A 60,856-nucleotide genomic window follows, 5' to 3' on the forward strand; every position below is an offset into this window, starting at 1 on the left:
CCTGTAAGCAGTGGGAGCAGCCGCAAGCGGTATCTTCGCTGGACCACCCACCCACCACCGCCGATAGTTCAAACATGGTGAGAAAGGCCTATGTATCGTCCTCGCCTGTCATCCATTGCAGCGCAACTGGGGCTGCAGTGTCTGGACCCTGCTTGCCGCTCGCTGGTGGGCGTTCCCCGTTGCAGCTCCCGCAGCGCTTCGCGGTCCGCATCCTGCGTCTGTGCTATCGTCTGAAGTGTCTCTTGCTGCAGGAGCGTTGTCTGTGCCTCCTGCATCTGGGCCAGGTGGCCGACCAGGTTCTCCAGCGGGGACCGCTCCATCTTGTGAAATCGTCCTTGACAATCCTATAGACTACGCCACTGTAGCACATTCACTACCCCCGTACTCCCCAAGGACGCGTGACACAGGGTTTAGCGGGTTTTATTACGCTCAGTTTTATCTGACATGTCAAGTGAGGATCGTACAGCGGAGACTGAGCTTTCACGGACTGGCTTCGACTGGGACTCGCGCAGAGCGCTTCCATGCAGTCCCTCTACCATCCTCTCCTCACTGCTCCCAGAGCCCGCTCGACCACGCCCCCGAGTCTGCCACTGGCTGATTTATTTTATGTGTCAAATGGAACAGCCTCAAACTCCACCAATCATGGACAAACTGCATCAGCATACAGACTGGGTGGTTTCAAGTCAAAGCTCAGTGACAGGAACAGAACACTTAACAGGAGAGCGAAACGAAAAGTGCCGCCTTAAAAATGACCATGGAATTGAATCAAAACCTCTGTGACCCAGTCTCAGCAAAGACCATAAGTTGTGAGCTTCACAAAGCTAGAATTCATGGCAGGCTGCCATTCGGAAAATGCAAGACCAACACATAAAGGACACACATGTACCTGGTACAAGGAGAACCAAGCCAGGACCCCTGAGCAATGGAGGGAAAAAAGTAAGATGGTCTCATGAGTCATCTTCCACCCTGTTTCCTACATCTGGACGGGTTTACGTTTGGAGAAAGCTCAGGATGCCTTCTACCCACAATGGCTGTTGCCAACTGTGGGCAATCCGTAATGGAATGGGAGGCTGTTTTGTGGCAGTCATCGGGTCCAATTACTGGTCTGCATGGTCGTATAACAGCCAAAGACAATGAGACCCTTTTACAAGACAAACTGCACCTATTATGCAAATGCTTTTACCTTGTGATACTCCCATATTTGCTCCCAACCACCCACCATAGCCTCCCCAATCCCTCCCATGATCTGAACGTTACTGAAACTTCATAGGCGATTTTGGAGTGAAGACTGAAAAGCAAATTCCCACTTCCTACGGAAATGCAGGTTTGTCCTGTTGATTATCAGGTCCTTGATGTTAATATATCACGACAGGTTTCTGTTATGTTGGTCTCTTCATGAGTCTTGTGAGTATACATTTTTGTGTTTGGAAGCATTCATTATACCATGGCACTGTTTTAGAGATGAAGGCCACAATAGCCGAGCTGTTTGGGAATATAGTGAATGGGATACAGTTTCACCACCCTCAGATAGTTTTCATTTATCCTTTGAGCAAGGCACCTAAACCCTAGCTGCTTCTGTGGAATAGCTCTGTCCTCAGCAGTCGGCGACCCTGTCAAATCGGATTGGGATGTGGTTGACACAGAGCATGCAGCTCAGGATGAATAAAGGTTTGGCGCATGTAGATGTTAGGAGTACCTGACTGAGTATTTAGAACGTATTTCCCATGTATTTACACAGACCCACAGTATTTCCACGTTTCCCTCATTTTTGCTTTGCCATTTTCCTATGAAAGAGCAAAGATTATTTTGAAGACAGATCTGTCTTTCTCTCTGTCTCCCTCTCGATGTCTGTGTCTCTCTCGCTCTCTGTCTGTCTGTCTGTCTCTCTCTCTGTTTCTGGGTCGTGTCCAACTCCAGTCGTCATTGTTTTCCGCGGTCTTCTCCAACTTCTCCCAGCGCTGTGCATAAGGAGAGCCTTTCCCAAACTCCCTGCGGTTTCTCTCTCTATCTCTCTATCTCTCCCTCTCTCTCTCTCTCTCTTGCTCTCTCTCTCTCTGGCTTCTTATATGTGTGTGTGTGTTTATGTTTTTTGCATCACTCTCTCTCTCTCTTTAGCTCGCTGACAGTTTCTCTTTCTGGTGTTCTTTGTGGAACGTGGCTCTTATGTAAGACAGTGGAATGGTGGAGGGGCAGGTTCCCATGTTTGTATTTGAGGAGAAAAGATGGTTGCATATTTACATACAGTCATACTAACCCAGGCTCTTAAGGCCTCCATACGCTATGAATATGTTTATTATACCTCAGCAGTTGAAGTACGTAGTTGGAATACTGGGCTGTCTCCCATACTTTCTTTTCGAGGTTGACATGTTTATGTTCTGTGCCACAGCCCGTGTTCTTGTATGTCATTTTTTCATACCATGCTCCTATTGGTCAATGACCACTACTGGCCACACTGCAAGACTATGGTGCAAAATATCTACCCAAGAACTACCCAAAGTACCCAACGTCTACCCTACAACCCAAGAAGAAACCCTCGTTTACAACATTTGAACTGTTCTCTAATCTCATTGACCTCTCTTGAGTAACCCCCCACTGTGCTTCACTGCCTCTGCCTCCCTGACACCAATGAATGCTTGAATGAATGATTTTGTCCAGTACGAAAATGTTTTGTCTAGTGCTGCCTAAAGACGGCCATCATCCCTAAGCTCCGCTGATCCAACTGTTGCAAGAAACAATAATGATATCCAACAAAAGGAAGATTCTTATCCCTAGCAAAGAATATGACATTTATCTCACGGTGTTCAAACCACTAGTACTGAGGCCTTGGTGGTTACCAAGCTGGTCAAACCCATTTATCCCTGACTTATCTGCGAAGAAGAGTGTTTTTCCACAGTAATTATGGATGCAGCGGCAGTGTTTTTAACCAATTGACAAAAGTCAGTTGGTGAACTTGGAAGCTCCCAGTCACTAATAATAGAAGGCATTGGTTGTACTGTGTCAGAGTGAATGTAAAGAAGGTAATTTTTTGGATGCACACTAAACCTTTCTTGGATAAATAAAGATTTCAATAATTTCAGATAGGAGGAGCAGGTTGATTGTGACCTTGTCCAGGGCCCTAATTGGTTAAACCCCATCCCTGCCCACTTAGCTTGCCGAGTCCCCAAAAATAGCTTTTTGTCAAACGACGATTATCGCAGACCTCAACAAACGTCTTTCAACACAGAGGGGAGTGTGTTTTCCTATTTCCCGTTGTGTAAAGGAAAATCTGGCCAAGTTTATTCACCTCTATGCGATGACAACAAGGCAGGAAGACCAAGCGGAGAGATGTTTGACCTCAAGAGATGCATGCGTCAAACTGTGTCATTGGTCTGATGCCACCAGGTGGAAAAGACAGCGGGGGTAGAGCCATCGCAAGTAACTACATGTGTGTGTTTGTGTGTGTGTGTCATATTATTTAAGAGCGCAATGGGAATTCATCAGCAAACTGCCAGATGTTATCCTCTCAGCGTGACATGTGAGGGCCAGAACGCCTATGACCGATGTTTTTCGGATGGACCAAGCACATTACACGATAAGCTAACAACCATTCTGGTTATTGGTTGAAAGGGTGATGGCCTCCTTATTTTAAAACTATGGGAATGTGTGTGTCAGGCTCTGTGCCTTTGTGGAACTGATGGGACTGTGTTCACAAGAGAAAGATCTTTTCAGGTCAAGCCTCTCACCTTCTGTACAAATTGCTGGCTCGGCAAAATTCCTCGGCTGAGCTGGTGTACGACACGATAAACCTCGTCAACCTGGTTTCTTTGTCCGTGGTGTCAGAACAGCTTTACCACAGCAGGCCAGCTGGGCGGTGGAGGAGAAGGAGACTGGGGCCCATCAGCTCTTTCGCATCGAGATCATTTCCATTGGCAGTGGACGCTTGGTTAACAATAGAAATTTATGACAATCAATCCTGGAACACAAATGCTGGATGTGGCCCGAAGGGTTTTTTTTTTGTTTTTTTTTTGCTTTACTTCAGATGGTCTACTGCATGGGCCTCAAACTCGCGGCCCGGGGCCAATTAAGGCCCGCGGTACAATATTTTGTGGCCCCCTACTTGACATCAAAGTTTAGTGTTTGTGCAGCCCGCGCGTTTTTTTCACACGCACCTTTTCGTCAAGTTGTTGCACGAGTCGTTGTCCTGGGCGTTTTATATTTTTTTATCACTTATGGGCTACCATAGCTCAGGCTCGTGACAGCTTCCGGTGGTGTTTGTTGACAAGTTAGCCAACGCGAATTAGCAGCGTTAGTCACTTGGTTGAAACATGATTCCAGAGTGACACCAAATGGAAGAAAAATATATCCTGTCACCCAGTGCAAGGTACAGAGGACTTAGGAAGTGGGCGGACTCAACAAGAGTAATCAGTGACCTAATAAAGACAGCAGAGTGTTGCAATAGGAAAGGGAAAATAATTACATGGATAGCAAATAGCATGAGATGGGCGGCAAGAACAAAAGCCAAATGGTGGTTAGAACCTGAATATTATAAAGAAGAAGTTATAGATTATTATTACAAAAGAATTAAAGAGAAGGAAAATGGACAGATATGTGCGATCGCAAAAGAAAACAAATTTACCAAGAACAATTGAATCAAAAAGAGCAAGAAATTAAAAGATATAAAACATGAGACAATTCACTTGATGTTAAGAATTAAGAAAGGTGGAGTAACATGAGCATATCTGTGTGAAAAGCTCTTCTCCACCGTGAACTTTAATAAGTCAAAGTACAGGTCCAGGTTCCTGTCTGCCTTCGGATTGATTTGACCTCCCCCCACCTCCACCTCACCCCCAAGCCTCTGTTTACCCTGTGGTATGTCTGTGTTGACATGAGCTTAGCCTCGGCCACTGTGTCGTGTGTGTGTGTGTGTGTGTGTGTGTGTGTGTGTGTGTGTTTGTGTGTGTGTGTGTGTGTGTGTGTGTGTGTGTGTGTGTGTGTGTGTGTGTGTGTGTGTATGTGTATGTGTATGTGTATGTGTATGTGTATGTGTGTGTGTGTGTGTGTGTGTGTGTGTGTGTGTGCGCGTGCGTGCGTGCGTGTTCCCAGCTGGTGTTAGAGAGCTCTCTCATACTCTAATGCAGAAAACTTGGTGCTTATAGCAGCACCAATTACTTGAGGGCTGGACACTGGCCTCTGTACTCATATAGTAAATTCCTAAACTCCACTTTATTCCGATAGCAGTTGTTTTTTTTTCACACTAAAAATGAAGGGTTTAAGGTTAAGTCTACTACGTATGTAAGTAAAATGAAAATGACTTTGCTAAGTTAAAAATATTTTATAAAAAGATACTTAGATGACACATTTACCATTACAGTCCACCCATTTGTGCTTTAAAAGTTGAAAAATTGTGAAAATTATTAAAAAATGCTTGTGTTGATGGTACACACCCCTATGCAGTGCCGTTATCAGGGGGCAGGCATCAGCACAAACAGATCCACAGCGTGCCGCAAATTGTGCTTGGATATTTAGTCTTATTAAATCCCGTGAGTTGATGGATGCTCTGTGGAGCTGAGGGGGCGACGGCAGCTTCTGGAGCCTGAATGGAGGGACCTGTCCCCCGTCCCCCTGCCACCTGCTGGGTCAGGGACAAAGGAGCAGCAGGAGGAGAAGGAGGAAAGGGAAAAGAGTTTGTGTTCAGTATAAAGAGAGAAAACTGCCCTTCATATCATCACATTGCCCGAGTTATGATTTAACAAAGTCAGTTGTCTGCTGGAATTTAAGTTATTTATACATTAAGTGTTATCTTATGTTATGGTGCAGTCCGTTTCTGAACTGTCCTGCCTCTGTTTCTGCTGTGCTGTGGAAAAATTAGTCTTGTTTGAATTGAAGTCAGTCATGTATTGCGGTAAATCCCATGTCCTTAAAAACATACGATTTTGGACATGTGACTCAGAAAGAGAAAGGTTGCAACCGAGCGCTTCTTGGGTTTGGGGGGGGGGGGGGCTCCTGTGGTGCTCTTTGGAAAAAGGGGATGGCGGTCTCAAATTCTTAGATTGCTTCAAGACACTCACATTGGAATATAATGTTAAAATGCCTTTATTAAAACATGGGCATTATTAGTATATAAAGAACATGAACATGGATCCTTGATGAAAGCAGATGAAGGCTGTTTGTTTACCTTCAGCACATTGGTCCCTGGTAGTTTGATTTCATATTTTGAACTAATGGCAGTGCTTTAATAAAGGCATAATATTCCTTTGTGAGTCACTTGGAGCAACATAAGTATCTTGAAAATTGCTTTTTACTGGTATTTTGATTCTTTTCTGCCCTATAATGTATTTATTTGCCTCAATGTATACTGTGTAAATCAACTGAAAAGAGGCAGTAGTCATTTGTTATGGGTCTTCAATGCAACAGTTTATGGAGTTGGTTTCATGGTCCCTAAAAGTCTGTTTAAAGCCATTAAAACCCATAGTCTCGTTTCTAAAGTTCAGGGGTCACAGAGAGCCGAACAGTTTGAGCGTTTCTTTTTTTTTTTCTTCCACGAACAACATTATTCTATAAGGACGGCACTTTTTATCTCAGGCTTTCCTCCTGGATATTAACCAGCAGCTGGACTGTGGTGTGATTGATCCTCGCTCCTCTAATGAACAGATAAATTGAATGAAGTGTTCATCGGTGTCGGGGGTCCGTGGCAGCTGAGCACAGTGGGAGGGAAGGAGGGGGTCACTAAAGAGAGGTCAATTATATTGAATAACAGTTCAGATAGTTTAGTTTAGCTTTAGTTGGCACCAGCTTTAGTTTATTTAGTTTAGCCACCAGAAGGTTATCTGAATCTCTTAGACAAACCACCAATACATTGATGTCCCGTAAGCGTGTGCAGTAAGCTGCTCGGATCTGCCACTGGAACAGCAAAGAATCTTTCTGAATGTAAAACGGTCTAAACGGTTGTGGCAGTTTCGCCTGACATGCACCACCCAAGTGACGTGTTCGGGGCACAGCGACACAGAAGACGGGTTTGTAGACACAGGTTTATTATAGAGAGTGTGCTAGGTGGAATAAGCCCAGGAGCAGTTAGACATATGTCATGACAAGGGCTCAGTTTCCTGAGTGTGTGTGGGGATCGGGGTTTTACTTGTTGCTTGTTAGACCAACGGACGAGCAATAGGTATGCAGCCACTCTGATCCTGGATCCACCAAGACCTAGATCTAGGACAGGTGGGGCTGCTCAAACCACACCATCCCCACACCACAATGGTCTTCCCAGCTCCTCTACCTTCACCCACTTCTACCCTTAAAAATACACTTCGTATTCATGTAACTTATAAACACTTGTGACAGATTGTAATATAGTAAGTTCAACAACTAATGATAAACATACCGTATTTTCCGGACTATAAGGCTTAAAAGCCTTTACTTTTCTCAAAAAACTACAGTGCGCCTTATAATCCGGAGCACCTTATATATGGATTAATTCTGGTTGTGCTTACTGACATCGAAGCGATTTTGTGTGGTACACGGCGCTCTGTCAACATGTTTTAGTACGACTTTGGTAAACTACAAAGCCGCACCGCTTGCAGCATTACGGCTACCGTGGTCAGGAGCGTCACGGAGTAATACAGACTATGCTTCACCATAATATTACAGTGTGTGTGTATAAGGACCCCAAAATGGCACATGTCAAGAGACACGCTTACGACGCGGGCTTCAAACTCAAGGCTATCAGTCACGCAGTAGAACATGGGAATAGAGCAGCTGCGAGAGAATTCAACATTAATGAATCAATGGTACGGAAGCGGCGGAAGCAAGAAGATGACCTGCGCCAAGTAAAGAAGACCACACAGAGTTTCCGAGGGAACAAAGCGAGATGGCCACAGTTAGAGGACAAAATTGAACAGTGGGTTATTGAACAGAGAGCAGCAGGTAGAAGCGCCTCTACAGTCTCTATTCGACTGAAGGCAACAGCGTTAGCACGGGACATGAATATCAATGACTTTCGAGGCATTCCTTCTTGGTGCTTTTGTTTTATGAAAAGAAGTAATCTCTCCATCCGCACACAAACTACCATCTCGCAGCAACTGCCAAAAGATTACGAAGAAAACTGGCCACTTTCCGCGCATACTGCAAAAACAAGATCACTGAAAAGAAGATCCGGCCAGAGCACATCACCAACATGGACGAGGTTCCCCTCACCTTTGATATCCCTGTGAACCGCACTGTGGAGGAAACATGGTCCAGAACGGTGTCTATACGCACCACAGGGAACGAGAAGTCACATTTCACTGTAGTTCTCGGTTGCCAGGCTAATGGCCAGAAACTTCCACCCATGGTCATTTTCAAGAGGAAGACTTTGCCAAAAGAAAAGTTTCCAGCTGGCGTCATCATCAAAGCTAACCCGAAGGGCTGGATGGACGAGGAAAAGATGAGTGAGTGGCTGAGAGAAATTTACGTCAAGAGACCGGATGGCTTTTTCTACAAATCTCCGTCCCTATTGATCTGCGACTCCATGCGCGCCATCTCACCGATGCTGTCAAAAACCAAGTGAAGCAAACTAATTCAGAGCTTGCCATCATTCCGGGCGGATTAACTAAAGAACTCCAGCCGCAAGATAATGGTGTCAACAGGGCGTTCAAAGTTAAACTGCGAGCTGCGTGGGAGCAGGGTGAGAGAAGGCGAACACACATTCACCAAGACAGGGAGACAGCGCCGGGCGACTTACGCTACTATCTGCCAGTGGATCGTGGATGCCTGGGCTAAGGTATCAGTCTCAACGTTGGTCCGAGCTTTCACGAAGGCCGGAATCATCACTGAACTGCCAGGTTACAGCAACGACACTGACTCGGATAATGACGAGAGGGATCCGGGCATGCTGGATGCCGTAATCGCCCAACTGTTAAACCCGGACACTGAAGATGAAGAATTTGAGGGATTTGTGGACGAGGAATGAACTGAAAAAGTGAGTGTATTGTGTTGTATTTTACGTGTTATAACTGAACAATTTTGAGAGTTGTTGTGAATACGCTAACGTTCGATTTAGCGCTATCAGACTGTTTTTTTTACGTGTTACAACTGAACAAGGTTGGGGGTTATTGTGAATATGCTCATTAACGTTTGAACAATGTTGGGAGTTATTGTGAACACAATAGATACAAAAGATAGAAAATAGATCATTCATTGACAGTGCGCCTTATAATCCAGTGCGCCCTATAGTGCGGAAATTTACGGTACTTATAAGTCACTTTAGACAAAGGGTCTGCCAATTTATGTAATATCATCACCCACCTATTGTGTGTGTGTGAAGGGAAACTATCCATCCGCTCTCTCATAAGTCAATGCTCTTCCCTGTGCGCTCAGACGAGACATTAAGCGGTAAACTAGATGGTGAAAGGAGATGATAAGATAAGATAAGATAAAGATTTATTAGTCCCACAACGGGGAAATTTGCACCGTTACAGCAGCAAAAAGTGAAAGGAGAAAATAGAGCATATTAGGTTAAGCACTATAAACAATATGAAAGATATAGAAAATAAATACCTAAGTAGAAACAACATAAATAGGAATCAGAGTAAACAAGAGTAAAGAGCGTATTGCACATATTTCGACACATTGCACATCAGGGATTGTACTTTTTTCTTTTTTTCTTTATAAGAAATTGCGTGTGTGTGTGTGTGTATGTGTCTGTCTCTCTGTCTAGCAGCCCATCGCTGAAGAAGCTCTCCAGTGCCATCAGAGTCTCATGCATGGGGTGGGATTCGTTCTCTGTCATAGATGACAGCTTAGCCATCATCCTCCTTTCTCCCACCACCTGCACCGGGTCCAGGGGGCCCCCCAGGACAGAGCTGATCAGTTTGTGAAGTCTCTTCCTGTCAGCTGTGGTGACGCTATTGCCCCAGCAGACCACTCCATAAAAGATAGCTGTTGCCACCACGGTGTTGAAGAAGGTCCTCAAGAGAGCCTCCTGTCAGTAAAAAATGTGTCACGTCAGTAAAACTGAAAACTCAAGGCCCTTTTGTGTTTGAATAGGGGGGAACTAGAACGCCTAAGATGGTGAACATGCATACATACAATACAGCGCTTTTCTGGATGTTTCACCTACTCTAGAGGAGGAGGGGAGCTACATTTGGCCCCTATTGAGTCCGGGGACCCCACCCGCTTGTCGTTTAGCACTGGCACAAGGACCCCAGTCAGCCAGGACCGGAAACAGGCACCCCCCCTCACCTCCGCCCTCCCAGCCCAGCACCCTTCCTGCAACAGAGAGAGCGCAACGACCCCCACCCCTCCCTCCTGAGTGCTTATCGAGGCTGCTTTTGTGCTTCTCGAGAGGCTTGTTTTGAGTCTGGGGCCAGCCCAAAATAACTCAATGTTCTGCTGGTATTTTCTTCTTTTTTTTTGGTCTGGACCACATTGATCGGCCTGGAGCGAATAAGGATCTCTCGTAGACTTGCAGAGTACCACAGTTTATTCTAACGCTCAGGGGCCATGTTATCCTGCTGTCCAGTCTCCTGCACCAATCGACCTGCCGTGTGTTGGCAACCACAAAATACTTCCATGGCAACCGTTGTCAGGGGTATGTCGGATGAATTAAGTCATACGGTGCCACAATTAATGGCATTTTTGACTGAAGACATAATTTATTTTCATAACAGTCATGTTCTAAAAATGGAGGGAAAACCTCCTCCTGGATTCCATGGAGTTGTTTGGTCATCCAGTGAAAGCCGGAAAATCTGTGTGAAGAGATATAATTAGTAACCGTGTTTTTCAAATTTATACTGAAATAGCCTTGAGAATAGGCACGTACATCAAACTAGCGAAGTACCTCTTTTTAACTGCAAAAACCCATTCTGAGTTCTTAACATTGAGCCAATCCATTACTTTTACTGAAAAATAAAGACTGAAAATCATTGCTTACATTTCCCTCTCTGTTGGTGTATATGGTTTGAGCTTGGTTTTAAATTGGCCTTGGCAACGAGCCTGGACAGTTTAAGTGGGAAGTTTGACTGAAACAGTCATACCACTGCAAACTCGGTACGTTTCAAACTCAAGAATGATTTGTTTAAATGTTTTGGGGTTTTTTTGCGTGGCACTACCAGAAAGTGTGGTGCGATGGTATTTGGAAAAAGGTGAAGGAACGGGACATCACAATCCTCCCTTGGAGCGATATACTGTAGGTTAAGTCGCAGTTTGTCAGAGAATGGGGCAAAAAACCCCAGATTAGATTAAAGTGGGAGATTTCCAGCTGTTTCCCTAAGGGATGGATGTGTTGTTGCGCTCCGTCACCAGCTAATCAAAAATAGAACCACCTGATACTTTGTTCACCTCCTGCCATCACAGCCCTCATCCTTACTGTGTGTGTGTGTGTGTGTGTGTGTGTGTGTGTGTGTGTGTGTGTGCGTGTGCCATGCTGGTGGTGGGGTATGCTGGCTCTAACAACAGGCCCAGTCAGGCTGCTCCCAGGTGGCCGGCTGCCCTCAACCACAGACTCTGCTACCCCACCAGATCGTTCCAGAGCCTGCATCACTGCCACCACCTCCTCCTCCTCTTTTCCCTCTCCTCTCTTCTCATCTTTTCTCCTCTGCTTGTTTCTCTTCTTTTCCCCTCCGTTGCTTTCATCCCACTCATTCTCTATTTTGCTCTTTGAGCCCCTAATTCCTCTCCACCTCACCTTCTCTTTCCTTCTCCTTTTTCTCCTTATCCTTTCTTTCTTACCCATCTTCTCTTCTTTCTCTCTCTCTCTCCTCCTCTGTTTGATCCCATGTACCACACCAAATCCCTCACCAACACATATATAGTTATCCTTTTCTAGTTATAAGCTATATAAAAAATGTCAGCTCTTAAAGCAAGGCTACACATAGACGCATATTAGATCTCACTAATGGAGAAAAAAATATTATAAGTATTATGACAATGTCTATGCTGTTCAGTGAAGTGAATGAATCAATTACTGAAAATAATTAACAGCAGTGATAGCACCCTACCCCTTGTCTGAAAAGATGTATACCCGTGCATCTCTTCTTTTTCTGAATAATATTATCATAGCGGTTAAATGCGATAATGGAAAGCTACCAGACCACTATGTAATCAGTGTAGTTTGTGTGTTTGGGTTCCCACTCCTGTTGGAGGTGTTTCTCCTTCCTGCTGTTTATCGCTGATCTAGACTTCCTGTTTCCTGCGTCCGCTCAGTCTAAAGTCGAAAGTGAACAAAAAAAAAAGCTTGACAAGCATTATTGTTCAGGGTAATTGTGTCCATTGTGTTATTATTATTAGTTACTTAGTAGTTCTCAAAGCTAATTTGTCTGTAAGTTAAAATGTCTTTTCAAGCTTTTATGTTCTCCGCCGCCAGAATGATCAGTGGTATTGAAGATGTGCAAAATAATTCCTCTGGATACTTAATATCAGATCAAGCAGGTTTTCCCAGAGGCGCCCGATTGGATGCTCTTGTTTTCTGATCACATATGCGAGACCGGAGCGGTTTAACAGACGCCTCTGGTTTTAATACAGACGCAGTTTGTTTTGGGAAACTCTCCTGTCTGTTTATACCCCGCCAAGTCTCTACTCTGAGCTACTGAGCCGAGATAAATGGTTCCAGCATCCACGATTCATAAACACATTACAGCTGCAGGACACACATTATAGGACGGGAGAGAAGAGATGCCTCGAATTATGAGGATTATGAGTGGGTCAGGGGTCTGGAGCACCTCAGCCTTACAAGTGCAGGGAGACGTTTCTCGTCTTGCTCAAGGGCAGTACAGCAGGGGTGTCTGGATGGATGGAACATGTGATTTGACAGTTATAAGATGTCATCTATACTATTCTGACATGAGAGAAGTGCTTCAGTAGAGTCATTAAGTCAGGTCGGTCAAATGTGAGTTGACTTTTCTTAAAATAATGCAATTAAAGTTCTCCTTCAAACCACTGAAATATCATTGCCCTGGAGGAGGGAGTTCCCAGAGCTGGCTGGACTAATTTCTAATAGGCTGTGGCGTCCGTATTAGGAACAGGTGGCATTCCTCGACACAATCTGAATCAGAATGAGCATTCATCGTGGCGGCCTTATCAATTCAGGGCTGGATGAGTTTCACGGCAATACAACTTTCTTGCTGTGTGTGTGTGTGTGTGTGTGTGTGTGTGTGTGTGTGTGTGTGTGTGTGTGTGCGTGTGCGCACGCGACTGGGCCCTTTGTTCTGGAACAATGTGAGGGGTCGAAAGTGACTGGGTTCGCCCCTGCGAGGTGGCAGATGGCTGATGGGAGAGGCAGACACAAGTGGACCGCCCTCTCTTACATTCACCATTCATGCCCCACATCCTCCACCCACTACACAAGCCTGTTGGCCCGTAGGGTGTTTGGGATAGTGGCCACTGATTGGCTGAGAGCCAGGTCATTCAACTTGTAGTTCGTGAATATTTGGGATGCAGGACTACATGCAGTGTCATAGGGACACAGGTAATCACAGGTTCAGTTCCAGTCTGTGGCATCTAACTTAATTTGGTTATATTTTAGTCTGTCTCTGCCTTTCTCTCTCTCCCCTTTATCCATATTATATAAATATTATCTTTTCTTTGTGCGTCTATTTATTTGTGTCAAATGGCACCCAAATATCAGTCATCATATTTTTCTTGCAAATCTCATAAAAGTAAAAAATGGCATTATATCGATGCTTTCATTATTGAAGAGAATAAACAGTTCTTCTGCTCCCCTGGCCTTCCAGCTGTCGCAGTTTTCTTTCCACCCTCCGCATCTTGGTTTAATGAAAGGGTCAGAGGTCACCGATCTGTTTGGGGTCAGTGGTGCGTTGTGTTGCCATGGGGACCGTCCGCCTCCTCTCCCAGTGACCCCCAGGATGGGTTGGGTGTGTCCCTCCTCTGTGGGAGCACTCTGAATTGCAAGTCCCTGGCAACCCCTGACCTCTGGTCAGCTGAAGAGCGTCCCAGAGTTTGGTATGATGCTTATGAAGCTGCTACTCAACATGTATGTACAACATGTTCTTGGTTAAGGCTAAACCGAAGGAAATGTGGTGTGTGTAATATCTTCTGGTTTTTGGTTTTATGGGGCTTTTCTGCGTTTCTCTCTCTCTTCCCCATAGTGTCCTTCACTGTTGTGCAGTTGCTGAAAGCCCGAATTTGATGAAATTGCCTGAAGTGGTGCCTAAAATAACATTGTGTGATGACTTAAGCTTAATCGCCCATGAGAGAAGACCCCCAAAAGAAAAGAGGAAAATAAATAAATAAATAAATAAAACGGGGAGAAAATTGCTTGAAATTCCACTGAACCAAAATAAACAGGAGACAGCACAAAGTGGTTTAAAATGGGCCCCTTCAGCAGCACGATGTCATAGAACAGTTCTGGGGCAAGGGGGGTGGGGGTTTTGGGTGGGGGTGGGGGGGTCGATTTGGGGTTTTGGGGGTAGGATAGAGGGTGTTTAGATTGTGGGTATGGGTTGGAAAAGGGGGTTGGTGAGTAGAGGGGTGGGGGGGGTCGCCGACCACAGTGCACTCACAAAAGCCAAGTCTGTGTGGAACTCACTTACTGAAGCCCCTCCCTCCTCTGTTCCCCCAACAGATGAGAGAGAGAGAGAGAGAGAAAGAGAGGGAGAGAGAGAGAGAGAGAGAGAGAGAGAGATGCTCTGTCCCGAGGAGCTCCCATACAACACCAGACTGCTGAGGAGCATGCAAAGGAGTAAAAGGCACTACAACTGGTAAGTGTGTGCTTAAAATATGTTTGTGCTTTATTCCACACCTCCCTTCCAACCTTTCAGTCTCGTTGTGATGATGTCATTTTCCTGTGTTGTCTTCCAGATCAGAATGGGAAACACAGACAGCCAGCACAGCAACTTTATGGCTCCTGGCAAGTCCTGCTCTCTCAGGTTCCCCTCCAAGAGAGCCGAGGTGCCGTCTCCTCACAGCTGGTGGAGAGGCAGCGAGGGGAGCCGGCCTGGGGGGAGGTGCTTCCTACCCCAACAGAGGAGCAGTCAGCCTTACAGCTCCTGGCACTACCAGCAACTCCCCAAGGTGGGTAGCGGAGAGCCCAGCGTCCAGCTGAGAGAGGAGTCTGTGCCGAACTGTGTCAGGTCTCAGGTCAGCTTCAAGAGTGTAAATAAGCACTATGGCTACATGAAGAGCAACGCGGAGGGTAATGGTATTGGCGCATGCGGTAGACTGAACCCGGATCGGCCATTGGAGAGCCGTAGAAGCCCCAAGGTGCTGCTCAGTAAGGATGGCAGCATGAGGGTTGAGTTTACCAGCGGCAGGGTGGTCCCTGCTGAGTCCCAGGGCCCAGCTGCCCGCCACCCCACCTCAGGAGGCCCAGAACCCTCGCTACGCAACAGCAAGGGCAGCTCGCTGAGCTCAGAGGGCTCTTGGTACGATGCACCCTGGGGCAACGCCACCGAGCTGGTCGACAACGTCTTCACCTGCAGGCAGAACGCGGACAACTGCAGCGGCTACACCACCTTCTCCTCCACGCGCACCGACGAGACCAGCGGGGGGTATGCCAGTAGCGGGTACAACACCTTCTCCTCAGCCCAGATGGAGGACATCTCACCTGGATTCGCCACCGGTCTCCTCTTCCCTACCGTTGACACCAACAGTGGCGGCGAGTTTATTAACGGAGGCGTTGCAGGATACACCACCTGTTACTCCGGTCGCACGGAGGACAGTGGCATCAGGGACTCTGTGATTGTTCGGCCCGAGCTCAGGGAGTCGGGTCTGGGGTCACTCCCCTCCCTGTCCCTGTCGGACCTGTACTCCAGCACTGCGGCTGCCTTCCCTCCCTCTGCCCAGATCCAGGACGCCTCTGCTCAGCCTCGGAGGAGCTCGCCCTCCTTCCCCTTAGTCTCGGAGCCGCTGGATGTTGTCATCCAGGAAGAGATCTCTGTAGGAGAAGAGCAGACTTACTCCTCTGTTACCCTTCCCTGCCACAGGGCAGAGTCTGGCGTCGTCGCCGCCAGCAACAGCCGGAAGGATTTCCTGAAGAGCCGCATCAGACGCTTGAGTGACTGGACAGGAAGTCTGAGCAAGAAGAAGAGGAGGATGCAGGTAAATTACAATAATTTAGTCTTTCTATGTCTGTGTATCTCTACATGTCTGTTTGCCTGTCTAGATATCCCTATATCGCCCTGTCTGTCTGACCATCAGCACGTTGCTTGTCTTTCTATTTGTTTTTATTTGTATATTTATTTTAATGTTTCTCTTTTTTGTTGTTTTGCTTTTTGTTTGTCTTAGTCCTGGGAAGCAGTGTTTGAATAATATGTTTAATACTAATTGCAGTGGCACTAGTTGTAGTATCTGTTTTGCAGCAGTGGTACAGTAGAGGCAGTATTAAGCGTATTTATTAATGATAGCATGAGTAGAAGTTCTGCTAGATGGTGGTATAGTCAGAACATCAATTCTATCCCAGCTACCTCTCATTATACTTAGAAATGGTCTGAAATTACTTTCAGCACAAGTGTCCTATTTAAAAGTTAACGCCATATCCTGTTTACTATTACCACTCTGAGGTCATATCCTGAACACAACATGAACAATAACACGGACATACTGATAGCAGCTGGGATGCATTGGGAGTCAACAGTTAATCAGTTTCAGTGTCTATAGGTAATATTCTACATAGACTTTGTATTTTGCTACACAGGGGCTCTTGGGATCACAATATGAAAAAGCAGATGAAGAGCTTAACATCTATTGTCACCTTTTGAGCACGGAGAACCAAATGAGCAGAAATTCAGAAAATGCATTGGTCTCCAACAATGGAATCATACAAGAGTCTAGACAAAGCCAAAGCAAGTTGGAGTCAGTTCAGTGTGATGAATGTTTTAGTTGGTTTGTTCTTCTTCTTTTTGTCATGTCCACAAAACAGTCAGTTACATGGCTTGACTAGATGTGGTTCAGCCACAGCTGAACACATTGCTGTCCCTTCTCATTAGAGGATACAGAGTTCGTTTTTCCACATGCAGATTCCTCTCACGCTGTGTGGATGTTGAAGCATGCACCGCGTCAGGGACAACAGAGAACAGCGGGTGTTGGTTTAATGACTGTTATTTGACTCGACCGTACTGTGACAAGTCGGCCGACCTCCTGCGCTGTCACGGCTGTAAGAGGAGCCCTCTTGTCTTTCTCTTGCTCAGGGAAGTGCTTGTTGATTACCTTTTTAATAATGGATTTAAGGTTACCGGGTCACTTAATCTGGGACATCTGTCCTGATTGAGTGCTTTGTTCTGGTTCCCTGGGAGAATGGAGGGATGAGGAAGGAGGAGGGGTGGGTATGTAGACTCAGAGTATTTGAAGTCTGCCGTTGAAGAATCTTCCCAAACAAAATCAGTGACACAAAACACAAAGTCGTCAAGATTTTAACCAGAATCTGATTCTCAATGTTTAAAAAAAGCAGAAAATCAAGTGGCTATTCTTTATGATCTGACTTGTTTGATATGGCTCTTTGTATAAGATTGTTGTATTGTGGAATACTCTATCACTATTTTAAGCCTGGATTCTGACCAATATACACTCCAGAATTGGTATCAGTCCATCCATAGTTTCTGTTGTTAAATTTTTGAATGTTTCAAGAATTAAACGGAACCATTCCTCTGCAACTCCCTAGGAACCATATGGCAGTGAGTCTGGTGATGTCTTCAGAAACGGATTGGACCCGGGTCTTAGTAACTCCAGCACACTGTGGTCCTGCAACCCCCTCCACGTCCAGAACCTTACCCAAAACCTTCTCCAGGTCCCGTCGGTCCGCTGTGGGTCCTCTGGGAGTGCAACGTCCCATCAAACGCCCTACGGCGATGCCCTGCAGCAGAACATCTATGAGAACTTTATGCAGGAGCTGGAGATGGGCCACAGCAGGGCGGAGGTGGCTGAGCCCTCGGAGGGTGAGGGCGAGGAGGGTGGGGAGGAGAGCAGCAGTGGGTCGCTGGGCTGCTCCCTAGAGCAGCTTGACCTCCTGTTTGAGAAGGAGCAGGGTGTGGTCCGCAGGGCGGGCTGGCTGTCCTTCAAAGCCCTTATCACCGTGAACAAGGACAGGAAGCTGGAGATGGTTTCCCGTCGCAAGTGGAGACACTACTGGGTGACACTCAAAGGTAGGGATACGACCGTCACTATTTCATGGAACAGAGGCAGGAGATTGGGGTGATATGATTCACAATAAACGTCTTAAATACCTAACGTTGACCTTTGACCCCTCAGGTTGCACGCTGCTCTTTTACGAGACCTTAGGGAAGAGCACAATGGAGCAAGAGGGATCGCCAGGCTATGCCTTGTTGGCCGAGGACAGCATCGTCCAGGCCGTCCCAGAACACCCCAAGAAGGAGAATGTCTTCTGTCTGAGCAACTCCTGCGGAGATGTCTACCTCTTCCAGGTGAGAAAGAAGAACTAGAGCAGGAGGAGGATCACAATCACATTGTTGTTCTAGAACAGCAACAATTTCACCAAGTACTGTCAATCCTCCCTTGAAGTCAGTGAAATGAGCCGGTGTCGTGGTTGGTAAGAATAAAAACCCACATCCTCTCCATGTCAAATGGCCCCCCACCCCTTTTCAGGATCAGGCGCAAGGTTTTATAAGAGAGTATATGGTAAACGATTTAAACGCATCTAGCCGTCATTAACATTAGCTTGTGTTTTTGACCGATCACGGTGGGTGTAATAACATGTTGAATGATACAAGTGTACATTTGATTTATTGTCATAATTAGTATCGAAAACAACCAACCAATCACAGACCACATCATCAACTCGAACGCCACACCCACAGTCAGAAGTTGTTTACAGGAAAGCCACAAATCAAATCTAGCCGCTTCTGTACCATTCTAGTATCTTCTAGTTCTTAAAAAACACACTAAATGTAAATGAAGACCATGATTGACAATTACCAGAATAAATGTTGAATAAATCATAAATCATGTCAGTCTATCTTATCCCAATATTTACATTTGTAACCTTGTAACCTAAGCAATACCCACAATGCCCAGTGTAGGTCATCTAACCCTACTCTTTGTAGTAGGACTGAGTATGACTCACTGTTCTGTGTCTGTTCCGTCCATTTTTAACTGTAATGCTCTTGTTTTTTTCTCCTTCACCATCTACGCTTTTTCTCCCGAGAGTAATCAGCATGAGCCGTGCATGCTTTCAGAATAGTGTGAATGAATTTTAAGAACGACCTCTGAGGCTTGCGGTCGTTCTCTCCTGCCCGGCCCCTCAGGCCCATACCACAAGTATGTGCCTGGCTCTGGCACATTTTGTTTGGCCGTAGCGCTCGGTAATGACTATGTTGGTGCTGGGTATATCTGGTCGTTGTGCTATCATTGTCCCAGCCTCCTCTACGGGGTTAGGAACACAAAACTATGTAAAAAATGTTCTTTGTATAGTGGATTTAGTCAGACGGTTGGATAGTTTTACAGCTTTTATTTTGGCTAAAGACCGCACTTAGATTACTTTAAAACTTAGATGACTTAAAACCTTAAAACGTAATGGTTCGTGTATTATATTAATTTATTATCATATCATATATTATCATATGCGCTCATATTATATATGAGCGTATATTTACCGAAGAAATGGGTTAGCAGAACGGCATTTCGAGAAAATTCACCATTCTGACTTGCACAACACTGTTACGCACAGAAGTCAAAGGTCGGAGCCATAGTGCCCTGATAGTAAATCTAACAAAGATTCCCGATACACAAGAATAATTGTGACTCTTAGACCCATGATCTGCACGTTGAGGAGGGAAACACTTCTCTCCGCACGCCGGCGTCAAAGCTCATTTATTCTGTCAATGGTGCCCCTTCAATCAAGCCCCAGAGAATGTTTACCAGACACACAAATCACCGCGCTCACCCATCTGCCCGGTATCCCCATGGCAACCTGTTGTCTTGTTCTTTGGTGTTTGTTGGAGGGGTAGTGATGAATGTCCCTAGGTGTTGAAGGCTTTTTGTCTGGGATGTGGACACGGCCCTCTAATGACAATTGCAACATCCTCCCTCTTCTCGCAACAAATGTTCGCCTCCGCCCGATGAGATCTCAAAAATGGGCAGGTGGGGTAAATCGCGCAATTTTAAATTCAACTCAGTAGATTTTAATTGGAACTTTCTTGAAGTGCTGATTTGATTCCGCCGCGACTCTAAATGTAAGCCTCCTCCACGGGGACGTTTAGAATTCGGCGTTGAGTTTCACACTGTGTCGAAGTACCTCTTTACTACCGGTTTAGACCGGCAGTGTGAACGGATCTGTCCGGTAAGTTGGCTGCCTGGGAATGCCTTTTAGGCCAGCTGTGGTGTAAAAGGTTTCCACCCAATCCGTGATCAAAGACCCCAATGGCCCGTAGTTCCTGTTGGAGCATGTAAGGACACAGCATGTATAACCTTTGTGTTACACACAGCGTTTTCAACTCAATGATAGGGTAAGATATGGATATGGTAGGATATAGGGTAAGATAAGATATTTGAATGCAGAGTCGATAGTAGGAAAGACAGTAAGATTATGGTCCTTCTAGACTTTTACGATTTGATTTTATGATACTATACACTGCCATACAGGTTATTTTGTTCCGGCGTGAATGGTGTCCAAATGGGATGGCCAACCAGCATTTGTCTGGTGTGGATTGCCTCAATCCCAGTTGCAGAGCAGAACAAAATAACAAGTACCAACCGTTAAGACGATGTGACAGGGGCTGCCCAGTGTCAGAAAGGGATTTAGTGCCTTGCTGAAGGACATTACGTTAGGTCAGTCACTTGCTGTTACCAGACTGGATTTCAACCACTTCCTCCCAGACCAGCTTCCCTACTCAGTATACTGCAACCAAGGCTCAATCCCAGACATTTGCTGACCTGCGAACAGGCGTATGTTGATGCAGTGCTACTGTATCTCTATATCTTGTGGTCCTCCTCTCCTCCTCCTCCTCCTCCTCCCCTCCTCCAGGCCGCCAACCAGACGGACCTGGAGAACTGGGTGAGGTCGATCCATTCGGCCAGCGCCTCGCTCCTGGCCAAGCGGCAGGGCAAGGAGGACACGCTGCGCTTCCTCCGCAGCCACACCCGCTCCCTGCTGCAGAAGATTGACATGGATGGCAAGATGAAGAAAATGGCCGAGCTGCAGCTCTCCGTCATCAGGGATCAGAAGAACAGGAAGGCTGTGGAGAGCCAGGTGAGGAGACGGGGGGGGGGGGGGGGGGGGCTTTTCCATGCCCTCCCTCTGACTTATGTCTGTCACGATTCTCCTTTATTGGGATTTTTCCTTTGTAAGTAATGGGTAGAGCATGGCACTAACACTTCCAGCTTTAATGGCACAGTTCCTTATAAGCGAACAGGTAGGTGATGCACTGAAATTAGTTAGTTAGGGGTTCAATTCCCCGTGTGGATCTGCAGGTAAAATCCAACACCAACAGTATGTTATGGATTCCGTTTTTCTGGGGCTTCATATGCTTACAAATGCACAGCAATGCTTCTCAATTGGTCCTGGTTGTCCTGCATTAATACTGGTGAATCAGAACCTTGTCCCCCTGCAATGACTGAGAAAAATAGATGAAAACACTCAGTCATGGCCTCATTGCTGCTAGGTGGGTTGCACGCTATCTGGGCCTCCTGGGAAAACTGAACTCTAGTGTTTTAAAACCGTTATGTAACCAACACAGACGGTCCCGAGCCCTAATGTCTTGGTGGCACACACTGGAGCAAACTATCTTGATGTTTTAGGCTGACACCGTTCCGTGAGCATCGTGCTGTCCTCTCCCGAGGCCCGGTCCATCCAATGGGACGGGGGCTGTTATGTCATAAACCAAATGTTGGGGTGATGAAATAAACGTGTAAGCCCAAGCAAGTTTGTGACTCACAGACACACACACACACACACACACACACACACACACACACAGATCCACACATCCTCTCACACCCATTTTCATCACACACACTGGCGATGAAATCCGAGCAATGTGTTTCACTAAAGAAGCAAATTGTTCCATTATTTACAAAATAAATGCTTCCAAGACCAGTGTACAGGGATACAGTATCACTTAAAAAAATCCATGAAATATTCCATCAGCAGAATTCTGTTTCAATGACATATTTTCTGTTCACAGTAACAGAACACAGGGAATGGACGAAAAATGCCCTAAATATAAGTGGACGCCCCCATTTCGTTATGTGGTTACGGGAGTTTCCACGGCTAGTTAGCAGCGGGCGTGAACCCATCACTTCACTTTCTGGGTATTCTCATGGCTCTCGGCATCCTTTGATCCCGTCTTACCTCAGAACGCTGAAACTGATCCCAGAACTGCTGTTTGAAGTAACCTTCGCTGACCTTCTCTGCATTACTGCCTTATATCCCCAACTGCAATTCAATTATTCTTCTACCCTGGCACAGAGGAGGGGAAAGTGTGTATGTGTGTGTGTGTGTGTGTGTGTGTGTGTGTGTGTGTGTGTGTGTGTGTGTGTGTGTGTGTGTGTGTGTGTGTGTGTGTGTGTGTGTGTGTGTGTGTGTGTGTGTGTGTGTGTGTGTGTGTGTGATCCTTTGCTCTCTCACCACCAGTGATATCAGATAAGGCCAATTGGTGATACTCACCAAGGACAACTAAGCCAAACCAAACCCTCTCTGTAGGACAGGGGAGACGTACGTTTCCATCTATTGATTCACTTTATTGTTTTCAAATCAAAGCAGAATGTAGTATATTGTAGATAAAGATGAGTTATAATAAGTGTGTTTCAAAAGAGGACAAATATAATACACCGCGTTCCAAATTATTATGCAAATTATATTTTTATGCAAATGACGGTCAGTATAATTTTCAAGTCATCAACCATTAGGGTATAATTTGAATGTTATTGAACAAACCTCCCAATGATAACAGTATTTTTTTGAAAAAATAAAAAACTCAAAATGGACTGTTCTAAATTATTATGCACAACAGAGTTTCAAAACATTTTTTAGGTTGCAAAGAACTGAAAATGGTCATTTGTTGAATTTGCAGCATTAGGAGGTCATATTTACTGAAATCAATAACATCTGAACAGGCCAAGTTACATGTTAACATAGGACCCCTTCTTTGATATCACCTTCACAATTCTTGCATCCATTGAACTTGTGAGTTTTTGGAGAGTTTCTGCTTGAATTTCTTTGCAGGATGTCAGAATAGCCTCCCAGAGCTGCCATTTTGATGCGAACTGCCTCCCACCCTTAGATATTTTACTTGAGGATGCTCTAAAGGTTCTCAATAGGGTTGAGGTCAGGGGAGGATGGGGGCCACACCATGAGTTTCTCTCCTTTTATGCCCATAGCAGCCAATGACACAGAGGTATTCTTTGCAGCATGAGATGGTGCATTGTCATGCATGAAGATGATTTTGCTACGGAAGGCACAGTTCTTCTTTTTGTTCCATGGAAGAAAGTAGTCAGTCTGAAACTCTATATACTTTGCGTAGATCATTTTCACACCTTCAGGGCCCCTAAAAGGGCCTACCAGCCCTCTCTCCATGATTCCGGCCCAAAACATGACTCTTCCACCTCCTTGCTGACGTCGCAGCCTTGTTGGGACATGGTGGCCATCCACCAACCATCCACTACTCCATCCATCTGGACCATCCAGGGTTGCACGGCACTCATCAGTAAACTGTTTGAAAATTAGTCTTGATGTATTTCTGGGCCCATTACAACCATTTCTGCTTGTGAGCATTGGTAAGGGGTGGCCGAATAGTAGGCTTATGCACAACTGCAAGCCTCTGGAGGATCCTAGACCTTGAGGTTTGCGGGACTCAAGAGGCACCAGCAGCTTCAAATACCTGTTTGCTGCTTTGTAATGGAATTTTACCAGCTGCTCTCTTAATCCGATGAATTTGTCTGGCAGAAACCTTCCTCATTATGCCTTTATCTGCACGAACCCGTCTGTGCTGTAAATCAGCCACAAATTCACAGTACGATGATCACGCTTAAGTTTTTGTGAAATATCTAATGTTTTCATACCTTGTCCAAGGCATTGCACTATTTGACGCTTTTTTCGGCAGCAGAGAGATCCTTTTTCTTTCCCATATTGCTTGAAACCTGTGGTCTGCTTAATAATGTGGAACGTCCTTCTTAAGTAGTTTTCCTTTAATTGGGCTCACCTGGCAAACTAATTATCACAGGTGTCTGAGATTGATTTCAGTGATCCAAAGAGCCCTGAAACACAATACCATCCATAAGTTTAATTGAAAAACAAAAAATGTAATGTTTATGTTTATGCTTAAATCCAATTTGCATAATAATTTGGAACGCGGTGTAGTTGCTGCATGGACTTGGAAGATCCAGTGGTTCAGACACCATATGTGATATTTACCTTTAGTAATGATGTGCAGTATAATACTGTGTATTGTATACTGTGTGTGTGTGTGTGTGTGTGTGCGTGTGCGCGCGTGCGCATCACCAGATCCAGCAGTGGGAGCAGAACCTGGAGAAACTGAACGTAGACCTGTTCCGACTCCGCTGCTACCAGGCCAGCCTGCAGGGCAGCGAGCTCCCCAACCCCAAGAGCCTCCTTGCGGTGGCTGGCCGGCCCTCCAAGGCTGCGCTGGGACGCCTGGGGGTCTTCTCCGTGTCCTCCTTCCACGCATTGGTACGGACCCCCTTCACCACCGCAACCAAACAAATGGAACTATTGTCTCTGTCTCTCTCACTAGCTCGCTCACTCACATACACACTCACACTTGCACAATATTAAATGTGCAATAACACTGTACAAACTGTAATCATTTAGTAAATATTTCGCAATAATCTATGGTGATGATTTATAATTCATACCCTATATAGCCGCTAACATATCCTGTGTATAGCATTGCATGTATATTCTGTATGTTTTTATATACACTACTCACAAAAAGTTAGGGATATTTGGCTTTCGGGTGAAATTGATATTATATCAATACAGTGATATTATATCATGAAAGTAGGGCATTTAAGTAGAAGCATGCAATGGTGATTTCCTCATTTCAAACAATTTATTGAAACAAAAGCCAACAACAGTGGTAGGTATACCACAACAAAAAATGTCAATGTCTCAATAACTTGTCATGTGCCCTTGAGCATCAATTACAGCTTGACAATGACGTCTCATGCGTCTCATGTTCACAAGTCGACTTATTGTCTGCTGAGGCATGGCACGCCACTCTTCTTGAAGGGCGGCCCTCAGGTCATTGAGGTTCTGGGGCACAGAGTTACGAGCCTCTACACGGCGACTCGGCTGATCCCAAAGGTTTTCTATGGGATTCAGGTCCGGAGAAAGTGCAGGCCACTCCATTTGAGGTACCCCAGTCTCCAGCAGCCGTTCCCTAATGATGCGACCTCGATGAGCTGGAGCATTGTCGTCCTTGAAGATGAAATTAGGCCTGTGTTGTTCATGCAGGGGCACAATGACTGGATTAATGTTGTTATTCAGGTAGTATGGGCTTGTCACTGTACCATTCACAAAGTGTAGGGCAGTTCTGTATTGACTAGACACATCTGCCCACACTGTAAGACCACCACCACCAAAGGCTCGTCTGGTGACAAAAGTGGCTGATGCATAGTGCTCTCCTTGACGTCTCCAACATCATTGGCGGCCATCATTTCTGCTCAATGTGAATCGACTTTCATGAGACAACAGCACTGATGCCACTGGTTCCTCGTCCAGCGTCAATGCTCCCTGGCCCATGCAAGACAATGATGCCTGTGCCTGGTGGTGTGGTCAGGTACCCTTGCAGGTCGTCTAGCACGCAGATGTAAACGGTTTTGAATTATCTGACGTGACACCTGGGTGCCTCTCACCTCCCTTAAATGTGCCCGGAGTTGAGTGGCATTCATCATCCGGTTCCGCAGGGCACTGTTCACAATGAAGTGGTCATCAGTGTGGGATGTGGCCAAAGGACGTCCACTTCTATGCCTTTCTGTGACTCTTCCAGTCTCTCTGTATCTCTGTTGCAAGCTGCTGTGACACTCTGTGACACTCTAAGCTCAGTGGCCACTTCCCTCTAAGAACATCCTGTTTGAAGCCTCGCAATGGCGAGGTCCTGTTGATCAACTGTTAGGTGTCGTCTTGGTCTCATGATGTCAAAATGTGAACAGCATGATGAAGAGGACTGTTTAAATACCAATTCTAATTGAACCAGGAAATGTATTGGTCGATTCATGGATCAAACACCTGTTTTGCCGTTCAGCTCCTTATTAGAGAACAGCAAGTTGTGCAAAAAGTACTGAAACATTGAACAGTTGGACATGTGCATTCAAAGGTTTAGAGAAGGTCTAATTAAGTTCACCTGTAAAGGTTATAGTGCATTTTAGGTTCATCCTGAAATTTCCCCCGAAAGCCGAATATCCCTAACTTTTTGTGAGTAGTGTTTTTTTGTATTATTTTTTTAATTTCTGTTTTGTATTTTTCAGCTATTTCTGTTTATTTTTATCTTATTTGTACATTATTATTCAAGGTTCCTTTACTGTGTGTGTGTGTGTGTGTGTGTGTGTGTGTGTGTGTGTGTGTGTGTGTGTGTGTGTGTGTGTGTTCAGTTTTTTTTAAATGCTAATTATCTGTAGTGACATACCAATCCTCACCATGACATATTCCTTGTACATGTAAATGCTTCTGATTCTGGGGCTGGGTTCTACAGATGGGTTTTCAAGGCTCACGATTCCCTCTGGAACCACTTTCTATTTGTAAAAATACATTATACATAGTTTAACTTTCACATCAGTTTCACATTGTGCTGCGTCTTTTTGATTTTCCCAGACGTGCACTCGTGACGACTCCACCTTACGGAGACGATGCTCCACCTTGTCCGGAGGAAACCGCCACAAGCAAGGCTTGTTCTCCTCCCTGAAGGCGCTGGACACACTGACCAAACGCAGCAGAGACAACAGGCACTCAGCATCCCAGGTACACACACACACACACACACACACACACACACACACATACACACACATAGGGGCAACTCAAAAGTGTTTACAAGTCATAAAATGCCTGCTTTTTATGTAAAAAAGAATAAAAGCATTGAAATAACACTGCTAAAAACACATTAAAAAAAGACACATAATAGCACAAATAAAAGGTTGAAGTGCAATTTGAAACAGGCCTACACACTTAAGAACGGCATGAGTCGAACCCGTTCCCATTTGCATCATTAGGACTAAAACATAGAATAAAAACATCTAATAACAGATAAAGACATGGATAGGACAAAGGATAAAGTGCAATAAAAAGCAGGATTGTTATTCACTGAAAAGCAGTTGCAAATAAAAACATCACGTTAACACAAGACAAACAGACATGCACATGTAAACACACACACCAAACACACACACACACACACACACACACACACACACACACACACACACACACATTTTTTTTGTCTACCCATTTGCTTCTTACCTTTCCCCTCACCTGTGTAAACAGCGCTTGATGGTTGAGGTTTCTTCACGAGACACGGCACCACCTCACATCCCTCTGCCCTGAATAGAGGCCAAGCATAATCCTGATGGGGGGAGGTGTAAAACAGAAATAATTAAAAAAACATTTCTTTTTGACGGCAAACAACTTGAAATGCTGCCGAGGAGGGCATTTTACCGCTTCTGAATCTGGTTGTTTTTTTGTTTTGTTTTCAGAGAAACATCAAAAATCCTGATCAGAGACCTTCATATTTTTGTGTCGTACATCCTTTTCAACGTGTACTTTATCTCTCAAAATACGCTTCTTTTTTGAACATGGCTCTTGTGCACTTGTAATAGGCGGCGATGGAAGAAGTCATCAGACTTTCTACTTAGTAGTGACACATCAGTGACATTTCTACTTAAATAAAAGTACTCGCTCCTGATCTTCTCAAAGTATTACAAGTGAAAATACTTGTAAGTTGTAAAAGTCAAACATCCCTGAAAATGTACTTTTATTGTGTTGCTTTCCACCACCGCACTATAGCCGTGTCAGATAACAGTTAACATGGTTTTTGGAATATTTATGCAGCCCTGCACTTGGGAACTCCTGTGACAGTGTGGAAGGATCGCTACTGTAGGTCAAACTGGTGCTGACGGTTCTTTGGCCAGTGCAAGTGAGTTACCCATAATGCCTTTCCTCCGTCTTTAGCGTTCGGCTGGAGTGAGACAGTGGGAGAGAAGGAGAAGCAGAGGAGAGCTATTTTTGGCCGCTAAAGATTCCCTGATTGACCCTTCCAGCCCTTCCAGAGGGGGATAAATCTCTGAGCTGTGCGCTGTCTGTTGTTTAAGGGTTTTCTTGGGGGTTTTTTGGCGGCGTGTTTTGACAGCCGTGCTCTGCACACACCTCTCTGGTTTCCCTGCCAGCACGTGTCCCATGTTGACGCGCTGACAGGAGGAGGGACAGGTTGTGTGTGTGTGTGTGTGTGTGTGTGTGTGTGTGTGTGTGTGTGTGTGTGTGTGTGTGTGTGTGTGTGTGTGTGTGTGTGTGTGTGTGTGTGTGTGTGTGTGTGTGTGTGTGTGTGTGTGTGTGTGTGTGTGTGTGTGTGTGTGTGTGCGCGCGCAGCGAAGGGTTTCAAATAGCCGAAGGGGGAAAATTGTTTTGATTCTTCCGTCCAGCTTGGAAGGCGACCGCTGTCGAGGAAATCTTGAGTGTGAGTGAGCGAGTGTCACGGTTGATTGTAAAGTGGCCACTTTAGGCAGCAGTGGACTAAGCAGCTGAAGACTTCGGGCTGGAAAAATCAACTTTTCGCTTTAAGGAGATCAACTTTAAGAACATTAACTTAAAAATGTTATTGCCACAGAAAAAAGAACGATTTGTGACAATGGCATTTCAGTAAAAACAAACATTGATCTAAACATCTCCTCTGGATATATTGATGTACATGGATCCAGGCGCTGCTTTTGCGGCTTTTACCGAGTTGTTTTGGTCTGAATTTCTTCACCTCCTCTACGAAACTCCCTTTCACTGCCAGTGAAACCCAGTCATCAACGACCCAGTCAGCAGTTTAATGGTCAACTCACCGTCAGTTAAACACATGTGTCCTGATCAAATATACGTGGCACGTCTGCGTGACCTTTTTGTAGATGAATTTGTTGTGGGGAATAACCTTTTTTACTTTTGCATTTTAGAATATTCGATTGTATCAGCATTCCGCGAAGTGAGTCTGTATCTAGCCTGATTAGCGGCCTCATACAATAGCACAGTAGAGACAAAAAACTCACGTTGAAATTTTAAATATCTTGCTGTAGGTAATTTAACTCTGCAAGTTGTGTCCTTTTAAAGGAATATTACAGCATGATGTTCATCAACACTTGCCCACAGCTCCCTCACTGGATAATTTCACAATAACAATATTTTGAACGGATATCAGTGTATTCAGAATGACGTGTATTGATTTGGAAACCAGCCTAATAACTTAAGCCACGTGCAGTATTGTACATCAATAATGCAGCACGGAGAACCCGACCCGGGTCGGGGGTGGGTTAAGCTGCAGGTTCTCTCTCCATGTCTCCATTTGCTGCTGAAGGATCGAGCCCGGTGGAGCCCCGAAAAATTATTAAACATTTTGCACGGCACAGTGTCCTTCATGCTCGTTCGCATCAAAAAGCATTGATGTTCAAGTAAAGACAACCGTGTGATCCGCTCTGAGATCCAATGGAGGTTTCCCGGTCACCTCGGCCCTCTAATCGCAAACAGCCTGATTTCTGTCTGTTGGTGCATGCATTAGGAGCAGCTGCACGGGGTTAATTTCTCCAAGCTGCAGCAACCCCCCCAACCCGCCCCCCCCCCCAGCGCGGGGCAAATAAATGTTTTTTGTGTATCTACAAAGCATCCAGGGGCCTGGACGTTTACCGAACACGTCCCTGCCCGGCTCTGCGGTCAAGATGGCTTGAGCTCCGAGGAGGTGGAGATCATTAGTAACTGATGGAAATGACGCAAATAAATATACAATGGTTGAAAGGAGCTAAACTGAGCACGAAGGTCAAGTCAAAGTCTGCACGGACACCACACAATATACTGTATATGTTAATTATCATGTGTGACAGAAGTGGTAGATACTCCAACAGTTTGAGAGAAAATGTTAATTTATCTAAGTTATTCAGACCCCCTGAAATTCCTTTGTGGACCCATAAAGTGCCCACGGACCCCAGCTTGGGCACCGCTGGTGTGTCAGCTCGGTGCCGGCGTGTGTCATCACGGCTGCTGCAGCAGACTGGCTCCAGCCTCCCCCCGTCTGACTGACGCTCCTCTCCCCCGTCCGTCGCCCACAACCTGTAATTTCGGCCGGGCCTAACCCCTCATTTCTCCCAGGATTCCTCTGGGCTCATTTTGGTTTCAGTGCAGAGCGGGACTCAGTATCAAAGCCGCTCTGGGGTTTTTTTTTTTTTTCAGCAGACTGTTTTTAATTTAAGTGTAAATAAAGACCGCAAGGTGTTATTTTTAGCTTGAGATTTAGATTCTCCTCTGCCTCCCCCACAGGTATTTGACGGTCTCACCATCGGACTGCCAGCTCATCCGGCCTCCGCCTGCAGCTCCGAGGTAATTTGACTTTAATAGTTGATACGAGGGAGGAAACGGTGCCTTTTATATACTTTTTATATTGTTTGAACGTTGTGCTACTATTCCTTCGGTATCTTTCATGCATCTTCGACTTTCCTAATATACAGGACCTGGATAAACCCTACAAACTATTATCCTCAACCCTCTGGACCAAATACTGTTCGCTAGTCAATTCCCATTTATTTATATCTTTTCCTCATGAAGAAATTCAAATTATAACCAGCTCCAGATCAACTCCAACCTTGTGTATTTTTTTTTTAAATGGATGTTTGGTTTTTTAACACATGCATTATGTGTCCAAACAATGTTTCACTCCAGTGCACCGTATTTCACTGCTCGCTGAAGCAATTTTCTGCATCGATACTTTCCTTGTACAGTCTGGAACCAAAACGCCTGCTGTGTTTACCCAAGGAATCACATGCAGCTTTTTTCCTATTTCAAAATGATTCAATTTTTTTTTTTTTGCGTGATTGCTTTGTGCATATTTTGTGCTGTTTTTCGCTGTAATATTTAATGTTGTCTGGTCGAGCCGAGCAAGTCAGAGTCCTGTGTTTGCACAAGGCCAGGAGGAGGAGGAGGAAGAGGAGGAGGAGGAGAAGGAGGAGGAGTTAACAATTTTGCATTTGGAAGAATAAAGCTTATAATATCGGATTTGGGGTACATAGAAAACACATGAAAAACTAATAATCACACTATATTTTCTTTTGCCCCTGTTTCCCCCCTCAAATTGCCTATTCTCTCTGAATTTATTTAATTTTGTCATTTAGACTTTTTTTTTTCACATTTGTTTTCTTTGATACTTCCAGATTGAATAAGATAATTGTTTTTTCAAGATATATATATATATATATATATATATTGTTATTTTTTTGAATTATTTGTATTTGCATCATTCATTATTTTTACTATCAATTTGAATTTCTCTTCCTTTCTTTATTCCAGAGACTGGACGCTGCAGCCAAAATGAAGCTCGCAGCGCCCTCTAAAGGCGGCCCCTGGTACTGCGGCCAGGAGTCCCAGCTCTGTGTCAGTCTGCCAGAGGGCCAAGCTGTTTACGTTCCAGTGAGAGAAGACTCCCTGGTGTTAGATCTGCTCTCTGCGGTTTGTACGGTATGTCTGCCTCCGGTGCTCATCACTAATACATCGCCAAACATTGATTTAATCCCGTTTCAGCATCTTTCCCGGAGAACTTCTGCAGAGTTTAACCAAGGAGGTCATGTGAAGAGATGGCCATAGGGGGGATCTTGCACTACTTTAATCACATTTGAATCCTAAATAATTAAAGTGGCTGCTTTATGAAAGTATTTATGTGCTGCATTCTTTTGGCTGGGAGGGAGAATGAATATTAATTTGCTGGTGCAGATCCCCAGATGGGCTTTGAAACACTGGCATAGGGAAATGCCTTTGAAGACACACTTTCCTCCCTCTGAGAAACCACTGGAGACGTTCTCTTGAGCAAAGCACTTGCCATGCAATTTCTACCACATGATAGGATTCAAAATCTGTGTGTGTGTGTGTGTGTGTGTGTGTGTGTGTGTGGTGTGGTGTGGTGTGATTGTGTGATTGTGTGTGGTGTGTGGTGTGGTGTGGTGTGATTGTGTGTGTGTGTGTGTGTGTGTGTGTGTGTGTGTGTGTGTGTGTGTGTGTCTGTGTGTGTGTGTGTGTGTGTGTGTGTGTGTGTGTGTGTGTGTGCAGGAGAGAAAGTGGGACCAGAATGCGTTCTGCCTGCGTGTGAAGAGATGTGCAGGTCAGAAGCTTGAGACTAGCACAGCAGCACTCACCGACCCACTGGGAGACCTGGTAGGACCCAAACCCAGTGCACCAACAACCCAGTTCACCCTTTCAACCTGCTTTTTACTCACATCTAGTGATCTGAATGATTTACAATTATATTCGTTTTCGTATCATTGTTCTTTTTTGATCTATTTTTCCTTCTTTCTACAGGTGTATGATGAGCTGGAAGTCGCTCCCGTCCACGTCTTCACCATTCAGCTCTCCCGCCTGGACACAAGCAGGGATTTTGGTGAGTGTGACATGCTCACATAGAGGATTTATACTGTTGAAGAGAATATTTCCTGTTTCCTGTTTTCTTTCTATTCAATGGGAGTCTATGGGGGAACTGAATTTTCCCTCAAAACGGGTCTAATCACAGAAAACATTTTTTTTTATTTTTTTATTTAATACAGGGAAACCCACTGAGATGGTAGATACATCACCATGAAACATCAGCAACCAATAAATAAAACAACAAAAATAACACTTAAAAAAAAAAAACATTTGCAGATCCCGACATCCAAATCACCTAAAAGGTTCTTAAACCTGGCCAAAGGGACTAAAGCATCCAACCTGCAAGTCTTTTGAATTGTCTTTGGATCAGCCCAAACACTTGCACCATATTTATTTTATGTTTTTTTTTCAAATGGAAGTTAAAACCATAATTCAAATTGAAGTTGATCAAACTGAAAAAAATATAGATTGATCCAAAAAAAGATAATTTATCCAATTAATTTTTACCGGTGTTTAGATTGTAATATTGTAGTAGTATACATTTGTTATAGATAATGTTTACTGCTTTTTTAACCGTTGCTGTATCCTGACCTTTGACCTCGCAGGTTTCGCGGTCACGGGTCATGTGGACGGGATAGGACGGAGCCACGTGTTCGTCAGTGAAGTCAACCCCCTGGGAGTGGCCTCCTCCGAGGGTAAGAGCCTTGCATGCACACACACACACACAGACACACATACCCGCAGGTTTTATTCACACCTTGCGGTTCACACACCTCTGATATCTAACAGTACGATCAGCAGCTCATTGTGAGTCCATTTGCACTGTGTGCTCTGACACCTTTCTATCATAGCAGCATTAACTTTTTCAGCAATTTGTGCTACAGTAGCTCTCCTGTGTCATCTAGCCATCACAATGTGGACCTTGTCAAAGTAGCTCAGATCCTTATCATATTTTTCCTTCTTCCAACACATCAACTTCAAGGACTTGACTGTTCACTTGCTGCCCACCCCTTGACAGGTGCCATTGGAACAAGATGATCAATGATATTCACTTCACCTGTCAGTGGTTTTAATGTTGTGGCTGATCGATGTCTATAAGGTTGCAATTTACCGTGTTCATTTTTAAAATGAATTATTAAAAAAATAACATAATTTACACATTTTGCCCCCCTGACCCCATAAGTCACTGTATGTTGCACAATTCCAACTGAAATTGCCGACTGGCGCAACATTGCCTGGCTGTGAACATGGAAGCCGGGGTGCACGGTCCAGGACTTGCCCTGCTACACAAAACACGGTAAACGCGGGGGATATCAGAGGTTCACCTTGTTTGTGGTGGCTCCGGGTTCCCATTTATTGGTCGCTTTTTTTTATATACCGCTATAAAGCAGAGACCGGCATCAGCATGGATGAGCGTCCACTGCAGTGGTGTTTGACTCAAGCCGGAGCCTATGTAGAGCCTAGCTGTCTTCCCTGGCTCGCAAATATCTGGCCACTCCTGCAACCTCTGAGCTATGTGACTCTTTTCACTTGCAGATTACTTAGCAACAGGCTGAAGGAGAAATAAGGGGTATTGAGGTCAATGGCGCTATTTTGGCCTTTTGTGTGTGTGGATGTAGGTCTGTGTGTTCACATGACCGTCTATGTGTTTATTAGTGTGTGTTTTATCTGAATGTGTATAAATACGTGTTTATCTTTTCTTGTGTGTGTGTGTGTGTTTGTGTGTGTGTGTGTGTGTGTGTGTGTGTGTGTGTCCAAATATGTGTGTGTTTTGGGGACTACCTGTGCCCACACTGATCCATCTCGTCCTCCCTCCCACCCATCCAGGACTGAGAGCCGGGGATGAGATCCTGGACCTGAACGGCTCCAGGGTCTCTGGCTTGGACCTGGGTCTTATGCACACCCTCTTCAGCCACACGGCGCTGCAGCTGGTGTTGAGACGAGAGGAGTCGGGCCCCGAGGAGCCCGGCCCCAGCCGAGCCCAAAACTGGAACATAGGTAGTAGTGGGAGGTCATGTCAAATAGATACAGTAGAACACAAAGACAAGGGGTTTATAGGCTAATTTAAGGCCCTGTCTTCAACTTTCTTCATTAGAATAGAAAAAAATACAGTGTCCCTTGTCATCGTTACTGTGAAATTGGTTTCAAATCACATTATCAAAGCATGGAGCAGTTTGTCCCATGGCAAAGTGTCACGCCCAACTCAGTTACGATATTGTTTTCTTTGAGCCACTAGATGGCAACGTTCAGTATGACAGTGTCTACACAGAGTATCTCCAAAGCCAATCTCACAATAATTCCAAATAGTGGTTCTCAACGCAGGGACCTGTGTTTCTATTACAGAATGTACAATAATGAAGTTTTAATTCTAGTTTCACTGTTATCTTAAGTATACAGAGGTTTGGACTAAATATATATTTTATAACAATAAAAATCTTCTTGGATCTATATCGAAATACTATTGGGTGGGTTCCACAATCTGCTGGGATTCATTAGTAACCTCACACATTTATTTTGTTTCTGCAACACAGGAAAATATGTGTTTCAATTTTGACATTTCCCTGACCTCCGTTGCCTTTTTCGAGTTCTGAAATTGAGAACCCGAACATGGTTTTAAATCAATGTATCAGTCGTCTTCAGCATCCCAGCAGCATTGTGTTGGACATCAAAATACCGGTGGAATCTCTATTCTCCGTGTTTAACGCTGAAACAGGCTGTTGTGATGAGCCTGACATGGTGGCAGATGGCTCCATGGACCTTATCTCAATGCGATAACTGTTCATAATAGACAGATTACCATGCACTGTAACAGATATCACCCCTAGCCTAAGCCTTTAATTAGGACTGGGAAATAAATCGATATTATTGTTTACGGTCTTCAGGGATGTTGTAGCAACATGATATGAAGACGAAACACTTTTTTTTTTAGTCCCCAGTTATTAAGGTGAGAAGGTAAGAGGCGCGAGAACAAGTCTTGTTGTTTTTCTCCATTGAAGTGATTTTGTGTCGGGGCTCTGTGGAGCTCCCAGGAGAGAGGTCGGTGTAAATGAGTCTCCTCTTACTGCTCCTTCCTTACACGAAGCAGATCAATGATCGTTGACATCCGTCATGTGTAGTTAGCTGCTAGGCAGTATAGATGCTCTGCCCCATGGAACTCTGGGAAGCACAGCCATAGAACTGAAATTGGAGAATTCTCCAGGCGCGATAGCTCATATGGATTGTCTTTTAGCGATGGGGTCAAATAAAGAGCATGGCAGATTTACCATTAATTGGAGTAGATTTAATTGCTAATACCGTGGCATGGTATTTGCCCCTCTAGGGGATAAATAGGGGCCTACCCACGGGGAGGTCAGAGGTCAGGGTTGGCTACAGAACAATACTCAACAAGACTCTGATCTCTCCCACAGATGTGCCACCGCCTACAGAGAGCCCGGACACTCCCCTGGCTCCTGGTGTGGACGATGTTTCGGTGCGGTCTCCGCCCGCAGAGTTCATCCAACCTCCAGAACAGGTGAGATCAAGGAGAAACAGTGCATGTCTTCCTTCTGTCTGACACGGTCTCTTTGGCAGTGAGACTTGTAGAGTCAGAATAAGGTCAGAATTGAGTGCTGTGGACATATTGTAAGTGTGGGACTATGAGTTGTTGCAATCATATAAATGTATATGTTTGCATCGACATTTTTATCTGAACTCTTGATACAAGTTTTTTATAATCTAAACTAAATTCGTGGTTGTACCTGAAATGGCAAGAAACCACTGTGGTTTCTGACTTGAGAGGTTGTTTTTTTGGTTTATTTCCTACATATATGCGCTATCTTAAGTTGGCACATGTCTATTGCCTTCATTTGGGCCCAGTGATCCACTTCTGTTCCGGCATGGCCGAAACCTTTTTCCCAGAAGCCTCCTCTGCCTTACTGGGTTTCGAAAGCCAAGACAGTCAGTTTGCATGATCCCTGAGAAGGCTGCTAATCCAGGCTTACTACCTAAGAGTGTGTATAATAGAGAGGGAGAGACTCTGCGTGTGTGGGGGTGTTTGTGTTGGTATGTAAACCCAGTCCGAAGGCGGCATTAATAGCATAGGCTGCAGCAGCACAGAGAGAGCTCCTCGATGTTGGTTCTGACCCGCTCCGACCAGAGACGACCCCTAAGGCTTCCCTAGACCCCTGTCCCTCCCCATGGGGGCGCTGTGCTGGATTGTGCCCCTGGAGGAGGACTGGGACGGGATGGGGGTACTGGAGGACGAGGAGGAGGAGGAGGTTGGGGAGGCTGTGTCCGACCTCAGCCTGCCATCCCTCCGCCCGTCCCTGAAGGAGCGTCTGGCGGGGCTCCTGGAGGACGTGACCTGCTGCCTGGCGTGCGAGCAGCCGCCCGACGGCATCGTCCTGCTGGTAAACAACCCCCACCCCATGCCCGGTCTGGATGGCACATGGTGGATTTGACGTTTCTATTTTACCTAGTAGTTGACATAGTTTGCTGTTGTCACAGTTTGCTGTTCTTGGGGAAGGTGCGAGGAAAGAAAGCTGACTTTCTCACTTACACCCATTTTAGAAATCTGATGCAGTACTAATGTTGTTTACTCTTTACTGTTAGTTCATTTAATGTTGTGGCATATAGTGTTTAGTTTCAGTCCCAGTGCTTTCATTTATCAGTTGTTTTGGACTTCAAGTTGCTCCCCATATGCGATTGCACCCGCTTTTTTGTTTCATACGCAAATCTGGCAAATTTTTAGCAGGTGATAACAGTGATTCAGCACCGTGCGTAACCAAACTGAAAATATACAAGTGAATAGAAATAACACAGATTCCTCAGAGGATTCACAAGGAAGTTTATCATTAGAGGAATAGCCCTCGCCTGCCTCCTTCCCGGGCTTATTAAAAGCCTCAGCAAAACAGTTCTCACCCGAGGAATTCATCAGTTTGTCAGCACTTTATTAAATGCCGGCAGCAGAAATTATGATGACAAATGAGGCCGTTTGCCGGTTGCGAGCACATCCTCCTGAGGGTTGCTGCGCCCTGAGCTGGCAGGGACACTTTCCTTCAAGGGTGCGTTCGCTCACGTTCTGCTCCGTCTGTGACCACTTGCACCGTGGATGTTGTAATGTCCTTGGGTGGAGAGGAATGTGTCAGACATCTCTTGTCTGGGTGATGGGATTCATGTGTTTTGGTTTTAATCCCCTACCAGCATTTTGTTTAGGCGTAATTTTCCTTCATTGTTTCAGGAAAAACTGTAAAATAGCACGTAAACATACTGCAAAACATAGTCTCTATATTCTATTATAGTCAACCTGTGAAATGTTGTCAAGTGACAGGCAGGTTGTTGGTCTTCCCTCCTTTTTAAACCATCTTAGCTCCTCTCAGGATCTTGAACCTCCCTCCCTGACTGTTTCCAGATTTTAAAGCATTTTGGCCCCTCCCATGTCCATGTTCTGGAACTGTATTATTTGACAGACAGTGGTATGCAGCAACAGAGCTGTGCTGCAGGGGAAGAGGGTTCTTGATTTATTTTTGAACGTGTCGCATGTGTTGAGCATATTGTTGTAATACCCCTTTGTTATCGATAGGGACAGATTTTCACAACCATGTCACTTTCAACATCTCTTTAGTCTCCTTTAATGTCTGCCGCGACCCTGGATCCCCAGGGGACTCCTCGATCCAACAGGCTGGTAATTACTGTGGGAATATGTGGCAGGTTTTGGTCCAAACTCGACTCGCGCCAGCCTGTAGATAGCAGTGCTTAACCCCCCCCCCCCCATACACACCCATAATCTCCCTCTGATCCCTGGGCTCTATGACCGTGATACAGCCGACTGGCTGCAGCCTGCTTGCCACCACTACTTCCCACAATGCACAGGCACATGTTTAAGTCTTGCCTTAAAGGATAGGTTTGCCATTTTTTTGATGGGACCGAAATGTTGGGTTCCATCATTTATTATTATAACACTTTGTATGCTTTATTTGAACTGTAACTGAAACTTACCACTCTGGTGCAGCTCACAGTGCTTAAATGCAGTCCAATGGGACAAACATTTAGGCCAACTTAAGATGTTTTTGTTTGTTATATGGAAAACTCACAACATTGTCAGTCTTTATATATACCATAAGAAAATGGTCGCAAACTGCATTTTATCCAGTTTTTCAGGGTTTTTTATAGTCTCCCGTAAATTGACCCCTATGGCTACATCTGTACTAATGTAAGAGACTAGAAACAGGAAGTTGCACCTCTTCTGACTGGCAACCTGCTGTCGCTGTTGTCTTGGATGTTCTGCCGCAATTGCAAATTGTAGTTTTCAATAAAATGATGGTGCTTCTTTACTGTTATTACTGTTTATACACATAACATAGTTAATGCAGGAATTGGTACATAACTTGTCAAAATACTGTACATCAATCAAAGACATAAATATAGATCTTGATTGGTTTTAAACCGATAAAATGAATGTATTAAGTGGTCAATTTTTGTACAGCATTAAATTAACTCACAGATTGGTCTCATGATTATCCCGCATGGTTCCGTGCAGAAAGTGGACAAGATGTGCATGTTGTACCAGACCTTCCCGGAGACCTGTGCTGTGGAGGTGGAGTCTCCCAGGAACCCCTATCTGCGGGAGGCCGGGCCCCAGCCTCCCTGTCCCAGACACATGTCTGTCTCCCAGAGGCTCTGCAAGGTCATCCAGGAGCTGGTGGACACCGAGAAGTCCTACGTCAAGGTCGGGACCAAATTCTACTCGTACACTACAACTACTACTACTACTACTTAAAAAAGAATGACAATCTTAAGTTCCTCAACTAAACTGAACAGTCAAACAGTGAAAATCAAGTACCAAAATATTAAATGAACACACAAATAATACCCTAAGAAATACTACTATACTACTTCTACTACAACTCCTACTGTGACTAATGCTACTAATACTCCTACAAAATGCTTACGGAATATTGGCGGTTGAACACTTGAATGGTATCATCCCACAACAAATTGTACTTTAAGTACGTTGTTCCCTTAAACAGCCCCCCGGTGACAACCACATTAACACAAGCCCTGCATTTCCTCTTCCCTCTCAGGACCTGGGCTACTTGTTCGACATCTTCCTGACGCCCCTGCAACAGGAGAGCTTCCTCAGCAAGGAAGAGGTTCATGTGGAACATCGAAAACTGAGTTGATGAATTATAATTGACAGAAAATGGATTAAATATAAGCAGACCTTTTTTAAATCAAAGCTTAAAGACTGCCACCATTTCCCGTGTTCTTCTAACTCTACACGCTGCCTTCACTTGCTTGAAAATGCTAATTTTTGATTTAGAAGTTGCTCATGAACGCCTCCAAGTCATAATTATAAGCTCCTACAAGTTCTAAGCTTCTAATAGAGATACAGATGATAATTGAAAGTTTATAGTCTATAAAGCCCCTATTTCTATTCATTACTGTGCTGTTTCACAAAAAAAGTAATTATATTCCTCTGATGCACTCCAACACAATGCTTTGTCACCACAACTTGACAACTGAGAAATTGTCAAATATCAGAGGAGCACATGAAGGCGGCATCAATGGAAGATCGTATAACGTCTCACCTTTGACCCCTCCGCTCTCTGCGTCCAGATGGAGTCTCTGTTCGGCAGCCTGCCAGAGATGTTGGACTTCCAGAGGGTTTTCCTCCACACGCTGGAGGAGCGCATCGCCTCCTGCCCCAACCTCAGCTCCCTGGACACCCCCAACCAGTTCAAGGTAAGAGCTCAGTGCACAGCCACGGTGCCGTCCTGCCAGGAGGCACTGCAGCACTTGCCCCGCACACGTCGGGAAAACAAATAGTCACAATAGTCACCCTCTCTGCTCTCAGAAACTCCTGTTCTTGCTCGGGGGCTCCTTCCTCTACTACGCCGACCACTTTAAGCTCTACAGCGGATTCTGTGCGAACCATATCAAAGTGCAGAAAGTCCTGGAGAGAGGTAAGAACCACGCGACACCCCTGGTCCACTGGAAGATCCAAACATGGCTTTTAAATTTAGGTTGACGTCAAGTGATCCTTTTCTTTTTTTTTAGTACAGAATTATGCTAAGATATCAACTTTTCATCAAAGTTTAAACCAATCCAAATCTGTTCAGAAAATAGGTCAATAAGAGATTATTTTGTAGTCCATGTAGCTGTCGGAAGATGGCAGATCCACAGCTTCTCTGACCGTCAGTCATGGTTTTGTTTGTCCTGCAGCTAAGACGGACCAGGCCTTCAAGGAATTCCTTGAGGCCAGGAACCCTACCAAGCAGCACTCGTCGACCCTGGAGTCCTACCTGATCAAACCGGTCCAGAGGGTCCTGAAGTATCCTCTGCTGCTCCGGGAGCTCGTCTCCCTGACTGACGCCCAGAGCCCGGAGCACAGCCACCTCACAGGTACCTGATATAGATATCGCTCAACCACACTGACTTGAGGGTATTTTAAAGGTTTCATCAGTGAGCTTTACAAAGTTCTTGAAATATCGCCATCTATTGGAAACTGACAGGAATTTCAATAACATCCGAAATCCTTGGTGCACTTCTTTGCCAAGATGAGGAGAGCCTAAACCAGGTCCAAACAAGTAAAAAGGATTAGTCTGTTTTATTTGGAAAGCCAGGTTGCTCCCCACATATTTAAGTACCAGCGGAGTTCCCCCAAATTCCCCCTCCAGGGTATTAATAGAGTACTATCTTATCTTATAAATCAGCAGCTTCATACAGTCCTCATTTGAGAATTACAGTCCCTTTGTGGTTTGAAGGAGTGGAAATCATACTGATACAACCTTTCCGGTACAGCTGGAATTCCTGAGTCATTTGTCTATTTTTTATTTTTACTTTCCTGTAATCCTCTTCTTTTATTGCTCTTTGTGTTTGTGCAGAGGCTCTGAGGGCCATGGAGAAGGTGGCCAGTCACATTAACGACATGCAGAAGATCTATGAGGACTTTGGCCCAGTGTTTGACCAGCTGGTGGCCGAGCAGAACAGCCCCGACAAGGAGGTAGTGCCCCCTACTGGTCCAACTCACGCAGCTTTATTGTCATTGTAGCGGGGCACATCTCAGTGGAAAACGTGATATTAGACCCATCGACTAAATACCCTCTCCCCTTATTTCTTTTCCCCCTCCCCACCAGGTAACGGAGATCTCCATGGGGGAGTTTCTGATCCACTCGTCGGTGGTGTGGCTCAACCCTCTGCCTTCGTTAGGACGGATGAGGAGAGACCCAGAGCTGACCCTGTTCGGTGAGTGCTCTCTCCTTAGTGTGGGAATTCAATGTGAGTCATAGTTTTGTGGGTAAGTATCAATTCCTGAAGTCTCAAGTAACAATGATTGGGTCATGAGACAAGTAGCTTAATATTTCAATCGCTAAATTAGTCACATTCCTGTTTAATATTGTTCTGAATACCTAAACCAACAGAACCACTTTTCAAGGCTTTCAATCCTTTCAACTCAAAGTGATATATGGTAGTCTTAAGTCATCAAATTTTAGGCCTTGAGTCTGACTCGAGTCCACACGTCTGGCAGTCGCCCAAATAGGCAGCCTTTATTTATGCAGATAATGGCCCTTGGTTACTAATTGAGGAGTAGTTTTCCCAGACTCCTCAGGATTCTCCCCATTTCCCATGAATGATCCTATGAATGATCATTTAAAATAAAGCTAATAGAGAATAACTTGCGTATTGTGAGTAACTTGACATTTGTGTGCGTTTTCAGTTTTCAAGAGGGCCATCATCCTGGTTTACCGCGAAAACATCAAGCTGAAGAAGAGAATGGTGCGTGTATTCCCCCAACGCTCCCGACATCTCATCAAATAAAAGGAACAGAGTGAATAGATCTAGAATAAAATAACTTGTACAGTAAAAATGTGTGTGTTTTGTTGCAGACCAGTTCCCGGTCCAGTGACTTGGACTCTTTTCGGTTCCGCTGGCTGGTTCCAGCGTCGGCTGTCCAGGTCCGACAGGGAAACGTCACAGGTGAGTGGCATCAGACTTTTTAAATTAAATGTCCTCTTATGGATCATAAACAAAGTCAGAGGTCTACAACAAGTTACGGTAAGGACCGTGCCTCATCTCTACCTTTCAGGAACCGAGAACCCCTGTGTGTGGGAGTTGGTGCACACCAGATCCGAGCTGGAGGGGAGACCGGAGACCGTGTTCCAGCTCTGCAGCCGGTAGGAAAGACAAAATGCAACGAGGGTTCCAGCTCATTTTCTTAATTTGGTTTAATATTAATCAAATAAATCCATCATCAAGTGTTATTATCTTGCCCGTCACCAGTAATGACATGGGCACTTTTAGAACATTATTAGTCAGACAAAGATAATAATGACTGTAAGCTTAAAAAGCTAAAGATAAGTTAATCTCTGGAAAATAATTCTCATACTGACATTACATTATTGGTGGGTAAAGTTTTGTTTACACGGACCATGAACTGTCTGTTTTTGTCTCTGTTTTATGCTGCAGAACTTTAAGTTGACTAATTGTAGTTGTGACTATTGTCCCTGTCTTCTAACCCCCATGCTGTCCTTCGGTTCCCCAGTGGAATGGAGAGCAAGGCCACCGTAGTGAGAGCTCTTCGCTCCATCCTCAGAGACGTCTCCAGGCAGCCCTCCTCCATGGACAGAACCTCCCGAGAGTCCACGAGCTCTCTGAGGAGAACCAGGCCGGCCACCGACCGAGGAAACTCCTGGAGGAGGAGGCAGCAGCAGCAGCAGCAGAGCCGACCTGAGGCCCGTACAAACACACTCCCGCGGAGGGCGGAACCAGGATCCACATCCCCGGGTGGCTGCATCCTCCTCGGAGATGCCTGCTGTTTGGAGCCCCGGTTCCCAGAGCGCGCCACCTCGCTGCCTGGACACGAGGCTGATGCTCTGGGGAAGAGGGCCCGGCTCTGCTCCCTGACCAGCGACCTGGAAGCCCAGCTCCAGAAGCTCAACTTCACAGAGGAGCCGGCACTCCGGGAGCAGGCGGGGTACGGCCCGGGGTACAGCCTGGGGTGCGTGCCGTCCCCCTGGGTCCGGAGGGACGGCATGGACCTGCAGGGCGGCTCGGAGAGCGCCGACCTCAACAGCCTCCTGGAGAGAGATTTCAGCGTGCAGAGCATGACGTCGGTGGTGAACGAGGACTGCTTCTATGACTCTGTCCTGGGAATCCAGAAAGCTGCCATACCCTCGCTATGAGGTTTTTATACTCAACAGGGTTTAGGGCCCAGCAGACCATCGCCCCAAATGAGGTTTTAATATCTGCACTGTCGGGCTCAACAATGAACACAATACCTCAGTTGGTGGAAAGTAGTTTTAAAGTATTTTGACAAATCAACATTGAGATGACTCTGTTTTGATAGATGTTATTTTTCAGATGTGAACAGATTCTTCGTGCCCATTTCTTCTGTGGGATGGACCCACAAGGAAACAAGGAAGCAACAGCACCACATCCATCATCTTCTCACTCATTGTGCCGCCCTGATGAAATGGGATGTCAGGGATGACATGTATTTTTGGGATGGGAAGTCATTGGCATCTTGTTCCCGATTCCACGCCTGAGTGAACATCTTCTCCTAAATACATTATCAAACCTTGGCACCTGTTGGACTACCTTGGTCTGCTCAGCTGCCTGCACTTATGTGTCATTTCATCTGCATTTGATGTCATTTGTGTTGTGAATGTTATTCCCTGTACAGTGTCTATAGATTATCTATAGGTTTGTTTTTTTTTACTTATTTTCTGGACAAAAGCAGTTATTTGTACAAGACTGAAACTGCTTGATTGTTTTTAAGCCTCTGTATATTCTGCTGGTGATATTATTCTATTTATATTTTGTCATATTTCTCGTATTTCAGTGCTCTGACTGAGAGACTCGGACCACAGTAGTGTCTCTTTTCTCACACCGAGTGAGAATAATCTGTAAGGGGCTTTTACTGTTGGCAAACAGTGAATATGAAAACATTTGTTATTATTTGCTAATTTATTTTCTTTTTAATATTTTCTATTAATATCTGTGCACTTTGTAAAGGCCTTGAAACTGTACAAATAAATGGTTTAATATTATATTTTTAAAAAATCATGCTTTTCCTTTTTTTTGTTAACTTATTTTTATAATATAATAAAATATAATGTATTTGCAAAAGGATATACAAAGACTCACAGAAGCATACAGTAGGTCCCAAATTTATTGTGACTTTTTTTTCTGTTCCAGCTAAAAATTATACAAGCCCCTTTCCCACTTGCACTGAAAGCCATAAATCTACTGGCAATGTTGTGTATTGGTGTGGGAACAGGAGCCGGTCTCAGTTTCTGTAAAAGCTGTTCCGTTAATGTCCCCACTCTCGACCTCGTACCATTTCTGCGAAAATGCCAGAACGGCTGTGAATGGAAGTGTGTGGGAATGGAAGCACTAACGTTGCCGTGAAGTAGGGGTGGAGCCGAATATAAATAACACAAATAGTGGAATATATTTTGTTTATTTTGTACAAATATTTCACAAATTATTTTTTTGGGATTGTTTTTATATTGTTAATGTATTCATTTTCTTCCAGAAATGCCACTCAGACCCTAGCAGTGTCTTACTCTTTTTAGGGGTGCGTTGCACTGACATCAGGTACGATCGCTTTGCTTGCCCGCCGGCTGCACCACAGCGTGGAGCCAGGGGGAGCGAGCGGACAGGGAGAGGGAGAACGGGTGGAGAATGTTCCTTTTCCGGATGCAGAGACTGTAGGACAGGTTGAAAATGATCACACTGATTTATAACTTTGGGTTTAGAGATATTACACCCGAGGGGGGGGGCACCTCTCACGTGAGCATTTCACGCTGTATCCGTAACAGTCATCTATGTGGGATCAGACTCCATATAGAACTTTTACGTAAAGGAGGACAATATGGGAATGATGACCTACTGCCTTTTTTTCCCCGTGAGAAAAGAGTATTTCTCATATGTGACTTGAATTGGATAATAAACAACACGTCGTCCCCTGAGAAACGTTGTGTTTCCCTGGTGTTTTCCTCCGCGAGTTGCTGTGACTTTCGCGCCTGCAACGCATTATGTGCAGCGATGCAAACCGGAGGAGTGTGAAGTTGTTTGGATGAGAGAAACATTGATGTTTTGAATGGGCATAGTACTAGCATTATGGAAAACGCACATGTTTGTACCTCATCTGTATCCGTCTTGGATTGTTAGTATGCATGACCACTGCTTAAGAAAAAGCAACAAAGTGCCTCTCTGATGAAATCTGTGTGTGTGTGTGTGTGTGTGTGTGGTGTGTGTGCACGCTTTGCGGCATTGAAGCAGAGCCGCAGTGAGTCGTAATTGTAGCCCTCTTTAAAAGACCCCTTCAAGTCTTTTCATTTCCAAACACATATGGAGGCATAGAGCCCCTTCGTGTTCCGCGTCTTCACTCAAATGCAGAACAACAGAGTGGCGGCAAAAACCCTGTATGTGCAAACACAACGTGGGAAGTGAAGCCCCCTCCAACAAAAGGGTTTGTCCTCCGAGAGACGATGCCTTAATTACAGGGAGACAAAAGATCCCACGCACGGAATTATACCTGATTCAGATGTTCAGATGAGGCAATCCGGTGAACTCTGACAATTTTGACTGGTGAAACGTAACAAGGCCCACAGAATTCTACTCTGTTGTTATGGAAACAGCCATTGTTTTCCTGCGGGGAGTTAGAAATAAGGAATTCCAATCACAGATGAGCAATACTGTGGTACGGAATCCATCTGAGCTCCAGCCATGAGCAAATGGCATCGCAGCTGAAGCTTTCCAACAATGTAAGGACGAATCATAAGTTCACCGGCCTTAAGATAAGATGAGGTGGCACTTTTGCACAGCGAGTCGAATAAATGAAGGACAAACGGGTACAAGATCTAGCACCTACTTGCTCTTGCTGACACGGTAACCCATTCACCCACATTGAGCTGAGTGGAAGCCAAAATCATACAAAGCCAACACATTCAAATCCGAAGACGTACGCATGGGCACAATCAGAACCCCTCTCCTCAGGGAACAGACAGAGGTGAAGTGTTTCCTCGTGAGACAGGAAGGATTAAGGGGGAATGTTGGAACCGCAGCTCGACGGCGGGCAAACGGGTCACGTGGTGAGGCTCGCTCCTCAGTGCAGGTCCCCTTGACGCAACCGAGCTCAGACACGTGGACGCGTGCTCTCGTAGAGACCAAGCCCAACCATTGATGCGGGCGGGATATGCCAACGCGCATTTCCACAGAGGCTTGATGTTGATTCACACAAGGTTTGTGTGAATCAACACCCATGCACCCAGGCACACACACACAGACACAGACACACACACACACACACACACACACACACACACACACACACACACACACACACACACACACACACACACACACACACACACACACCAAAGAAACCATCAAAACACAGGCCGAGATCCTCCTCCTCTTGCTCTGCTCTTCAGTCAGTTTCACAGTTATTCCGGAATAAAGGAGCCATCTCTCGTTTTTCTCTCCGCAGCGTTAAGTTCTCATAAATGTCCCAGCTCCACTGTCCTCCCACCAGCGACATGTCATAGCGCCGGTCCAACAGGACTGGACTGGTGTGGACGCTCCGCCGTCACACGTTTCCAAGGAGCTCCCACGTTCCTCAGCCCGACGAAAGGACGGCCCCCCTCCACGCCACCCGCCTGCGGACGGACATGGTGGGGTCAGACCCACGACCTTTGGGCTGCAGAGGTTCCGCCCTCCCTGGTCGGAGACCCGGGGAGGTGGAAAAGATTGTTCTCAATCAAATTAGAGAGGAAAGACCGAGGGAGGACAACGAATTGGCCGTCCCTTGAAAGCAAGAACCCTGTTCTGTTGTGTGAATCTGTGCGTTGTATGTTTGGAATATTTCTCGCCCTCTGAGTAAGATATTTCAGTCATTGATATTTCGTCTTTTCTCTAATGCCAGAAGTCATGACCACAGCCTGAGGGGGGGGGGGGGGCGGTGTTGGTGATGGGGTCGGACGTATGACCCCAAATGACCAAAGTGAACCTGTCTGCGACTAGCCACTGTAGATAATAGAATCTAGAGTCATAGAATGATTAGAGCAATGATCCAAGATGGCGCCTCGTACTATTGCGTCGGTGCACGTTGTTTTGTCTTATTTTGTGTTAATTTATTGTTTTGTGACCTACACTGTATATTAAGGTACAGTCCTAACACAATGCGTTACATTAACACACATCGTCTCTGTACTTTTCCCCTGGTCGTTTTTTCTTCACATTCCTGCACCACTGTTCAGTTTTTTCACTTTAAAAAACAAATATATTGCACATATTGATAATAATATTTCCCATGCTCTGCTATTCTTTATTGTAAATATTCCTTATAGATATTTATTATCTCTATTCTATTTTATTTTTATGCCTACAGTATATTTATGTTTCTAGACATTTTTGTAGTTGCTTTTTTACTTCTACTCCTATTATTCTCTATGTTGTATCTTATGCACCAACAAACCGTGGCTAATTCCTTGTAAGTGAAAACTTACTTGGCAACTCAAGTGATTCTGATTCTGAATAATGGGTATATGATTTTTTTAGAACGCCTAATGAAATATTCATCACGCATTCCTTTCTAACATCTCTCAAGACGATAGTCCAGTAACTAGTTACGCCAATTACCGTCACATCCGTTTGGTGAACCTTCAGTCTGGTTCTTGGACCATTTTTGCACCAAGATCTCAAGGAATCTAAAGTGGGTAAACCATGTTTTGGTCGTCTAGGCCTTATTCTGAATTTGTCTTCCCAGTAGAACTAGTGTTTTCTACTGTCAGTCACCGGGAGCCGCGCGGTCCGTCCACCATCCCGCCGGTCAGCAGCCGGGCCGACCGTCCAACCTCCATGTTCAGTGATCTCAAGTTAAAGTGATGGAGTGGAATTCGGAGGGATGGCGGCGTTGTGTCGGCGTCCCGGGGGAGAAGAGCATGAGGCACTGACGGGCGGCGTGTGCTGTGCTGCAGGTGGAATTTGCTGCGCTGGGCTCAACCTGCATTCAGCACGACCAGGGATGGGGTCCCCACACACACACACACACACACATGCACGCACACACACACACACACACACACACACACACACACACACACACACACACACACACACACACACACACACACATACAAAGCCTGAGAGTCCCTAACCGTTGTAACCTGTGTATACTCATAAGCACACCTTTGTGTGTGTGTGTGTGTGTGTGTGTGTGTGTGTGTGTGTGTGTGTGTGTGTGTGTGTGTGTGTGTGTGTGTGTGTGTGTGTGTGTGTATGTGTTTCTGAATAAGCCAACATTCACACTAGGAACTGGGAGACTCCACTCACATTCCACTGGGAAAGCGTTGTGTGGAGCGCTGAATGTGGGTGAGTCGACTTAATATTAATATTTCCTGTGCCGTTCTTCGCGTGTGTGGGAATGACAGGTGGAGCTTGAGTGAGAAAATCTTTCATCTTTTGAAAGTAGAATGATTAGTTCGTCAGCCGTTGTCTATGGAAGTCGTTAGGGACAAGATTAAAACACAAATCATCTCAACTCATCTCACCACAGCCTGGTATGTATTGTAACTTGTATTATATTCTTATATATTCTTATTCTTATTCTTCGATATCGATCTACATTTGGAGCAGAAATTTGTGAAAAACTGTCTAATTTCATTTGTTTCAGGAGCAGCCCGCTTTGTGACATCATCATCCGAAGTTATATAAGTCCAAGCTTCGTCTCTCCAAAGTCATTCCCTTCCAGCCACTTGCAGGTACGACACAAAGGATGAAGAAGGGTCAATTACCTTCGTACGGATCTTCGTGCATGGAGCGTAGCTGCTGCCTACTCCTTTCTGCTTTCTTTATATTCCTTTCCACTCTTTCGTTCATATTGTGGATATGTCCAAATACATCAACGCAAAAAAAGTCACAATTACTGATAAGTCGGTAGCCTCGTCCGCCGTCAGACACGGACAATCTCCGGTTGTGAGCTACATGTTTGAAAGGGTAATTCTGGACAATGTCCAGACCTGATAATATGGAAATTGTGCGGAGTTCATGTGTGAAAGCAGCTCTAGACAGACAGTTTGAGCCGGGGCTGTGTTTAAGGGAAACTCGGAAAACTGTAACTCGTGCTGCGTTTTACAAAACCCCAGAAACTATAATCGTTCAAAGAAGACGTTTTGGAACCACAGGAAGTTCCAAAAACCATTGGAGAAACAGACCTTTTCTTTTGTGTTCCCACTGCGTAATCCAGAAACGACCGCAATTCTTAAATCTTCCTCAGGGATATTTAACCTGAACGCCAGAAGAGCAACATGCAGTGACGTACATGCACGGTGTTTGGTCGAGATGGTTGTAACTTTTGTAACTTGTGCTGCGTTTCACAGAGCCCGGAAAAACTGTAATGTATTATTGTATTAAGTATAATTTTGATATATTTTAACTTTATTTGAATAATTCCAGTTTAGGGGTCTTTGGTCCAGGTCTAAATCATTTTGTTAAAGAGGGTAATTCACATCTATTCACATCAACTGCTCCACCCAATCAGGACACCAATTTTCATTCCATAAAGAATATTTTTTAAATATTCTTCAAATAAAAATCAGCAAAAATTGATCTCAAACAAAAAAGCTGGGTTATCATTGGATGTAAAGCATAGGGTTAAAGTTCGTTTAAAGATATAAACCCAAAATGAATAAACCCTATTCATATTCTGCTTGATTGGATGAATTCCCATGCTTGAGTTGATTGAAGATAATCTGCTTCTCGAGCTGCTGAGACCACAACGTGACACGACATGAGCTTTGTCATGAGGTGAGAAGATGCTTCTCGAGCTGTTTTCTGCAACTGCTCCAGTGAGACTGTAAACAGCCATCAGTTAATTTATTGATGTTTTTAGTTGTAGTTACGGTGAAAACCGGCACCTTCATGCTGTGTGTGTGTGTGTGTGTGTGTGTGTGTGTGTCTGTGTCTGTGTGTGGGTTTGTGTCTGCGTGCATGTGTGCCTGTGTGTGTGTGTGTGTGTGTGTGTGTGTGTGTGTGTGTGTGTGTGTGTGTGTGTGTGTGTGTGTGTGTGTGTGTGTGTGTGTGTGTGTGTGGGGACCCCATCCCTGGTCGTGCTGAATGCAGGTTGAGCCCAGCGCAGCAAATTCCACCTGCAGCACAGCATACGCTGGCCGTCAGTGCCTCATGCTCTTCTCCCCCGGGACGCCGACACAACACCGCCATCCCTCCGAATTCCACTCCATCACTTTAACTTGAGATCACTGAACATGGAGGTTGGACGGTCGGCCCGGCTGCTGACTGGCAGGATGGTGGACGGACTGCGCGGCTCCCGGTGACCGACAGTAGAAAAGACTGGTTCTACTGGGAAGCATTGCACGTGAGAAAGACAAATTCAGAATAAGGCCTAGACGACCAAAACATGGTTTACCCACTTTAAATAAGCCTCAAGGAATCCATCCATTCCTGGATTCCTTGAGATCTTGGTGCAAAAATGGTCCAAGAACCAGACTGAAGGTTCACCAAACGGATGTGACGGTAATTGGCGTAACTAGTTACTGGACTATCATCTTGAGAGATGTTGTTGACCTAAACTTAGAAAGGAATGCGTGACGAATATTTCATTAGGCGTTCTAAAAAATCATATACCCATTATTCAGAATCAGAATGTGTGTGTGTGTGCATGTGTGCATGTGTGGGTGTGTGGGTGTCAATGTGTGTGTGTGTGTGTGCATGCGTGCGTGGATGTGTGTGCATGTGTGTGTGCTATGTCTGTGTGTGCTTGTGTGTGTCTGGTCTGTGTGTGTGTGTGAGTGTGTGCGCGTGTGTTGGTGTGTGTGTGTGTCTGTGTGTGTCTATGTATTTGTGTGTGTGGGTGTGGGTGTGTGCGTGCGTGTGTGCATACGTGCGTGCATGCTTGTGTGCGTGTGTGTGTGTGTCTGTGTGTGCATGCGTGTTTGCGTGCATGTGTGTGTGTGTGTGTGTATGTATACAGGGGTGGGGGTTAAGTGGTCCATTTATATTCCTGTGTGTGCACTGATTGACGCCAGAGGGGGTTTCCATGTTCTCACGGAGACACAATGAGCTCCACGGCCACGACGCTCTGCACCGTGACAGATGGTTTGATGATTTGGCTGTATTGCTGCTCAGTGCGGTCGATGTTAAACGTCACGATTATCATGATCCCACACAATCACTGCATTGTTGTGGACGTGATGTGATTTCAGTGATATTATTAAATGAACAGTCAGGGAGCTGCTTCATGTTACTAACTCAATATTAGAGATGATTTATGTTTAGTGTTAAGCCTACTGGGTTTGCTGAGTTAAAAAGTTTTATTTCTCATGGCATTACACTGCGGTGTCAGCGCTGAAAAGCATATAGGCCTACTTCAGGCCAAATTCTCAACGGTGCTGATAAAATAGCAGCAAAACAAGTTCAAACGACGACAAAAAGGAAAAAGGACTCAAATGAAGTTGAAACAAAACAATATAAATCGAATAAATATTTACCAAAAATAACAATGTTTTAAAATGAAGGAAAAGTAGACATAGAAAGTAGGAGAAGAGACAAATACAGTATATAAATATATTATATATATATATATATATATATATATATATATATATATATATATATATATATATATATATATATATATATATATATATATATAATTTATTTTTTTAATATATATTTTGCACAGTTTCACCTCTCACCAGACTAAAACAGAGAATTTAAGTAACACCCTCTGTACATTAGGAGCCAGCATCAGATCCTGTGTATTAATATATATAGAAATACATTATAGAGGTTGAAAAATACATATTTCTTTCTGAAAGTAAAATACATTTTGTTGATAGAGAATGTGATATTGTCAGACAATTTCAGCTATCTCAAAACCAACAGCAGAATTCTAAAATCTTTAGATTCTCCACAAGTTAAATTCATTAGACTATAGGATAATCCAAAGAGAAAGTCAAAAGCCACTGAACATCCTCAAACAGCAAAAAACATTAATCAAGTAAAAACTAAAATCCGATGCAAAGACCTTAAAAAAAAAGGCACCATTGGATGTGTTTTTCATGGTAGGAGAATGTTCTTTGATTCCACTCTGGTTTTGGACCCTGAAGGCATTTGGGACGAATCTCCAGGGACCTGTTATAATAATAGACCTCCACCTCCTCCACACATCACACCCCCACAGGTATAAGCCGGCCGTGATATTAATACACCTCCTACGGAAGCTATGACTAGTGTGTGGGACACAGAATATTACACCGTGAACTACATTCAGCGCGCGCGCACACACACACACACACACACACACACACACACACACAATACACATGTTGGTCTTTGTATCCGGCGTAGGAAAGCCCACTTGCATGTTTCGATCCCATCACTTTTAATTCGGCCTCATAATACCATTTATTTAATAATACAATATTTTGAAGGAAATTCAACCGAACTTGTTTATCCTCCTGTATCTATTCTCTACATACAACCAAGTCAATTTTTGATTTATGGAATTTTACTGTTTACTACTGTACCATCTACTTTAGCAGGCAACAAGCCATTGTTTTAAGGTTATTTTACAAGCAACATGGTTATTTTCCAACAATTTGGCTAGAAAGTTACCGATAAAATCTGCATATGCCCCGTGGACAGAAAAAAATAAAACCCAAGTTTTCCTGCCTGGGGTTCAAGCTTTTTAATAAATAACTGGTTATTTGTGAGTAAACACAAGCCCTGAATTTAAAATTCACAACCCACTTCGAGACATACGATGCCCTACATCCTAAAGGGTTTCTGCTGTTTATGTGGAGAGGATGGAGTCGTGAGCTTCCTTTAATCTCGGATGTGATGAGCAGCCGAGGACCTTCTTACCAGGACCATGGGCTGAGTGTCCACCACCACAGCCAAGTTGTTTCCATTGCTGGCTGGATGCTAAAAATGACAATACCTTTTTATCCATGCAATACTTCACGACCAAATCAATTCTGTGTTAATACGTGGAACGCCCCCTTTCACCAACAGTGCACTATGCACTAGAATGAAGATAAAAGGAGACATTTTCTTCATGAACAATTTTAAATATACAAAAATAGACAAAAAAATCAGCAGAATACAATAAACAATAAACCAGCAAACATACACTCAATCATCTTTGTTAGATGCTATTTTATTGTTTTATATTTTGAAAACATATCGTGAAATTGCGTGCATTAATTAAGTGATTTCTTTAACAATATAATGTCAGCGGCAGAGGAAGAAAAATCTGTGAAAAGTGAAAGAAGATGAGAATATTGTGACAGAGTGAGACAAAAAGGGAAGATAGAATATTTTTTTCATTTGCTTACCCCCATCGCATATCTTCCACCACACACACACACACACACACACACACACACACACACACACACACACACACACACACACACACACAGGAAGTTGGGGGTCAATTTTGGCCTCAATATGTCCTGTACACATCCTCAAACTTCTTCTCGTTTATGCTTATGCTTTCCTTTATCCTTTTCCCACAGATATGGAGTGTGTGTATGTGTGTGTGTGTGTGTGTGTGTGTGTGTGTGTATGTGTGTGTGTATGTGTGTGTGCGTGTGTGTGTGTGTGTGTGTGTGTGTGTGTGTGTGTGTGTGTGTGTGTGTGTGTGTGTGTGTGTATGTGTGTGTGTGTGTGTGTACGTGTGTGTGTGTGTGTGTGTGTGTGTGTGTGTACGTGTGTGTGTGTGTGTGTGTGTGTGTGTGTGTGTGTGTGTGTTGGGGGGGGGATCTAATTAGGGAAATGGCTGTTTAGTGTTTTTGGAGGCTGGTGGTTGTGGCTCCTGTCTGGGCACAGACACAGAGCATCCATAGATGGAGGATTATAATAAGAGTGGGTTTGGTGCTGCGGACACACCGCCGTGCTCCATCTCAACCTGGGGGGGGACGGGTGGGGGCGGGTGGGGGTGGGTGGGATGGGGAGGGCGGTGCTGCCGCTTATCAGTGCGTTACAGCAGGAGATAAATCACACAGAGCTTCCCTCTGAACAAAGAAACGATGTCCGTGGTTTGACTCCGAAACGTTATTTTTTTAATGTATTATCTACAATGGAAAGACACTGACCATTGTGAAGTATTTTAGATTTATTTTAGATTTTAATTAATTTCTATTTTAACAATAATAATCAAAATCATCGATCATTTTCACTCCTTCAATTGAATTATAAATATTAATGTAATATGAAATTATAAGTAATACAGATAATTATAAGCAAAGAAATGAAGGGTTAATCACTTTTGAAATTCAGAAAAAAAAGCTTAGTTATATAGCAATAATCTTTTTTTTATGAATGTAATCTCCTGTCTTTTCAAATGGTGTGCATCTTGTTTTGGACAAAAGCTCTTTCATTGCTTTTCATCACTTGGCTTCCATTGTCTCTGGTCCCATATCGCTAAACCAACGACAATAAACAATTCATAAATGTTAGTTTGTCGTCAAACACACTGGGAAAAAAAACACATTTTCATTTAAAGGTTAAAAGAAAAACAGAAGAGTGATTTGCTCATCTCTCCCAGAACCATAAGAATGGCGCTCTGCAGTTCCTCACATGGCGCCAATGACCTTCATCTGAGGGGGACCAGCCTGCTCCTCGGACAACACACGCCACTTCAACCTGCTGCGGGTCTGCCCGGCACATCCTTCCGTTTAGTGGCAAAAAAAAAAAGGGGGGGGGGGGCTGCCCTGGCACATCTTCTGCGGGACATGGAGAGGGATGGAACTGTATGTACAGTTGCCAAGGAGACGGCAGGGAGAGAGCGGTAGTTAGGCTGTAAAACCACAAAGCCTGTGTTTTAGTTTGCGCCACTTCTGCCTGTCCTCTGTTCTCAGGAAGCAGCGGAGTAGACCTGAGGCACCATGCCACACCGGCCAAGACACGCACAAGGTGAGAATTCTTTCTTTTTTTTAACTTATTTTTACTTTCAGCAAGAGATTTGCCTTTAAAAAAATGGACACAATTGTTTCTCGCATCTGTAGATTTGATGAGATAAATGTTAACCGAATACATGGGAACAACGTGAAGGTCGTGTACCTTGGCCCCGGCTTCCTCCCAGCGATCGGATTTCTGGAAAAGTAGTTCGAGATGAAAAGCCTTTGCAGAACAGTAAAAGCCGCCTTGCGCAGGAGGACACTGCGGCTTTAAGTGGACATGGTTGCAACTCAATGATAACCACATCAGCTGGAATGTTGAGTAACTCATGCGGGTAATCAGTGGGCTCACACTCACACAAGCTCACCCCCTTCCTCAAAAAGAGAAAAAAAAAAAAAGAGAAAAAAAAAAGCGCAGTCCTTTCTCCCGCTCTCCGTCATCCATCCCCTGCGTCTCAGCTGTGTGATCGTCACGCACGCTCGCTCTGTTCAATTCCCATTTTTTCTTGTATCTTTTTTATTGCAGCTCACTGGAGCCTGCACTGAGGAATTATCTGCCTGTCAGGAAGACCTGTGCAGGCAAGATAGACGGGTGGGTGACAGAGGGGGAGAGGCCCGGGGCCACCATACGTCTGGGGGCGGCCGGGAACGGGGCAGGAAGGCTGGGAGCGGCGCACGGACCGTGGGCGGCGCGAGCCCGGACCAGCGGACCATGCTGTCGTCCGCCCTGCAGATCCTGGCGTTCGCCCTGGCACTCCTGGGCGTCCTGGGAGCCACTGTGGCCACCGTGCTGCCCAACTGGAAGGTGAGCGTGGACATTGGCAACAACATCATGACGGCTATCTCCCAGATGCAGGGGCTGTGGATGGACTGCACCTGGTACAGCACCGGCGTGTTCAGCTGCACGCTCAAGCACTCCGTGCTGTCGCTGCCAGCTTGTCTGCAGACGGCACGCACCACCATGGTGCTGTCCTGCATGATGGCCTCTCTGGGCCTTTGTCTGGCTACCCTGGGGCTCAAGTGCACCCGCTGGGGAGGGAGTCACCGGGCCAAGGGACACACAGCCATCGCGGCGGGCGGGTGCTTTGTCCTGGCCAGCGTCCTCTGCCTGGTGCCCGCCTCCTGGTTCACCAATGAGGTAATCACCAGTTTTCTTGATGCGAACGTGCCGGAGAGCAGCAAATACGAGCCCGGGGGGGCCGTGTACGTGACGTTCATCTCCGCTGGGTTCCTCCTAGCCGGGGGGATCATCTTTTGTTTGTCATGTCCCGGAAGGCAGTCGGGTCACCCGGACTTCGCTCCCTCCGGCGACCCTGACAAACTTCTGCAGCGGCGGGAGAAGCTGGACCAGGAGCAGCTCCGGCGTGAAGAGCGGGAGCGGGAGCAGCAGAGACACCGCCCGCAGACGGAGCAGAAGGAGGAGGAGGGGCACGGTCAAAAAACCACGAACCTCGGTGAGAACCCGGCCCAGCCTCAGACAGAGGGCGTCCACCAGCAGGAGAAGCCCTCGCAAGATAAAGCTCAGCAGGAGCCGAAGAAGCAATGCTGCTCTCCTGCCAAGCTCTCGCCAAAAGACATCAGAGCTCGCTACAACCTCCACGACTATGTTTAATCATCAGTGCTGCTCTTGGTGTTGTGAAATGTGGAGTTTTCAGCTGTGGCTTTCGGGCTTTCTGCCTTCTGCGGGGAGGGGAGGGGAGGGGAGGGGAGGGGAGGGGAGGGGAGAGGGAGAGTGGAGGGCTTTGGAAATTGCACGAGGAGGAGGGGAGAAGGGGGTGTAATGACTTTGACGCCTTATCAGCCACTCATCTGTCCCCTCTCCACAGCATCGGCAAGCGGAGAAGGTAATTGCCAAGCTTCAGAAAACACCGATTGCAGCTTCAGAAATTTGTAGGCAAACGTCGCCGCCGCAGCGGTGGGCGAAGGAGATAAGCGGGGAAAGCGGGCGTGATGAGGCGGGAGAGGAAAACGCGGTGAGGCAGAAATGAACAGCGGGGGAAATAATGCGAAAGCCTGCGAAACGCTTCTTTAGAAAAGCGCCCGGTATGGCGCTGTCGTACCAAAGCTTTGAACAAAAAGTGCCAACCCTGCAGGTGATTACAACACAGCGGTGATGCAGGCTCTGCAAGTTCATGGAACTAAAAAGAAAAAGATTTAAAAAAAACAAAATACAAAAAATATCATCTGGAGTTGAGGCTTAAGATGCTGTCCGCCTTGTGGGGTTGAATACGAATAAAGCATCAGTTCCTAAAGCTCAGAGACTGCAGACAACGCATGCTGTCAGTGGTTTAATATGCTGCTCACAGATTAGTCAATAACAACTAGACAACAGAGATTGTGCCTAAAGCCAAATGCATTGCTGGGTCAGAATTAAGCTCCAGAGAACGACAACAGAAAGCGAGAGTCCGGATCCTAGTAATCCCGTGGCACATCCACGCCACCTTTTCCTGGGAGTCAGGGGGAGAGTGAGGTGCAAAGCAGCGCAGGGGAAGGTAATGATGCTCTTTGGTTTCCCATTATCCCCTTTCCACGGTCGGATGCACACTGGCCATTCATTGCACACAGTAGACCTACGCGCACACACACACACACACACACACACACACACACACACACACACACACACACACACACACACACACACACACACACACATGCAGAAAAACATGCACACACACACACACACACACACACACACATACACACGTGCATGCAGAAAAACATGCACACACACACATGCATGCAGAAAAACATGCATACACACCCACACACGCACACACACATGAATGCAGAAAAACACGCACACACACACACGCACGCACGCGCGCGTGCATGCAGAAAAACGTGCACACACATACACACGCACACACACAGACTGTGGGTCCACCTGGAGGGTAGTATTGGTAGAGGGGAATGTCCTTCAGCCTGAGATGAGACGTTTAAAGCCTGTCTCCTCTGATGCGAGACATAAAAACCTTGTTTTGTTTGTTAAATGAGTCAATAGAGCATGTGGTGTCAGAATGTCGACTTTATCTCCTCAGGGTTGTGTCTAACCTACAAAAGATTAAAAAAAAAAGAACATCATGCACTCATCATCATGTTAAGGAATCAAATTATCTATTGTAGACAAGAATGATGTCCTTTGATTGTTTCCAATCATGTGAAAAGCTTTAGTAGATCTCTGCTTTTGCATCCGGAGCACCACGCAGTGTAAGGCGTGGTGTTCAGTGCTGCTAGAATAAAACCTCTTATCTGCTGAACCTCTTATCTTCAATCAAATGGACAAAACGACCGCAAACCACACTGTTGATTTCACACAACTATTATTTTCAAACGTTTTCAACTAACCAATGAATGGGAAGGGTCCTGAGGGACTGAGAAGAAGAAGAAAATAATAATTGTTTGATGATTATTATTATTTTCTAATTGACCAGATGTTTGGCAACTGCTATTCCATGATTGTAAACGAAATTATTTAAACAATAATTTCAATTATCCAAATGGTTATGCTTAATGTGAGGACGTTTGGAAAAACTGAACAATTGTCGTTTTGTGGTTAAAAGGTTTTTTTTTAATCTGAAGCCAGGTAAAGGCCTAGTTCTTGGAAATGAATAAAATATAGCAACTACAAGGGCTATGGGGTATACAAGTAACAAAGAAGAACATGTCTTGTTTTCTTACAAAACTGTAGATTCCTAATATCTTCCGAGAAAGTAAAAAAGAATAGAAAAGAAATTGCCTATAAATAAAATATTATATCAGATAATCTTCACCATTTCCATCCGCTCATTTGGCGGATGTCCCGTTTGTGAATGGGGTAAAAAATATATATTATAAAACAACCTCAACCCTCTTCTTGAAATTGAATATTAATAATTTAGCTGATGTAGAACAGTTTCTTGTCGCTGCCTTAGCCTTTAGACCAGGGGTCTCAAACTACAGGACCGGGGATCTGGTCCATTGGACAATTAAATGCGTAATCTACATTTATTATAATGTATTGTTGAGAGTTATTCATTTTTGTTCAGAAAATAAAGTATAATAAAATAGAATATAATAAAGATTTTTTTTCTGATTATATATTTGTAACAATTTCAATGTATTACCATTATTAATTAATTAAGTATTATTATTATTACTATTATTATTATTAATAATAATAATAATAATAATAATAATAATAATAATAATAATAATAATAATAATAATAATAATAATAATAATAATAATAATTTTTCTTTGTATAATTATTAATTTCCTTAATTTCCCTCCAGGGAGTAGTTCAATTCACTAATGCATGATGTAAAAGCAAGAAACATTTATTTTCCCTTTACGTTGGACCCCCATGTCATGTGCCCCCCCCCCCGGCCTGCCCAGTGGCCCCCAGGGGCTTTGAGTTTGAGACCTCTTCATCAGACCGTGCAAATGCAGCAATTGTGGCTTTAAAGTGGATTAGAGCAGCTTGTGATTTGTTATTTTAATTGAAATGTGGATCTCTAAAATAAGATCTGCGTGGAGGTGGATCTGCAGCTTGTCCCCTGGAGCCTGGTCACTGCTCAGGGACTTTAGACTAATTTCAATAAAATAATGTAAGACCATCCACCTGCTTTCCTGTTTTTTTTCAACATTTGTGTGAGGTTTTTTTTTTTTTTTTTTACCTGAAATCTGAAGGTCTTCGTGGTCATTTCATTATTGTACCGGGAGGTAAAAGGAAAGGACCTTATCTATCGAGAATGTAAAGAGGGAAAATATCCCAACACGGGCCTAAATCAGATTGTAGGCCCAGATATAAAAGCATCGGTTTTAAATCCATTTCCCGGGGTAAGCCAATAACAACGGGAATTAAAGCAGATCCCATTGTGTAAATAGGTCTACTTCTCTTAAACAGTCATTTGTATGAATATTAAAATTACATTCTTTTTTATTGGTCTATTTAGGGAGCGCGTCTCCCCGTGTTTGATGTTATGTTGAAGTGAAAAGGGGAAGGGGGGGAAAAACGGAATAATCATTTATATGTCCTGTATAAAGTATTCTATGTTTCCTATTGAAACGCTCCAGTGATGTGTGTGTAAGGCCAGCAGGACACGCGGCGTGTGCCGGGTGTACCGGGCTTCTAGGCCTGTTTTCACGGTGGGGGGGGGTGAATCGGAACATTTACTACAACGATGAAGATTTCATTCAAAACATACTTGCAAAATCTCTGAATGACTTGCTCATTGAGCCTGCAGAGAGGAACCAGCCCCGTGCATCGCATATCTACTGGTTACCAGGGGTGGGGCTGGTTGGAGGATGACATGGATGATTGGTGAAACAAAAATAGGAATAAAATATTTTAACGAATAAATCAGCCATTATAAAAAAATAAAAATAAATCAAATAAAATTATATATATATATATATATATATATATATATATATATATATATATATATATATATATATATATATATATATATACTGTATTAAGAAAATCTCAATCATGTGG

At 44.8% G+C, this 60,856-nt stretch overlaps 2 protein-coding genes across 2 annotated transcripts; both read left to right on the top strand.

Annotated features, from left to right (window-relative positions):
- The first annotated feature begins 14,548 nt into the window (after positions 1-14,548).
- tiam2b (TIAM Rac1 associated GEF 2b) lies at positions 14,549-44,490 on the top strand. Its single transcript, XM_079996600.1, has 25 exons — positions 14,549-14,669; positions 14,770-16,008; positions 17,567-18,047; positions 18,154-18,326; positions 20,885-21,109; positions 24,362-24,547; positions 26,690-26,836; positions 30,374-30,433; positions 31,397-31,564; positions 32,150-32,254; positions 32,399-32,477; positions 33,067-33,156; positions 34,289-34,459; positions 35,869-35,972; positions 38,979-39,167; positions 39,523-39,591; positions 40,058-40,183; positions 40,296-40,404; positions 40,664-40,843; positions 41,326-41,444; positions 41,578-41,686; positions 42,159-42,217; positions 42,328-42,418; positions 42,528-42,615; positions 42,984-44,490. Exons 2-25 carry the CDS (start codon positions 14,776-14,778, stop codon positions 43,621-43,623), a joined length of 5,001 nt encoding a protein of 1,666 aa, XP_079852726.1. The 5' UTR covers positions 14,549-14,669; positions 14,770-14,775; the 3' UTR covers positions 43,624-44,490.
- An 11,593-nt stretch (positions 44,491-56,083) lies between these two features.
- On the top strand, positions 56,084-56,983 carry cldn20 (claudin 20; the record flags this gene model as incomplete). The annotated part of the gene is made up of 1 exon (XM_079996601.1): positions 56,084-56,983. One exon carries the CDS (start codon positions 56,084-56,086, stop codon positions 56,981-56,983), a length of 900 nt encoding a protein of 299 aa, XP_079852727.1.
- Positions 56,984-60,856: the final 3,873 nt, after the last annotated feature.

Source organism: Zeus faber (genome assembly GCF_960531495.2).
Source record: "Zeus faber genome assembly, chromosome: 2".
Classification (NCBI taxonomy): Eukaryota; Metazoa; Chordata; class Actinopteri; order Zeiformes; family Zeidae; genus Zeus; species Zeus faber.

Coding starts and splice junctions, on each gene's coding strand:
- tiam2b (XM_079996600.1), top strand. CDS start 14,776: ATGGGAAACACAGACAGCCAGCACAGCAACTTTATGGCTCCTGGCAAG. Junction 42,419..42,527: donor CCGACAGGGAAACGTCACAG/GTGAGTGGCATC, acceptor TCTACCTTTCAG/GAACCGAGAACCCCTGTGTG. Junction 42,616..42,983: donor GTGTTCCAGCTCTGCAGCCG/GTAGGAAAGACA, acceptor TCGGTTCCCCAG/TGGAATGGAGAGCAAGGCCA.